The sequence below is a fragment of the Triplophysa dalaica genome, chromosome 21 (genome assembly GCF_015846415.1).
Source record: "Triplophysa dalaica isolate WHDGS20190420 chromosome 21, ASM1584641v1, whole genome shotgun sequence".
NCBI lineage: Eukaryota > Metazoa > Chordata > Actinopteri > Cypriniformes > Nemacheilidae > Triplophysa > Triplophysa dalaica.
Genome location: NC_079562.1, coordinates 20,275,984 through 20,348,072, shown reverse-complemented (window position 1 = coordinate 20,348,072; position 72,089 = coordinate 20,275,984). Strand labels below are relative to the sequence as shown.

At 41.5% G+C, this 72,089-nt stretch overlaps 1 protein-coding gene across 3 annotated transcripts; it reads right to left on the bottom strand.

Annotated features, from left to right (window-relative positions):
• Positions 1-13,415: 13,415 nt before the first annotated feature.
• On the bottom strand, positions 13,416-64,688 carry elmo2 (engulfment and cell motility 2). Of its 3 annotated transcripts, none has more exons than XM_056734811.1 (21): positions 64,548-64,688; positions 61,955-62,054; positions 59,702-59,742; positions 59,488-59,560; positions 56,549-56,599; positions 54,760-54,929; positions 54,557-54,656; positions 48,284-48,435; positions 42,274-42,352; positions 42,091-42,141; positions 25,283-25,405; positions 24,126-24,245; positions 23,943-24,047; positions 23,589-23,697; positions 22,759-22,895; positions 22,368-22,531; positions 22,174-22,286; positions 20,114-20,221; positions 19,948-20,030; positions 15,500-15,577; positions 13,416-15,287 (listed from the first exon to the last, which is right to left on the bottom strand). In XM_056734811.1, exons 2-21 carry the CDS (start codon positions 62,039-62,041, stop codon positions 15,087-15,089), a joined length of 2,145 nt encoding a protein of 714 aa, XP_056590789.1. In that variant the 5' UTR covers positions 62,042-62,054; positions 64,548-64,688; the 3' UTR covers positions 13,416-15,086. The 3 variants fall into 3 exon arrangements, with proteins under 3 accessions (XP_056590789.1, XP_056590790.1, XP_056590791.1); XM_056734812.1 differs by having other exon boundaries at positions 48,290-48,435; XM_056734813.1 differs by lacking the exon at positions 20,114-20,221.
• Positions 64,689-72,089: the final 7,401 nt, after the last annotated feature.

The window sequence follows — 72,089 nt, the reverse complement described above, 5'->3', positions numbered from 1 at the left end:
TCAGGATCTCCGACTGCCGCATTCACACATCATTCACCCCCGCGTGCAAGACTACGGCTCCCACTCTTCCCTCGTTTTTCAGGATCGCAGTTACCTGCGCAGAGACATCTAGAACACGGGCGCCAGGAAAACATTGAGTGCGCACCTTACCTTGATTGAAGGAAGCTCGTACGGTCCGGACGATTGAGTCTCTGATGACCACAGCGTTGCATTTTGTCTCGCAAAGGGTGGCAAAGCGGTTACTGGATCTCGAAGACCGGTGGCGGCGGTGGGGGAGAGGACACTGCTCTGGTCCTGGATTTCGCCTTCCGCCGTGTGGTGGCCGGTGGAGGAGTGAAGTTCATTTGGGCTCGTCGGGTTCTTGAAGCCTGGGCTTTGTGCATAGAAACACGCGGAGTAGAAGTGGTAGGAGTATTACAATCATGTCGAAAACTTACCGCAGCTTTGCGAGCGTCAGCCCGGGATGTTTCCAGTGCCGTTTTACGTTCTCGCAGATGTGTTTGCCTCTCCAGTAGATCGTGGATCTGATTCTCCAATGCTTCCAGTTCTGACTGAAATGCGAACAAAGATTCATCATCTGCACTCAGAGGTAACGTTAAACACATATCTGAATCATTAGCCATTAGTGGTGTCATAATGAGAACAGTGAGTTAAGCAGTAAGGCAATATTCAGAAACTAAAGGCTGGAAATGCTAACAGCCTGTGGGCTAATAGCGAATGACCGAATAAAACACATTTTTCTCTGCGTTATATGACGATTTTGGTATGGGATACACTTAAGGGTAAGTTTTACCCTCTGTGAATTATCAACTTAGAACATAAATCTTAAAATATAACAGGAATAAACAATATATTTAGAAAAAGTTTGACAGAGCTCTGTCTCAAACCACGCGCTCTCAGCAAACAGGAAGTGACGTATTCAAACACTTCGCGACACGTCGTCAACGTGACTCAAGTTAATAATAAACAGTAAAATTTAACAGTAAACAAACAAATGAATCAGTAGATGAATGAATAAATGAATGAAACACCAGAAATAATAATAAATTCTCATGTTCACACGAGTGCTCTAGTCAGGAGTTTGAGACGTCATGGTGTATGGGACACTTGATAGTGTGTTTGAACTTGTCTCGGAGCAGATTTGAGTTGGAGAGGTCTAATTTAATTGCTTATTTCCTTCATCACTTCATTTATGTCTGTGTTTATTAAAAAAGTTTCCCCACCAAAGACAAGTTATTACGGCAATCAGTGTGTGTTCTGTTGTACAGCAGGTGGCGCTGTTACACACCTTTCAGAAAAAGTACAGAATCCCAGAACCTAGAACGTTTATGTTTTAGTGTTTTTTAATGATGTTCTGAGTGTAATCTGGGTGGAGTCTTTGACAAAAAACGTTAATTATCTCAGCTGTTTAATCAAAGTGAAACCTACCCACATCTAAGGAGTGATAAAAAAAACAAAATATTGAAGATATAAGAATACGGTTTCTTTTGTTTAAAAGAAGAGACTCTGTTCTTGCATTTGACATATTGTTTGTCCATATATTCTTTATAGAAAATGTACTGTGAGCCATTAAAGTTGGTTAAAATGTTAAAAAACGCTGGCGTAGGCTGGCAACTTTTTTTAAAAAGGCTGGAGGGGAATGAGATAAAGAAGGCGGGGAGGAGGAGAGAAACTGGGTTTACCAAAGAAAAGTTGCTCCTGACCAGGTTAGGTCCGCAGAGTAAGTTATTATGGTTACTGACTCTGAGTATAAGTGACCTTTCTTTGTTTGTAATACTTCACATTCTGAAACAGGCTCTAGATCACCAGTACACACTGAACCGAGAGCTGTTTCTTTCGGACGAGTCCGATTCAGAACCCATGCTGTGCTAAAGCTACGAGAGGACTTAAATATATGGAGCAATCTGCCAAAATATAAGTTTATTTAATAAAGGAAAATTGTACGAAAGAGCAGGTTCGCTAGAAAGATGTCCAAGAATGAAACCTTTAATTTGTGAGAAAATATTATACAATTATGGCGTGAATTCACATACTGCTTGCGGATGTGCAAAACTGGCTGTGAATGTAGTTGTTGCAGGGGTGTGAATGTGTTTCGCACCATGTTGACTGCAGCAATTTTAGCAAAAAATGTGAGTGCATGAGTGTAATAAGATTCATTAAAAGGAAGGAAGGAGGCGGGAACCGGCAAACATTTAAACATTTAATAAAGTAATATAACAGCCGGCGGCCCCTCACGGACGACCGCCGGCGAACAAAACATAAATACAAAACACAAGAACATAAATATAAGCTTAACATATGTTCGGGCCCGGTCTTCTCTCTTCGACGGTCCGGTCGCTCGTTCCTTTTATATGCTCCCAATCTCCTACGTGATTCGAGCCTGGTGTGCGCACAGCTGGCGCTTATTCACAATTACTCACCGGACACGAACCACGGTCTCACCCCGCCAACTCTACTACAATGAGTATCTCAGTTTGTGATCTGTGAATTGGATTTGTGCACTTGCACTGAAGTATTCAAAAAGTTGTAACTGTTGTGTTGTGTTATTGGGAGAGAAAAAAGTTTGCAACTTAAAATTTTCACTTCAAATTTACTGATACACATGTGTGGACAAAAATATCTTCATAATATCCCATCATGCCTTGTCATTGTCAACCGGTTTCATATGTGTCCCATTTCCTGTTAGTCACTGCATTTGTGTATTTATTGCCTTTATTATTTTTCTATTATAATTTACAATTTGTGTATTTAATGACTTTGTTCAGTTCTCAGTTGTCGATCGTTGTTTTATGTAATGCCTTGTGGAATGTTACCCTTTTGTGTTTCTCATAGGTTTGTTGGACTTGTTATTCTGTGGACTTAAAAAAATTCTGCATTTGGATCCTCTCCCTGTTTCCCTGCCTGCCTGTTCGTAACAACTTGTGTCTTGTCCTTCATTTCATCTGATTATTGCCCTAACTGTATACATAACCATGAATATATTGTTTCTTGTCAGTCCTTGTCTATGTCTAGCTAGTGTCACAGGTCGGGATGGGTCAAGCCGGACTACGCCCACCCCTGAACCAGGACCACCTCGAGGAGCGTATCAGAGGGAGAAATCGGAGACAGAATAAAATTTCAACAAGTTTTATTTAGAAGTAAAAGCAATTTGAAAATCCTAGTCTAAAATCTTCTTCCTTCTTGCCCTCAGGAATCGAAGGTGAACAGTACAACAACCAGGGTCTCTCCCGCTCTCTTCCTCAGTGCGGGCCCTGTAGTGAATGGGGCGGTGGACAGGTAAATTGTCAGGTAGGTCTTTCCCAGGTGGAGATGCAGTAAACAGGCGAACGGCCCGGTAAGTCTCTCTGGTAAGTAAATATTTCCAACCTCCCTTCCTTCACAGGTACGAGATCCGGAGCAGATGGCCGTCAGTCAGGTACGTATACAGCAGATTCACACTCTGATGATGGGGTGGCGAGGGAATCTTTACAGGGTAAGCGAATAATTTCAACCTCCCTCTCTCCACAGGCACAGAAACTGGAACAGAGGAATACTCCAGACAAAGTGTACCAACCCCGTTCGTAACAGAAGGACAGCCACTTCTCTCAGCACAGGTGACTATAAGGATACAGTAGACTCGAAGTCAACCGGTTGCACAGGGCTCCTACTGAAACAGACAGAAGGGATACTTCAAGTAAGCATACGGTTCACATGAGTTGGAAGGGGACGAACACTTCTCACGATACAGATGAATTGCGGGAATTCCCTAGACTCAAGTCGACAGGCTGAGCAAGACCTCTTCTGGCCTAGATGAAGTGGATATTCCAGACAGAACGGACCGGCTTTACGTTCACAGCAGAGGGACAGTCACTTCTCCCCACACAGGTGGGCTCCCAGGTTGCAGCAGGCTCAAAGTCGATGGGCTGAACGGGACCTCTACTGGAGCAGACAGAAAGGGTGCTTCACACAAGGTATACAGTTCATGTGCATAGAAGGGAGTGAGCACTTCTCACAATACGGCTGCGTTGCAGGAATACAGCAGACTCAACGTCAGCGGGATGAATGGGACTTCTACGGAGACAGACCACGAACAATTCAACAAGGCATCTCGTCTCTTATTCACTCAAACAGAGGGGTTAATTCAGAGTCCAGATGATAATTCCTCAACATCCACTCAGTTAGAACAGAGCAATGACACAGAACTCTCACTATTGACAGTAGACCAGCGTAGCACAGGGAGAGTGCACGGCAAAGGGAATGTATCTTCCACACACACAGCAATTCCACTTCTAGCATATAAGGTGGGGGAAACGTCAATCTTAGGCACTGAAATCTCACTTCACGACGTGCAATTTAAAGCCCGCACTCACCCTTGGGTCTCTGTCCGAGGGGGCCGCGTTCATCAATGCTGCAAAGGGTATTTCGGGATGTTTTTCTTCACAAACACAGGCAGAGTTCACATCACCATTTATGATGGAGAAAGAGACAGGAGGTCGGCAATGAATCAGTACAATCCACTCGGTGACATTTATGATCGTGATCCACACATGTAACGGGAGGAGACACTGACTGTTTGACCATTTGTGAGGGTGGGTAAATGTCTGTCAGGTGTGAACGTGTATCCGTGAGGCTGTTACAGGTGTGGCCAATGTTACTGATGAGTCAGTGGTACAATGCGATTGGCAGATCTACGGAATATAAGGAGCAGCGTGAGGTCCTTACGGGGTGGTTTTTTTTTGTTCTGGACCGTGAGAGACGCCGTTACGAGACGAGCGTGACTGCCTCTGTGCCGGTTTCTCAGGGTATTCAACTCAACTCAACGCACGCAGTGACGACGATATCCATTGACCCCTGGTGCCGAGAGGTCCACGAGAACAATCAACGCGCGCTATCCATTTCTATTGAGGGAAGTGGGAATTCTTAATGTTCATGAAAGGCTGACGCTGATGTGTGTTATTTGGGACTGATTGGCCTTCCTTTGCCTGACAGTTTGGTATTCCAGTTCCGGGGTGCCTCGCTGATCCTCGTGTCCTGGAGATCGCCGGAGCCGGGACTTGTGCAGTTGCTGCTGTCGTCACCTCGCCGTGGGCGCTTCCCCTTTGCGCTACGAGCGACAGTGGGCTGGGTCGTGAGTGACGAGACTTTTGGTTGTGTGTGACGAAACTCTGCTTTTGAACTTAATACAACTGTGACGTTTTGCTTACGTAACCTTCTCTCGGTCTAGCGAGGTATTGGCTGCTCGCCTAGGATATATTTTCCATTGTCTTTTTATTCGAGTCTTTTTAAGGCCAACAGACTAATCAAACTAATTTGTCCTATCATGATTTCTAATGTGTGAAATTGAGGTTGAAGTGGTTACACCAGTACATTCTTAAATTTGTTTTTGAAGTGTAGATCTCACGTGTGATGGGGTGCTGTTGTATATGACTATTGGTCTGATTGGTGTGTTGATCGTTTCTTGATCGCTGTTTAGCCGGGGGGCGCCATAGTATACCATTACTCCTAGTCCTTGAATTGAAGCATCTATATCTGGGTTACCTTCAAAATGTATACAATGATATTTAGTTTTTAAACTGTTGTATAAATAAACTTTGTATTTTTATAAAACGTTGGTGTAGCCTGTTACTTGTGTATTACAAGGGTGGAATTCCTGCGTGCGCCTGAGTTGGCACCTTACATTTTTGGCGTAAGTCGGCAGGGCCCTTGATATACACAAGTAATATGAGTCACGGCGAGCAGCCCCAAGTAAATGCATTAATGCCATGGTTTATGGGGGGGCCATGGGTCCCAAAATTTGGTGGAGGGGAGCCCTCGAAATTTCAAGAATGGAGAAACCAAATTGAGGCTTTTATTCGGGCTCAGGGGCTGAGTGAGGTACAGCGGGTTGATTTTGTGCTGAGTGCATTGGAGGGGAATGCTAGAAGAGAAGTCCTGCTGTTGGCTGAAAGAGAACGAAATACGGATGTAAAAATTCTAGATGCCCTAGCTTCATTGTACGGTGGTCAGCAGCCTGTTGCTCAACTACGTATTCAGTTCTTTAATTGTAAGCAACAACCAGGGGAAGGAGTAGGACCATTTACCCTTCGTCTGCGTGAACTGCATCACAGGTGGCGAGCCAGAGAACCCCTGACTGCTGGAACAGATGATGAATTGCTGCGAACTCAATGCGTTATGGGATTGAGACATGGACTGATAAAACAGGAATTGTCAAGACAGCTCCGCCGAACCCTAACATCTACTTTTGTTGATATCTGTAGAGAAGCGAAGGCGCTAGAACAAGAACTGGCCCCAGAGGAAGAAGTTCAGGTTTGTCCAACTCTTTTGACTCCTCCATTAAGGTCAGCAGCAACACCGACCGGAGTGAAGGACCAAGGGACAAATGCTTCTGACTGGCAACGAATGAAGGATTCATTACGAATGGAATTGCAACAGGAATTAAAAGAGCAGCTAACACTCTTGGGGAAATCCCTGGTAGAAGAACTGAAGGGGCATCTGGGCCAAGCTTCAGCAACGCGATCCCCAGCAACGGAGACACCATTCCAGCCACATTGGCGTCCCCACTCCGATCGTGACCCCCGTCGCCAACGTTTGGGGTCAGCTCCCCCCGATCCCCAGCGCTACCAGTGGGATGCTCAAGGCCGTGCCATCTGTCATGATTGTGGAGAAGGGGGACACATACAGCGATTTTGTCCAAGGAGACGTCCAGCTCAGCAGGGTTTTCAATATCCCCGGTCACAGCAGGGCCAGTGAACCGGGAGGGGCCCTCAATCGCGCCCCCACAAAGGCCCTCTATGGTGGGTAAGTGCCCAGAGGTTGAAGTGTTGGTCCAGGGGCGACGGATCCCATGTATAATAGATACTGGCTCTCAAGTTACACTTTTTAGCCAATCCTTGTTCCAGCGTCATTTTAGGGAAGAATGTATTCAAGATCCCAGTCAAATATCGTGGTTGGCCTTGAGAGCTGCGAATGGCCTTCAGATTCCTTACGTGGGTTATGCAGTACTGAATTTTGACATTGGGGGTGTGGAAGTGCGTGGGAAGGGGGTAGTTATCGTAAGAGACGATTGCATTAACACGGAATATGGACTTTTAGGTATGAATGTCGTAGCAGACTGTTGGGCGGGCATCTTACAGGGTAGACACCCTGGTATGGCAGCTTTTAAATCGGTATTCTCCCCTTCTGCAGAGAAAGCATGGGATGCAGCCTTCGCCGCCTGCCAAAGGGTAAACACCTCCATGCCTGAGGTAGAGCTCCAAGGTGTGGCTAAACTCCAGCGACAACCACCTGTAGTTTTACCCCCGGGAAGTGAGATGATCGTCTGGGCCCATGTCCCACAAGCTACTAACCAGTCTAATTGCGCTGTTTTAGTTGAAGATTTGGATCACCAAGGACAGGAGTGGTGTGTGGCCAGATCGTTGAGCTGGTTGCAAGGTGGGAAGGTCCCTCTCCGCGTCTGCAATCCTAATCCATTTTCCCTAGAGTTACCACAACGGCGCCCGCTGGCTTCAGTGACCCAGGTAGATCCAAAGGATGTAAAAGGACGTTCCAGACTAGTGTTACGAAACATCGAACCCCAGTTGGTGGAAATTGATGTTATGCAGGTGGAAGACACACAGACTGAGGATCACCCAGCCCTTGCCTTGTGTGGTGAGGGCCTGACCAAAAGCCAGCAAGCCCAATTGACAGCACTCTTGCGGAAGTGGTCTCACGTGTTTGCGTCCCATGACGACGACTTTGGGAAGACGGCAGTTGTTACACATCAAATCCCCACAGGCACAGCTCCACCGATTCGAGAAAGGTATCGACCGGTTCCTCCTAACCTTTACCCCGATTTGAGGACACTACTACAAGGCATGCTAGAGAGTGGCGTTGTAAAAGAGAGCTCAAGCCCATGGGCTGCCCCTGTTGTTCTAGCGAAGAAAAAGGATGGGTCGTGGAGATTCTGCGTTGATTATCGCAAGCTTAACGCAGTGACTCACAAAGACTCTTTCCCGTTGCCGCGGATAGAAGAATCCCTTACAAGCCTCACCAGGGCCCAGTGGTACTCGACTCTGGATCTGGCAAGTGGATACTGGCAGGTGGAAGTGTCACCTGCAGATCAAGAAAAGACTGCCTTTACCACCCCCTTTGGTCTATACCAGTTTGAACGCATGCCTTTTGGCCTCTGCAATGCTCCAGCCACGTTTCAGAGGTTAATGCAACGCTGTCTGGGTGCTCAGGTTTACGATTCTCTTCTCATTTACCTCGATGACGTTATTGTGTACTCTCCCAACTTCAACACCCACTTACATCATCTGGAGCAGGTTTTCGGTTGCCTCCAGGAGCATGGCCTAAAACTGCAACCTCGTAAATGCCATCTGTTCCAGAAAAAGGTGACCTACCTGGGACACGTGGTCAGTGGCCAGGGCGTAGCAACAGACCCAGAGAAAACTGCAGTCATTCGCAATTGGGCTATACCAGCAACAGTGAAACAGGTGCGTTCATTCCTGGGGTTTGCAGGCTATTACCGGAGATTTATCCCTGCTTTCTCCAAGGTAGCTGCCCCCCTCAACCAGCTCCTGCAGGGAAATGCCCACCGCCCCTCCTCAGCCATCCAATGGACCCCTGAATGCCAGATCGCTTTTGAGTCACTTAAACAGGCTCTCCTAAGTGCTCCTATACTAGCCTATGCTGATTTTCAACTTCCATTTAAGCTATACACAGACGCAAGTTTGAATGGCCTTGGAGCTGTCCTTGCCCAAGTCCAGGAGGGCAGGGAGAGGGTTATAGCCTATGCCAGCCGTAGCCTTCATCCCTCAGAGCGCAATGACCAAAACTATAGCTCCTTTAAGTTAGAGCTGCTGGCTTTGAAATGGGCCATCACCGAGAAGTTTAAGGACTATTTGTGGGGGGCTCAGGTTACAGTGTTCACTGATAACAACCCTTTAGTCCATCTGGACACTGCAAAACTGGGGGCGACGGAACAGAGATGGGTAGCTCAGCTAGCCAATTATTCCTACGAAGTCCGTTACCGACCCGGAACCGCTAATAGGAATGCAGATGTGCTTTCTCGAATACCAGGGGAGACAGCTGAGATTGTAGTGCATGCAGCACGGAGCGCTACAACCCCACAGTCACCCGAGAGAGTGGGACGATGGGAGCGCCAGCAGAAGGATGACCCTGACCTGCAGCAGTTACACACATGGAAAACACAAGGTGAGCCCCCGCTAATAAATAATCCTTCTACTTTGTCTCTACAGCTCCGTTGCTTGCTGAGGGAGTGGGACCGGCTGGAATTTCACAATGGGGCCCTTGTCAGACTTGTCACTGAGCCGGACACTGGAGTCCCAGTGCGACAAATCATTGTGCCAGTGGTTCAAGCCCGACAAGTGTGGGAAGAATACCACAAAGCTGCAGGTCATGCAGGTGGCGACAAAATGATCTCGCTATTGCGGAGGAGATTCTTCTGGGTGGGGATGAGCACAAATGCCAGAACGTGGGCGGCCGAATGTCTTAATTGTGTAATAAGCAAACGAGGAGGAGCACCAAGTGCACCATTGTGCCCCATATCGCCCAGTTACCCCTTTGAAATCGTGGCAATAGATTATCTGTCCCTTGGAAGGCCTTTTGACACTTTCCCATATATCCTGGTGGTTACAGATTTGTTCTCCCGCTATGCGTTGGCCGTCCCCACTAGAGACCAGTCTGCTCCCACTACCGCAAAGGCTCTATGGACAGCACTTATTCTTCCATTTGGCTGCCCAGAGCGTATTCTTAGTGACCAAGGGGGAGCTTTTGAGTCAGATCTGATGAACCAGCTTTGCGCAGTGTATGGCTGCAAGAAAAGTCGCACTACGCCATACCATCCACAAGGAAATGGAGCATGTGAACGGTTTAACCGTACCCTCCTTTCCCTCCTGAGCACCATGGATGCGGACTTGCACGCTAAATGGCCTAGCCAGTTGCCAGCTCTGCTGCAAGCATATAATAACACTACTCACTCAAGCACCGGGATGACCCCTCATTATGTGCTTTTTGGCCGCCATGCCAGACTGCCAGTGGACGTACTCCATGAGGTCGCAACGCCACAATACCGGGATAATGTAGAAGGTTGGGTTGCGAATCACCATCGAACTCTCCTGCAAGCCTATGCCACCGTACGTAACAACGTTGAACGTCGTCAGCAGTGGAACCAAACTAGCTACAATAGGCGTGCTAGAACCTTGCCACTGTTACCGGGGGAAAGAGTACTCCTAAGGAACTTCCGCCGTAGAGCCAAAGGGAAACTAGCTCCTCAATGGCTCCCTACACCCTTTGTGGTGGTGGCCCAGCCACGCAAGGATCAACCCGTCTTTAGCATTCGGCCCGAGACAAAGGAGGGTCCCATCCGAACGATTCACCGCAATAACTTGCGGCCATGCCCTGGGGACCAACAAGCGACCTACCGCAAGGAAGAGGGTCGTTCTAGTGAGAATCGGTGCCCCAACCGAAGTAGCCTCGGACAACACTGGCCCTTTGTTTCTCTAGCTCGACTCCCTCTTGTCCCTCAACACCAGACTGACACTCCAAGTCCTCATTGTGAGCCAGTGGACTTAGCAACTAGTACTTCCCTTACTCGTGCACCAGCCACACAAGCCCATGAAGCCCCGGGGCCTGACCCAGAAATGTTGCCTCTGGCTGAGCCTGACCCAGTAATGTTACTCCCGGTAGTTATAGGCCACGACCCAGCCCTGGAGTGTGGTGCAGCTATTAACAACCAGGGTTCTCGTCGGTATCCCCTACGTGCTAATCGTGGCACAATACCTGCGCGCTACAAACCCTAAATGCCTGGCTACTCAATGGCATTGTCCGCTTGACTCTTAAGGACTATGTTCGGGACGACCATTATTAAAGGCGGGGGGAAATGTAACGGGAGGAGACACTGACTGTTTGACCATTTGTGAGGGTGGGTAAATGTCTGTCAGGTGTGAACGTGTATCCGTGAGGCTGTTACAGGTGTGGCCAATGTTACTGATGAGTCAGTGGTACAATGCGATTGGCAGATCTACGGAATATAAGGAGCAGCGTGAGGTCCTTACGGGGTGGTTTTTTTTTGTTCTGGACCGTGAGAGACGCCGTTACGAGACGAGCGTGACTGCCTCTGTGCCGGTTTCTCAGGGTATTCAACTCAACTCAACGCACGCAGTGACGACGATATCCATTGACCCCTGGTGCCGAGAGGTCCACGAGAACAATCAACGCGCGCTATCCATTTCTATTGAGGGAAGTGGGAATTCTTAATGTTCATGAAAGGCTGACGCTGATGTGTGTTATTTGGGACTGATTGGCCTTCCTTTGCCTGACAGTTTGGTATTCCAGTTCCGGGGTGCCTCGCTGATCCTCGTGTCCTGGAGATCGCCGGAGCCGGGACTTGTGCAGTTGCTGCTGTCGTCACCTCGCCGTGGGCGCTTTCCCTTTGCGCTACGAGCGACAGTGGGCTGGGTCGTGAGTGACGAGACTTTTGGTTGTGTGTGACGAAACTCTGCTTTTGAACTTAATACAACTGTGACGTTTTGCTTACGTAACCTTCTCTCGGTCTAGCGAGGTATTGGCTGCTCGCCTAGGATATATTTTCCATTGTCTTTTTATTCGAGTCTTTTTAAGGCCAACAGACTAATCAAACTAATTTGTCCTATCATGATTTCTAATGTGTGAAATTGAGGTTGAAGTGGTTACACCAGTACATTCTTAAATTTGTTTTTGAAGTGTAGATCTCACGTGTGATGGGGTGCTGTTGTATATGACTATTGGTCTGATTGGTGTGTTGATCGTTTCTTGATCGCTGTTTAGCCGGGGGGCGCCATAGTATACCATTACTCCTAGTCCTTGAATTGAAGCATCTATATCTGGGTTACCTTCAAAATGTATACAATGATATTTAGTTTTTAAACTGTTGTATAAATAAACTTTGTATTTTTATAAAACGTTGGTGTAGCCTGTTACTTGTGTATTACAAGGGTGGAATTCCTGCGTGCGCCTGAGTTGGCACCTTACACACACTCCAAACCACATCCAATTCAGTGTCGAATACATGCAATTACGAGACTCAGTTCTCGACTACCTAGCTCCTCTCCAATGCAAACAGGATATTTCACTTTCCCTCTGTTGCCCTCGAGTCCCTCATCAAGTCCACACTCTCCTCTTCATTCACCCGCACTCCAATAACTGCAACCACTCGATAAAACGACTTCTCACGGGAGAGAACCACCCCGACAGTCTCTTTCTCTTGCTTTTTATACTCTCTCAAGTGCTGACAGGACCTCACTCAAACCCCCAAGGTAAATTCCCCACACCTGTTTCCAATCGGTCATTTGGGGTTGTCATGGCAACAGACGCACACACAGGCCTGGGACCGGTGTTACACTCAAAGTGTCCCAGCGGAAACACGGCTTCAACGGGAATAAGTTCCATATACCATTTGTCACACCGTGACACTAGCCCTGCTCTTGTGTTTGGTTTTCTCAGAAGCCCACTGATGCTCCACCAGGGCTCCCGCTCAATTGAAGACCACACCCAGGATTTTTAGATCTCAGTCCAGACACACACTATCTAGATAAGTCAGTTATTGTTTTTTATCATGCTAGTTTAAATGACCCACTTAAGCCACTCATGAGCTTCCTATGTTCTCTGCTATACTCAAGATAGCTGCCCCTGTGCTCGCTGTCCTCCCTCCTTACCAGCTCCACCCTGGTCCCTGACACAATCGGCTCCACCCTAGTCTCCAACTCGGTCCTAGTGCTCTCCTGCTCCACCATGTTGGTTTTTGCCTCCTACTTCGCCATGATGGTCCCTTCTCTGCCTCCACCACCACAAGCCCTCTAAGCATCCCCCTGTGACACCTCTCACCTATCTTTTTTGTGATGGGTGCATTCAGAGGTGCCCATTTAGAGGGAGGGATACTGTCATGTGCTTGCCTGTGTTTCTCCTGGTCCGTACTTTATTTTAGGCTTGTTCAACTTGATTTGGCACCGCAAGATCTGACAGTTGGATGACTTTAAAGTAACGCGAGAGCGTTTCGAAACCATACTTCGATGTCATCAGATCTTGTGGTGATCAAGTCCTCTATTTAGTTTTGTAGGTATATTGCCCCACCTTAATTGTCTTGATTCATTTAATTGTTGCCCTTATATACACCCCTGTGTTTCTCTTGTTTGTTGTCTATGTCTGGTTAGCCATTCTCACTGTGTTGGGTTTTCTCTTTTGTTAAATAAACTGTTGCACTTAGACCCAACCCCTTGCTTCTAATGACTCTTTATTACTACAAGAAAATCTGATTTAGTTAAAATACATAATCTGCTAATCAGATAATGTTAGATCTGTTCTATGACTATGTATTGTATATGTTGAAGGTTTAAATGGAAGCCAAAATATGTGTTTGAATTGATTAACATCAGTTTTCTGTAATACATGCCAACTCATGATTTTAAAACATTTTATTAATGCACACCAATTTATTACAATTACTGTTGTGACGCAACATACTATATACAGTTAAGATAGTGCCTTTAGAAATCATTGTAAATGTCTATTTTGTAACGTAATACTTAAACACAATGATCTTCTCAAATTGAACACATTTATAAATCTAAAACAAAAAAGAATCTTCTTTTATTCTTCTCCACATTGAGAACTAAGAACAGAATACTTTCAGAAGGCACTGAAGACTCTTTTGACACTTGCCCACTAGCAACAGTAAAAGACTGCAAGAGTTATCATGAAACACATCATGACCCCGCTGTCAGTAATAAATCTAGATCAGCGGTTCTCAATCCTGGTCCTAATCCTGGTTCTAATGAGCTAGAGATTTAAATCAGGTGTGTTAAACAAGAGAGATACAGAAAACAAGCAGAGCGTGGGGGGGGACAGGGGATGGGTGCGAGGTCCAGGGTTGAGAACCGCTGATCTAGAGCATGTATCTTTTGCCTTTACTTAATATTGATGAAAAGCCATATAAAAGCTACCACAGGCAGAAAACTTCAAGTGTAAATCGCTTGAATAACACAATATTACTGAATCATATGGCTATTATTAGAGACAGTTTAAGGAAAGGACTGTAAGGAAAGAGACAGTGTATGCAATCTTTACAAAATGTTGACATCTAAACTTACAGTAATACATTTCAACAAAGAGTCAGAATTCAGCAACACCGTTTCTTAGGGCAGTTTCACAATGATGTTTAAGTGCGCACCCACAAACTGAACCCGAGTCCGCTTAAAAAGGGTGGTCCGGTGTCCGGTTCATGTGAACTATGGTACGATCCGCTGCTGATATGAACACAATCGTACCAAATTGTGAAAATAAACTACTATTAATGATGTATAATTTGATAAAAATGTGTTTGTGTTTCACTGACTTTCAGGCGAGCGAGACCGAAGCGCACACATATCTCATTTCAGCATTCTTAAGAGCATTTGCAGGACATTTGTAAGACAGACATAAGTGGATGCAATATGAATGCAGTTGGTTCGGACTAGGCAAACAAACTAAGTGTAAAACCCCCCTGAATGTGCTGTAGTGTCTTTCACATCAAATACAAAAATAGATCTGTTGACAATAGCAAAGGTCAGTACATGTTAGTCGTCTGCAGGCAGATTAGTGAAGCATACAAATGTTGTCATTCTTATGGTTACAGTTTATACCTTAACGGTGCAAATGCAGATGTCTTGCCACTTTTAAACAGGGAACAGAATTAATGCTAGTAAATAGAAATCTGTACGTGCACTTATGCTTTTTGTTGTCCTTATGCTGTTCCAATTGCGTCTATTGTTTCCCTCATCTGTAAGTGGCATTGGATGAAAGCATCTGCTAGATGACTAAATGTAAATGTAAACGGAATTGCTAAACTCCGCTCCTTTTTCCCTCCCCTGCTGTGCCCATATTCGCTCTACTGGCTGAGCCGAAAGTTGAAACACTGTTCAAACAAAACAGTGAAACATTGCACTGAAGAAGTTAACCTGCCAGTGGCAGATTATAGCTTATATCGAGTAGTTTAGTACAAGAAAGTATTTTAGCATCCAAAAAATGACACACATCACTTTTAAAAAGAGGAACAAACACCAGCAAATGCAAACACAGAGGAAACAGACTTCTCATCCATAGTTATAGGTGAAATTATACGTGCTGGGTTCTTTTGGTACTGGGGGTGGAGCCTCAGGGATGGTAATGTTTTCTAGATCAAGGAGGCGGAGTTTCATTTCCATGCTCATTAATGTGTCAAGGTCACTTCGTGTCAGGTCACTGCCCAACTCCTTTCCCAAAAGTGCAGAGAGTCCGTCCGTCCAGATGCAATACTGTGTAACATACAAACAACACTTGGGTCTTTAAATATTAAAACAAAGAAACAAAAACGTTTTGTTAAACAGTGAAAGTTCATTTCTGTATCTCATGAAAGTATGGAAGTGAAATCTTGTCCCGATGATGAGGTAAATGTGGGAAAAGCGAAAATGGTCAACTGTTGCAAACATGCACATGTACTAAAGAAAAAAACATGCTTATCATTAACCTCATATTTGTTGGGTGCCACAAAGTTGAGAGCTTCATCTGGATCATAGAGAATTGAGAATGCCAACTCCAACACTTCCTACAAACACATCATTACACAGTTGATTTCAGCTGTTCAATGATTCAGACAAAATTGAAGTCTTATTCATACAAAGAATCGGTGTGCTTGATGGATTCCAGCTAGTGTTGGTTTTACACAAAAGTCTTCACAGCCTTTAGAAACGTTTGTTTTAGTTCTAGCTGTAGTGGGCTCCAGTGACAGACAGAGTCAGTAGTTTCTTTCACATCCGTTAGTAACAGAAATAATGGAACTGAACGAGCGAGGAGGGATGTTGTTGGAGAACTAGTCCCTCGGGCCGTCTTCCTGGTTGCATTCACACCGACTTTAGCACCTCTGAAGTGACCTTGGCCAGCCAACAAGCGCACGCAGCATTTGGTTGGCTGACCTGTGGTTTTGTAGTGTTCTGGACATCTTGGTAACAGAGATGTTATATAGAGAGAGCTCACAATTGAAGCAGGTAAAAAGAAGGAGTGAGAGCGGAAATGTCCTACGACAATTAAAAGTGATACATATCACCAAAACGGAGAAAAAACACAATGTACGGACGGAGACAACAGGTGCATGCTGCTAACATTAGCTTTCTGTAGATTTATATGTTTAAACTGGCGTTCTGTGGTTTAACAATTTGATCAACATGAAATGAGAGCTTTCATTTCAAACATTCTCCTTCAGACACAAGGGTTAAATCCATGAAGCATGCAATTTAAAACACTCAACAGGGAATCGTTGGTTTCGCTCAAAGGAAAAATAACTATTATTCATGGTCATTTAAGTACATATATTTTTAAGTATCTGATCAGCTTATGCACTCGCCCAGCGAATACATCCGCAATTTCATCGTCCTACAGAAACGTCTTGGTCACGGATGTAACCTCAGTTCATTTAGAATTCATACTTGTATTAAATGTGTCTCATGTACAGCTGCTTTGTAACAATGAAAATTGTAAAAAGCGCTATATAAATAAAGTTGAGTTGAGTTGAGTTGAGTTCCCTGATGGAGGGAACGAGACGTTGTGCCGACATATTGTGGTTCACCCTTAAGAACCTATTAACCTCCACTAGTGAAATTGGCAAATGAAATTTGCATGCCGGACTCCGACCCAGAATATCCGGGTATAAAATGGAGACGGCGTGCTGCATTCATTCACCTTTGGGCTAAGAAGCCTGAGACCTCTCGCGACTGCTGCAGCGGGCGGCACGTGTTGTGGCATGAGAGACACAACGTCTCGTTCCCTCCATCAGGGAACTGAGATTACAACCGTAACAAGACATTTCCCTTCTGTCGGTGTCTCGATGTTGTGTTGAACCGACAGATTGGAGTTCCTATGGAAAACACCATGAAGCTGTGTCGCGTCACAATCTCTAGCGAAGCGAAGGTGACTGGCCGGGGCGTGTCAGACGTGAGTGCTAACGCAAAATTGTAACTTACCAGTGGATAGGTAGAGGGTCCCAGAGCTTTTTGAAAATGTGGGAAGCCCCTGTCTTCGGCCCTCACGGGCGAAGGCCTTGGATCTCTGATAGCGAGAAGCCACCCGGTACCTAACCCTAACACACGGGCAATCTTGGGATCGGTACACTGTCGTGACTGCGTCCACAATCCAGTGCACCAATCTCTCTTTGGAGACAGCCCTCCCCTACTGCTGACCTCCAAAACAGACAAAGAGCTGATCAGAGCTCCTGAACCTCTGCGTGCGGTCTAAGTAGAGGTGAAGTCCGTGTACTGACACGGATAGGGTTGGGTCTTCCTCCCCGGTGGGGAGCGCCTGCAAGTTCACCATCTGATCCCGAAAGGGAGTGGTGGGAACTTTGGGCACGTAGCCAGGCCGGGGTCTCAGGATAACGTGAGAATCACCAGGCCCGAATTCTATGTAATCAGAGGAAACGGAGCAGGCTCGCAGGTCCCCTACCCTCTTGATGGAGGTGAGCGCCACCGGGAGAACCGTTTCCATCGTGAGATGAGGAAGAGCAGCATCTCCGAGGGGCTCGAAGGCGGGACAACATCAAGGTCCCAAGAGGGTACAGAGCACGGACAAGGCAGATTCTGTATTCTCGCTCCCCCTGGGAACCTGATGATCAGGTCTTGCTACGTTCACCAGGGAACTTGACTCTGTAGCCAGTGTTGGGGCAGTCTCACGTGCATCAACCTGAGGGATATCACCCCCGCTGAGGATGCCATGTCTGTAGGGAAGCCCCCGGGGAGGAGATCGGCTCTGCTGATTTACCTGCCTGGCAATGATGTAGCACAACGCACCGTCGACTGAGAGTGCTGAAGGCTGCTAATTATCCTCGACATTGTGTCTCACCGTGACGCAACGTCGAGTTGCCGAACACCGTTATGTAGAGGGTGAGAACAGCTGTGATAAACACCCAGAGAGAGTGTAAACTCTGAGAAGTGGGCTGTTGGGACAGGGCAGGAACCGTCCCGGATCGACCAACCAGCAATGGAATAGCTCGGGCAGGGCCGAAGGTATTCTCGATCTCCCTGGGGTCTTCCCATGAGGGCCGCTTCTGCCTGCGTCGAGGCTGCTTACGGGGTGGTGGTCTCCTCACCCGGAGGGAGTCGAAGAGGACCAGGGCTGCTGGGAAGCAGACGGTGCAAGGGATCTCGACGGCCGGAGGGCGGCCGAGTCGAGGCGGGAGAGCAGATGCTTGATAGCTTCTGTTTGCTTCTTTATTGTCGAGAACTGCTGCTCGACGGTATCACCTTGCGATATGGGTGCGTCGAGAAAGCGGACCTTCTCGGGTGCTGGAAACCCAAACACTTGAGGCAGCCATCATGTCCGTCCCCCTCCTCGATATGTGTGTTGCACCCACGAGAACAGCGGGACATGGCACGCTGGAGAAATTAGCTCTTTTAGAGAAAAACTCGAACACTTCTGGAACTGCCGCACAGGAGAAGTCGCTGCAGGAAGGGACAGTCCACTGCACCACGTCATAAGATTCCAGCAGTAATTTGGGGTGGAGTTTGAAGTCTCAAAGTCGATCATGTGTGCAGGCTCCGAAGAACAATAGGTGAATGAATGCAGCACGCCGTCTTTTCTTTTATACCCGAATATCCTGGGGTTGGAGTTCGGCATGCATATTTGATTTGACAATTTCATTGGCCTTTTCTAAACTAGTCGAAGTTGACAGGTTCTCAAGTGCGAACCCCAATCTGTCGGTTCGACACAATGTTGAGAGACCGACAGAAAGGAACATTATTTTCTGGCCATGTCTCTACAGAACTTTAGAACAGCCAGCAAGATCAGTCACAGATAAGGGGACATTAGTTATGAGCATTAAACACAGAAACTATCCTGAGGAAATATATATAGATATGTGGCCCTAACACACGGGGTTTCAATGTAATCTTGAGTACCTATAGAGTAGCATTGAATGCGTCGTATCTTGCATCTCTTTTATCGTTTATATAACATTCATCACCCAAATGCAGTAAACAAACACCAATAAGAATTGTCCAATAAGGGTCTAAGAAAAAATGTTACAAAACAGTTTTACTTGTTCTAAAAAACTTTCAGAAAACCTGTATGATCGCTGGGGGAGTCATGAACTGGGAGAGATACTATAAGATACATGCGACAGTGAGGCCATGGGATGGAGGAGGGATCCTGCACCACTACTTATTTCACTAATCTCACAATCTTCCTATGTTTCATTAGTCAAGCAATGATGTGATGATGTCACTCGGGACCCTGAGCTACGGCAACTCAGAGGGAAGCTCAGATCGTGGGTACCCACCAGGGACACGCTGAAGACATCACTGATCCACAATTTACCCCAAGTGCACCCTGACCACTAGGGTTGTGTGATCGACGATACAATTATGTATCGACGATACTCAGACATATCAGTGATGGCTGGTTCCCTAGACGATAGTTGGCTGGTTGCCAATATATGTTGGAAATTAACAATAACAAACACGGATTGAGCATTTCTTAATCCAAGAGAGCTTGCAATGCACGCGGCTTGTGCTTTTCGTCATGCAAGAGAGAGTTTATAATGTGCAGGCTTTGAGTTTTCTGGGGAGGTGTTTCCTTGCAGGAATTTCGATTCGCATGAGGGTTTACCAGTGCACTAGTTGTTCTAGAGCGCACGTGGTCGTCAATGATGCATTTGGATGAATGATATTGACATACAGCAAGTTTACTTTCTGTTGTTTAAAAGGTTGCACTGGGAAGAAACAATGTTGCCAACTGCACTGAGCTTACACTCTGATAGAATGTGAATTTCAGTCACACATGAGCATTTACTAGACACGTACACTTCTGTTTTTGTCCACAAATCCAGCTTGTCAAGATAAATGTGTAATTGCCCCTCGATACTATCATGTATCGGCGATAGAACGATCTGACTATAGAGAATATCAGACCTGGTGTGTTTTCTCTTACCTTGTTCTGTTTGAGTGCACTCTTCTCCTTCATGTGAGGACAATCTTTCCCTGTCAGTACTGCTTTGATGTCAGACACAGCGACTGTGAGGGAATGAAAGGGAGTTACACTGCAAAAGGATCAGTTACACTGATCAATGCTCTTCTATTCACAAACATGTGCTCACTTTTATCCGTGAGCATTTCAAAAGGAACTTCACCCTGAGGAGACTCATCCAGATCTCCATAGTGAAGAATCTTGTGATTTAGCGACAGACGGCAGAACCAAAACTTCTCTGTAGAAGCAAGACTTTTGTTAGACTCAAAAACTAAAAGAATGTGTTCTGATGGCTCTCTATCATTGTGATAGTCGGGATGAGCTGGTATTAAATTTATCCTTTATCGTAAATGTGTGCTTGCATTGTGCATGCATCTGTGTGTGTGTCAATGTCTATGTGTGTAAGTATTTGTGCATATTGTGTGTGTTAAGCGTTTGTGTCTTTCTTTTGTGTTTTCACCTTTTTCTTGTTTTTACAGGTTTAGGACTTCAGTTCTTTTGCTTATAGTCAATATGTCTCATGTACAGCTGCTTTGTAACAATGGAAATTGTATAAATAAAGTTGAGTTGAGTTAAATGTTTATTACTGTATATACGGTTTTATCACTTTATCACAAAAACAAGTTGAAAAGATAAGCAAAGTGTTAGAGTCTGGATACTGGATAACAGGTTTAAGAATTAATCAAATAACAAACAGTAATACGAATTAAAAAGTAAAAAAGTAAAGCTTTCTGATAAATCGTCAGGTGTAGATAATACTCTCTTAAAGCAAAGACTCGAAAGAAGTGGGGGTATAATTATAACCCACAAAACCAGTTTTATGCAATTATGGTATAAAAAAACATAGCTTAACATATGAAATTCATCATAATAAAAATCCTACTTTATACTAAGAAAATAAATAAGACTCACATTTTTTGGCGTAACCCGGGTGCCATTTTGAGGGCAAAATTAAGTGACCAGATTTATCATGAATTTTGTATTCTACTAAACTATTTGTGCTCTAGTAGTAATGTAATCATTAGTTTCATAGGTATTAATGGTGATGATATGGCACAAGTCACATTCACAACACATAGTAATGAGATCACAGTTGGTCAAAGCAGGTTAGCATAAATGAGCCTTCAAAAAAGCAAAAGTGATCACCTTTTTTGAGCTCGGTTTTTTTTTATAATGATTAGTGGAGGCAGATTTATTTTCCATTTAAATTCCTATTTTGCACTAAAAACTGTGAAACAAAAACAAAATAAATTCCTATTAAATCTACAAAGGTTCTCTGTTCATTTATTTGTTTCATATCAACCTCACAGAATAGCAGGAGGCTGCTGTCACTAATGTATTGATATCCGATTTCTTTTTCTCAACTTTTTACACTCACTTCAGACAAAAACGAACATGATAGGTGCAATAAGCTGTGAAAAAGTTTGAAAACGATTTAGACGCTTTAGAAATCGATCCATGATATCTCAATGGCAGTTAGCGCGCGCGTATGAGCATGTGTGTGTGACGCGCAGAAGTGGAGGTCTGATTAGCTGATCTTTATGTCACAGTCTTTATGTGCATGTCATATTTGTAATGGACTTAAAAGCTGCCCTCCGCTTAGGCTTTATAAACTTACTCTCCATCCTGCGACAGTTCGCTTTCTAACGTTCTCTCCAACGTGACGTCTCCACTCCGGCAACCAAGACACGCCCCATTTAAATTCTGATTGGCTAGTAATGTTGTTTGGTTGAGAGTGATAACAGTGTTCTTTTCATAGGCATAGGTAGGCGAATTTATGAACTCAAACTGATATCAATAAGCTTTTTAAATGTTATATTTTGATACTGAATACTGAAAACTTTAAGCCCTGTAATACTAATCTCTTCAGCTGTGAGGAAAGCAAATGGCAATATGTTATTCAGAAACAGGTTAATATGAGACGTGTCATGTCATTAATCATATCTCATGTTAAGCTCCTCCTTTCTTCTCCACAAGAGACTGTTGACATTAGAGTGCATGCGGTGCGTATGGCGCTTACACAGTATTTAAACGCAGTGTTATTACAACCGTTCAAAGGAAAAGATGAGACACATTCTTCTTCAGGCTAATTTGAAGTGCCCGCAATAACACTTTGTGCCTTTTACCACTGTAATGTACCGTACTACCGACTGCTGGCACATGTCTATGTGATAGATGACGTGAAGTGACCTTGTCTGCGTCTGTTGCCCAGTTTACGGAAGCAGCTGCCCTCACACAGGCGATTGAGTCGCTGCTGTTTAATCAGTTCCAGAATCTCAGGCTGGATTCTCTCACGAAGCTCTCTGAATCACACAAACACAACATAAACACAAATACCAGTTCAACCAGAACGACTGCCAAAATACTAATGAGGAAACACACACATTATGGGAGGAGACTGGAAGTCATCCTGACTCATTCTCTCTGACTGACGCAGACGCAGAATCTCAGCGTAACTCAGACTGCGCAGTTTCACTCGCATCTGCTCCAGAGATGACGGCTTCATGGCCAGAGCTCTACTCATCTGCTCTCTCACCACCGTCATCACCTACACACACACACACACACACACACACACACGTTGGACTTCCATGTTTAAAGGGGACATGCCACAGACATAATGCTATTAACACTGTACAAACTGTATAGTTTGGTTTATAAGCTGTTTTCCTTATGGAGACGAAATAAATGTTCTAAAATGATACTTTCTTTGTATGTATGTTTGTTCCACACACTGTAGGGTTTAATAGGACATACATAGACAGACACACACACCTTGTTGAAATCCTCGGTAGTAGCTCTCATCTCTTTCCATGTTTTATTGATCAGCTGCATGCAGATGCAGAAGAATTCCTCCCAAGCACGCTCATGGGTGAAAAACATGGGATGATAGTCATTACATCCTTCATTCGCTGTGAAGAGAAAATGTGATGTGAAATAGAAGGCTAGCCCTGCATCCCAATTCGCATAGTATCAGTGCTAACTAGTATTCAAAACTAGAATATGCCCCGAAGCCCAGTGTGTTGAGACACAGATTCCCTGTTTCCAGTGAATATTCAAAGTGAAGATCAATGCACACTCAAACGACTGATATTCCCACATCTCACTGCGAGAGGTCGGAGTTTAGTGACGCTTCACTTCATCAATTAAATAAGTTAATACATTTAGAAATAATAAATAAATACATACTTACACAGAAGAGCATATTTTAAGTATTGTGACAGTTAACAATGTGCATGCATACTGTTTTGCTACGCACTGAAATGTAGATACTTCTCTAGAACAAAAGCAGCACATACTTGTAGGGTACAGTATAAATAAGCCAGTTGGGACACAGCATAGGTCTTAAAGGGATACTTACATTTACATTTATGCATTTGGCAGACGCTTTTATCCAAAGCGACTTACATTGCATTATCCTATACATTTATACTTAGGTAATCCCCTGGAATTATTCTTCCAGAAGAAAGTCATATTCAGTTAGGATGCCTTGATGGGGCGTAAAACATGCTGTCATTTTGTATCCCTTTAATTCTAAAAAACACTTCTAAACATGAAGTCTTGGTAAAAGCACGGCAGAAAGTCTAAAGAGAGGAAAGACTTACGCAGTTCTCCGACCTGTAGAATCTCACACAACATGCGTGTCAGCTCTATAGCACATCGAGCAAATGGACACTCGTGTTTGTCTTCACGACTGCTGTTCTCTAGGACAAGCTGAACAATACAAGCACCATCAGCAGAGCCCTTTAAAGGTTTACTGTAAATGATTTGTGGTGTCATATGAGAGGATTAAAAATTTCTTTTCATCATCATCATCAATGTCCCTCCTTTTATTTACAGTCTTATTGCATCAACCCACACACATGCAAGTAGAACAGCACTTAAGATATTCTGGTAAAATTCATATTTAGCGATTTGAGCGATAAAATAAGTGAGCAGATATGAGGTAATGTTCTTACTCTGATGTAAGTGTCCTGATGGAGTTTGGCGAGGTACAGCATGTTATCCAGCGCCAGCATTCCTGGAGGAGACTGAGTAAAGTCCAAGGCAGGATTCCCAGCATTCTGTGTACATTTGCTAGCATTAAACATCTTAAACATCACTACTGCACTCAACAGCTCTTTTCTAGTGTCATGACTCACAGTGAAGCCCAGCATCTTGTAGTCTTTGGTGTAGATGGCTTTCCTCTTCTCTGTCGCGCTGGGATCATTGTCTCCATCAAATGCTATTCTGCGCAGTTCAAAGATGAAGTCTCTCTGTGCCTGAGGACATAACAATATAACAGCATTAGATAGAACATCTGTGAATCACTTTTGTTCATTTGTGGAGACCTGGATGATAGTTGCTGTCATGATTCCGCTATGATGTCATGTTGATTCTTGTTCTTGCAGCGGAGTCATGGCATAGCCTTAAGTTGTGTGGAGGGAGAGATTGTTTCCCTAGGGGCCTTCTATACTCTCTCTCCTGTCTGGGTCTTTGTTCCCGCCCCCTTATTTCCTCGTTAGCTTTCCCTTGGTGTTAAATCCCCGTCACCTGGTCCCTGCCTATTATCCTTTGTCTGTCTTCCCTTTAAAACAGCCTCGTGTTCATTGTCCTGTGCGCATTCATTGAATGTTATTGTATGTAGCGGTAGCTGTTGCAGTTTGTATTTTGCCTTCAGCACGAAGAGGAGGTCCATATATAGAGCCGTCCCTCACCTCTGTCCTGTGATGGTTTTGCAGCATCACCTCACTCTCTGCTGGAACCTATCCTAGCTAAGGAGGGTGGAAGTAGTCTGGGCTCAAGCACAATTGTCCCCACTCCCCCACTTGCCAGCACTCACGCAGTTCTGTATGGACACTCTTTCGTCATTACAATGAAATTGTTTCCATGTAAGCAGCACAACTCATAACAATGTAGCAACTACAGTGTAGTTATGTCTATGTGTAAGGTGCTGCACAGAGCAGAGCGATTCCACTTATATCACTCCCAATGCACTTAAAATGCCTGTCAGAAGGTTATTTATGCCTGTATGCACGGGCACGGTTCGAATAGGATAGTGTGACCTAGGCCTACAATTGCATGCTCAGAGCACTCCCCTCGGACAACTTGTCAAATGTGCTTTTGTTATCTCGACGGATGACATGTTTTTGCAAACGCTTGAGTTTCTGTTAGCATCCGTTAACATGAGTTACAGCTAGTCTGGGAACCCCATCACAAGAGCTCTGAATAGAACAGAAGCAGTCTATTGTGTCTATGGTTAAAATGATATTCAGACAGATTATGTGTTGACATATAATGTAATAGTGATTTGACTAGCCTGGTCATTGGGATCCATTTTGGTCATCATGCGTTCCTCCAGAAGATTGAAGGTTAAGACCTGCAGCACATAGAGTTGATGGGCCATCTCGGCTTTCACTGGCCGATTCCCACGGATGATGTGCTGGACACATCAAAAGGACACATCAAACAAATATTACTTTCCATTTTGCATAATGTGTGTGCAACTGTTCAGCTAGAATTGTGTATACTTTTATTTTTAAAATCTGAAAGATAAAATGTCAAGTATTATCCAAAGGTGTCTCCTTTCTTTAAATTGGGTGTGTCATAATGCCAATTCTTCTAGAACACCTTAAACTTTCTGTGTTATCCAGATCCGTCCCCTTCTGTCAAGTGTGCTACGTACTCCTAGACATTTCAAGTGTAAGTCGGGTGTCTAAAAAACTTTTCCATTCTGTCTCATCAGGGTGCGTTGTGTAATGGTTATGCGCTGTGCTCTGCCGAGTAGCTTGCGTTGTGGGTGATATGGAGATCTCCATGGATGTAGTTCTGCCAGTCCCAGTGCCTTGTTATGGGTGACGCCAAGAAGGTTCATATTTTCGATGCAGCCTTCTTTCAAGGTCGACTGTTTAGTGATCCAACGGACTACACCCCCCCACCGGTCTGTCGTGCAGCGATGTTATCAGGCAGGTAGTCTAGTTTAGTTTAGGAAAATGTTTAAGCCAAATTCGAGTTCCTATGACAAACATGACAAATACATATTAATCCTTTTAATCAAGTTTAATTAAAGTTGTCACGTCAGGCGTTAGAACTAATGCAGCTGGCGCACAGCTGGGTCCTGATCGAGGAAATGGTGCAGCACAATCTTTTAAAGATAGTCTGTATGCATGACATGTATATATATATATATATGTGTGGCGCTCTATGGTGCGGCAGGGTTTTGAGCAGAGTCCAGAGCTGTAGCGTACAGCGGTGCGCTGGTGTGTGTGCCATCACAGAAAACAATAAGGTTTTAGTTTGTTAACATTAGTTAACTACATTACTAGCATGACTAAAAATACAACATTAACTCAACATTACCTCCTCTTAACTCTTTCCCCGCCAGCCTTTTTAAAAAAAAGTTGCAAGCCTACGCCAGCGTTTTTTAACATTTTCACCAAATTTTAATGGCTCACAGTACATTTATACACATAATATGTCCAATGAAAGAACAGAGTCTCTCCTTTTAAACAAAAGAAAGTTTATTCTTCTATCTTCATTTTTTCTCTTTTTGTCACTCCGTAGATGTGGGTAGGTTTCTTCAAAAATGCATCATTTTGATTAAACAGATGAGATAATTAACGTTTTTTGTCAAAGATTCCGCCCAGATTACACTCAAATCAATCATTAAAAAGCAATAAGAAATATAGGTTCTAGGTTCGGGGATTCTGTACTTTTTCCCAAAGGTGTGTAATAGAGCTACCTGCAGTACAACAGTAGAAAACTCTGATTGCCGTAATAACTCGTCAATGGCGGGGAAAGAGTTAAGATCATACAACTGTTATCAAACAAATTTGAAAAAAAAGTATTTGATCACCATTTCCTATATAGGTACAGGTACAGGCCCTAGGCCAGAGGTGGGCAAACCTTTTAGACCAACGGGCAACATCAAGTTTTGCAAACCAAGTGAAGGGCCACATACCAAATCCTTGATAAAAGAACTTTAATTTGCACTGAAGGTGTGCATGGAACATTTTCAAGCCATGAGTATGTACGTGTTAATCAGAGCAATGAGCCTGGTCACCTATCCTTGCAAGGCTGTCAAAGTCTGGAGTGATCTGCGATGTAGAGATCCTCAGGATAGCTGACAATTGGCTTTTTATTCAATTTGTTTTGCGGTGGGATTTGTTGAATTTCATGACTGCGTAGGTTTATTCACACCAGGTGGATCCAAATAAAACAAGCATTCTTTGAGCATGTTTTTTTTATTTTAGGGAATTGTTTTTCATCTAGTAAAGCATAAAACTGGTTAACTGGTGCTGTCTGAAACGTCTCCTTTGAAGTATTGAGTGGCCGATGGCATGCCAGCGTCTGGTGCGTTTAGCGCCACCTGCAGAAAGGGAGTGTTGAGCGACAGTCTCTTTGTTGGAATTATGTGCTTTAGGAACTCTTAGAACGGCGGACCCCACAGACTCCCATTATATGAAGCAGAGAGGGCTGCGGATTTACCAAACAATCTTTTTTATGGTTCTACTCAAGAAGAAATGTCACCTTCATCTCAGATGACCTGGGGGGGAGTAAATAAACAGGAAATTGGAGTTTTTGGGTGAACTATCCCTTTAAGCAGCTGAATGAACAGCCGATGGTTAAGTTATCTTGCCTGTATAATGTTGACAAGCTTCACAACCACTTTGACAACATTTTCTAGCTTCACACACTTTTACACAACGCTTCTTAATGTATGATGCAGTGAAGAAATATTCATTCTTCTGAGTTCAGGCTTTCGACTTTTACTTTCTTTTAACCTTTTTAGCAGTCCAGTGTATTTTACCGGTGAGGTTTGGAGATCCAACCGTTTTAAACATTGTCAGGCTTTCCCAAGGCAGGTTATTTTTTCCAGGCAGGCAAACACATGATCATGCAAATCCACGCCCCTGGTCATTCCCATCATTGGTTCCATCCCGAGGAGTTCAGCTCAACTCACTTTTATTGTGACATAACCACATGTGGTGAGTGAAAGTCTTGGGTGCGTACTCTATACAAAGTAGAATGCAGTTGGACTGTATGACAAACAACTGTATGACTTTACAGATATCAGTGAGAGTATGTAGTGCAGACGAACAGTGCAAAGTAAAAAAAAAACTGTACAAAGAAGACAATATACATACATACAGTTGTGTTCAAAATTATTCAACCCCCAATGCTGTAAATGGTTTTAGGGAATTTAGTGTACATTTGTAATTGTATTCAGAATGAAATCCTACAAGGACTTCTTAAAGAACCATATGCAACTAAAATGACATCAATTAGTTTTGTAAAACAGTAGTAAATGTTTCTTTTGTGAATTCTTCATTGACATAATTATTCAACCCCTTAAAGACTACCACTCTGAAGAACAGAGGTTCAATGAAGTGTTTTCAATCAGGTATTGAAAACACCTGTGGATATCAAAGAGCAGCAATGAAGCCTAATAAGCACCAATTAGGCAGCTTTAAAATGACTGTGATACTCAGCTCCTTCTAGACATTTACTGGTGTGGTTACAAACATGGTGAGGTCAAGAGAATGGTCCAGGAAGACAAGAGAACAGGTGATTACTCTTCACAGGAAGGGCGATGGCTATAAGAAGATTGCAAAGATGTTAAACATACCAAGAGACACCATAGGAAGCATCATTCGCAAATTCAAGGTAAAGGGCACTGTTGAAACGCTACCTGGTCGTGGCAGAAAGAAGATGCTGACTTCGACTGCTGTGCGCTACCTAAAGCGTAGAGTGGAGAAAAGTCCCCGTGTGACTGCTGAGGAACTGAGAAAAGATTTGTCAGATGTGGGTACTGAAGTTTCTGCTCAGACAATACGGCGCACCCTGCGTAATGAAGGCCTCCATGCCAGAACTCCCAGGCGCACCCCCTTGCTGTCCCCAAAGAATAAGAAGAGTCGACTGCAGTATGCCAAAAGTCATGTGGACAAACCACAGAAGTTTTGGGATAGTGTTCTGTGGACTGATGAAACAAAATTAGAACTGTTTGGGCCCATGGATCAACGCTATGTTTGGAGGAGGAAGAACAAGGCCTATGAGGAAAAGAACACCTTGACTACTGTGAAGCATGGCGGGGGGTCAATCATGCTTTGGGGCTGTTTTGCTTCTGCAGGTACTGGGAAGCTTCAGCGTGTGCAAGGTACCATGAATTCTCGGATGACAATGTGTTGGAGTCCGTCACAAACCTGAGGCTTGGAAGACGTTGGACCTTTCAACAGGACAATGATCCCAAGCATACCTCCAAGTCCACTAGAGCATGGTTGCAGATTAAAGGCTGGAACATTTTGAAGTGGCCATCGCAGTCACCAGACTTAAATCCGATTGAGAACCTCTGGTGGGACTTAAAGAAAGCAGTTGCAGTGCGCAAGCCTAAGAATGTGACTGAACTGGAGGCTTTTGCCCATGATGAATGGGCGAAGATACCCGTAGATCGCTGCAAGACACTTGTGTCAAGCTATGCTTCACGTTTAAAAGCTGTTATAACTGTAAAAGGATGTTGTACTAAGTACTAAGATTGAATGTCACTTGGGGGTTGAATAAAACTGATAATGATGTGAGCTCAGAAAAGACATTTGTGGTTATTTCATTATAAATGTTATGTTATATTAGTCTGACCTACACGTGCCTCTTTGATTTAATTGTAAGCAGGATGACTGAATGATCATAATCAATGTCAAACCGACCAAAACAATCAATTTCAGTGGGGGTTGAATAATTTTGAACACAACTGTACATATGGACAGTATATACACAATATACACAAGATATACACATTAGACATTGAACATACACATTAAATATTCAGGTGTACACATGAATTGTGTATGTATAATGGATCAACCATATAGTGCACATAGTACAGATATAGGTAAAAGGAGTGTGAGCTTGTGGAGTGGATCAGTTTTTGATTTTGAACAGTCTCATAGCCTTATGATAAAAAGCTGTCCTTTAGCCGGTTTATGCGGGACTGGATGCTCCGGTATCATCTGCCCGAAGGCAGCAAGGAGAGTAGCCTGTGATTGCTTAAATCATTGATGATCTTTCTGACTTTTCGCATACTTTTCTCATATGCATGACATGTATATATATATATATATGTGTGGCGCTCTATGGTGCGGCAGGGTTTTGAGCAGAGTCCAGAGCTGTAGCGTACAGCGGTGCGCTGGTGTGTGTGCCATCACAGAAAACAATAAGGTTTTAGTTTGTTAACATTAGTTAACTACATTACTAGCATGACTAAAAATACAACATTAACTCAACATTAACTCCTCTTAACTCTTTCCCCGCCAGCCTTTTTAAAAAAAAGTTGCAAGCCTACGCCAGCGTTTTTTAACATTTTCACCAAATTTTAATGGCTCACAGTACATTTATACACATAATATGTCCAATGAAAGAACAGAGTCTCTCCTTTTAAACAAAAGAAAGTTTATTCTTCTATCTTCATTTTTTCTCTTTTTGTCACTCCGTAGATGTGGGTAGGTTTCTTCAAAAATGCATCATTTTGATTAAACAGATGAGATAATTAACGTTTTTTGTCAAAGATTCCGCCCAGATTACACTCAAATCAATCATTAAAAAGCAATAAGAAATATAGGTTCTAGGTTCGGGGATTCTGTACTTTTTCCCAAAGGTGTGTAATAGCAGTTGCAGTGCGCAAGCCTAAGAATGTGACTGAACTGGAGGCTTTTGCCCATGATGAATGGGCGAAGATACCCGTAGATCGCTGCAAGACATACACTGCATACACTGCATGATGTAGATGTCCTGGAGAGAGGGAAGCTAATCTCCTATAACACAACGGGCAGTTTGCACAATTCTCTGCAGGGCTTTGTGGTTGCCGGGGTTGCTGTTTCCATACCAGGTGGTAGTGCTGTAGACGTTTTTTTATGGTCTCGGACTTGTCTTTGACTCGTTGGTATTTGGTCTCGACAAATGTTCTTGTCAGTCTTGTCCGAGTCCAGCAATATGTTTTATTTTATCCTTCAAAGCAAAACATTGATCAATCAATATTCTTTTGATCCGAAAACGAATGATTCGAAAACTGTTGCGGACTCACGACTCAAGAATGAGAGCTGTGGGTGCTCATAAGTTCTTGCTTCACACAGCAGTTCAGCTCAGTGTGTGCTGTTGATGTAACTAAATAACTCCGGTATATTGGTTCAAGTCCGCAGGACTGTCATGCATGCCAGAATGTGATAACTTAATTAATTTGTGGATAATTTAAAGTGTTTACAGGAGAAGCTTAAACGCGAACAATTCAGCTGAAGTGGTTCGACCGGTTCACTTAAAAAAAAAGAAACGTTTTTCATAAGGCACGATGTCAGTGAGCAGCGGCACAATACAATTTGGTTTTGCAAACCAAAACGAATTTAACGACAGTGCACTTAAAAGGAAACTTTTTGTAACAAAACGTTCCCGTAACCGAAGGGACAAATTCAATTTCGTAAGACACCTGCAAAGGCATCACAAAGAGTTTGCAGTTTGAGTATTTTTATAAATTTAGAAAGTAGGGCTTAAAGATAAGATTGATCGTATTTTTATTGTCATTGTGATATGAACATGTTATGTAAGGATGGGCACCGAAACGTGCTTTTAAACGAGCCTTGAGGCCTCTGCTCTTTTTGCCGGCTCCTCTATCGAACTTCGAACACGCACGGGCATGGGCACGGGTGCTCTTACTGGCGGCTTCTCTATCGAACACACATGAGCAAGGGCAGGTGGGCTGATTAAAATTGTTCCATAAAAAAGTGGTTTATCTTTTGGTTACTTTGGGGGACTTATCAATAGGTAGGTATGTGGTCTTGTAGTCATGATTATTTTCTGTCTCTGTCTTTACTGTCTCAGTTGGACTCGGTTTTGACTTGGACTCGAACCTCTCTGGACTTGGACTCAAACCTCTTTGGACTCGGTCTTGACTCGGTCTCAACTAGTCCTGGTCTTGGACTCGACAACAGTGGACTTGAGTACCAGGCGGTAATGCAGCCAGATAATGCAGTTAGAATGCTCTCACCTGTGCAGGTGTAAAAGGTTCTGAGGATTGTTTGGCCCAATCCTAAACTTCCTCAAGTGCTTGAGAAAAAAGAGGCGCTGGTGTGCCGCCTTTAGCACTGCATCAGTTTGAACAGTCAATGTGAGATGCTCAGTGATGTTAACCCCAAGGATCTTGAAGCTGTTTACCCGCTCCACGGGTGTCCCATCTATGGTGATAGGGCTGTGTTCCTTATCCTGCCTCCTGAAATCCACCACTAGCTCAATGGTTCTGTTGGTGTTGTGCAAGAGATGGTTCACCTTACACCAGTGTGTCAGACTGCATACCTCCTCTCTGTAGGCCGACTCATCGTTGTTAATGATCAGGCCTATTACTCTCGTATCATCAGCGAATTTCACAATGCATTAGAACTGTGTGTGGCATTGCAGTGGTGTGTGTATAGGGAGTAGAGGAGTGGGCTTAGGACGCATCCCTGGGGAGCACCGGTGTTGAGAGTCAGTGGGGAGGAAGTATTGTTTCTTATTCTGACAACTTGACATCTGCCTGTCCGAGAGACCAGAACCAGTCACACAGGGATCTGTTTAAAACCAGACCCTGGAGCTTCAAAACAAGTTTGGTATTGAATGCTGAGCTTTAGTCTAAAAACAGCATTCTCACATTTGCGTTCTTGTTGTCAACGGTGGGAGAGAGCAGTGTGCAGGGTGAAGGCGATTGCATCGTCGGTAGAGCGGTTGCTGCGATATGCAAACTGTATAGGGTCTAATGAGGCAGGCAGCAAGGAGCAGATGTAGTCTCTGATCAGCTTCTCAAAACACTTGCTGAATGGTACAGGACAACAGTCATTCAAACATGTGATTTTAGCCTGCTCTGGGATGTACAAAAGGACCACAGACAAAGAGAGGGACAGAATAAAAATGTCTGTAAAAACTCCAGCTAACTGGTCAGCACATACTCTGTGATGTTACCAATGCCCTTCCACATGGTTCTTGCGTCGTTGGTGTTAAACTGTCCTTCTATTTTGTCTCTGTATTCAAGCTTGGCACATTTTATAGTTTTCTCGAGAGCATAATTAGCCTGCTTGTGATCTGATGCATTGCTGGATATAAAAGCGGAGGTTCATAAGGATAATGCCATTGGAACATCGGCATTAATTCATGGATTTTGATTGGGGAGGATGCGGATTGTTTATGTCGACAAAAAAGCACGGTACGGTGTCCAAATAAGCCTCAATTTTGTCATCCGAAGCAGCCCGGAACATTTGCCAGCCAACGTGATCAAAACAGTCTTGTAGTATAGAGTCTGATTGGTCCTTCCAGCAGTGAATCGTCCTGGCGCTTCCTGTTTTAGCCTCTGCCTGTAAGCGGGCAGGAGCAGAACCAAAGATTCAAGATTCTTTATTTTTGTCACCATACATGTACAGCGAAATAAGAGTAATCTAATCTGCAGTGCAATAACGCATAAATTAGCGAAAGCTACCAACTAGTATATAAACCCCCACAAAAAACAGTGCACTTTTTTTGAGCAAAAAGTGCTGTGTGATATTGCACACAATAAAGAAGAGGTAAATGGAACAGCATAAACAAACAAAAAAACTAAATAATATATGATGTTGATCAACAAAAGGTGTTGTTCACTTAAGTCTGTTGAGATATAAAAAATGCCCCATCAGATTGGTGCATTTCTCATTTATTATGTGTGTTGTGTGTTGCTGGCAGCGTTAAGCTCCCGTATAGTGCTGGGATAAAAGCTGTTCTTCAGTCTATTTATCCTTGATTAAGTGGAACCAAAACCGTTTACTAGAGGGCAACAATTCAAACAATTGATGTCCAGGATGGAAGGGATCCTTCAAAGCATTTGCTGCCCTTCCAAGGCTGCGTTCAGTGTAAAGTTTCTTTAGGGAAGGCAGAGGACAGCCAATAATCTCTTGTGCTGAATTGATCCTCGCTGGAGAGCTTTCTTGTCTGACGCTTAACTGCTGGCTTACCATGTAGAGATGCAGTATTTTATCACACTTTCAATGGCACAGCGATAGAAGGACATTAGCTATTGCTCTTGCAGAGCTATTGTGTCCTCAAGAAATAAAGTCGCTACAGTGATTTTTTGACCACTAAAGAAGTGTTTGTGTTCCAGGAAAGATCCTCAGCAACGTTTATGACCAAGAATCTGAAAGACGGAATCCTCTGTACACAGACCCCGCTTTTGTGCAATGGTTAAGGTTTGTGTTGCGCTTTCGGAAGTCAATGATGAGTTCCTTGGTTTTTTAAGCATTCAGAGCCAGGTTATTTTCTGTGCACCATTCTGTCAGTATCTGAATTTCATGTCTGTAAGCTGTTTCATCTACTCCTGAGATGAGTCCAACTATGGTCATCTGCGAATTCGATGATAGTGTTAGTAGGATGGATTGGAGTACAGTCATGAGTATAAAGGATCTAGAGAAGAGGACTCAACAAGCAACCTTTTGGGGCGCCTGTGCCCAGAGTTAAGGTGGAGTAAAAAAAAATGGGAGCCTAACCTTACCGTCTGAGGACGGTTAGACAGGAAGTCCTTAATCCAGTGACAGATAGATGGAAAGAGACCAACATCTTAGCTACCAGCCTGTCAGAATGGATTGTGTTGAATGCTGAACTATAGTCAATAAAAAGCATCCTCACAAAGCTGCCTGGGTGTTCCAGGTGGAGGAATTCTGTGTCCAGGGCAGTTGCAATGCCAATCTCGGTGGACGTATTGGTTCTGTATCCGAACTGATGTGGGTCGAAAGCGTCTGGGAGGCTAGCTGTACTGCTGAACAAACCTCTGAAAGCACTTCACAATAACTGGGATAAGTGCAACTGGACAGTAGACATTAAGACATATTTGAATCTATTCCACTATATAGTTGAATCTCTTCATAGTTGAATCTAAATCCTCTGTCCTAATTCTGCTAGACTTATATGCAGCTTCTGTCAATCACCAGATACTGCTAGCAACCTTGTCATCGCTAGGAATCTCGGGCTCTCCTCTCCGTTGATTCAAATCCTACCTCTCCAACAGATGCTACAGGGTGTCATGGAGGGGCTCGCTGTCCACTGCTCACCACTTGGTCACTGGGGTCCCTCAGAACGACACCAAGATCTACATCTCATTTCACCCAGACGATGTCACTGTTGCAGCTCGCATTACAGCTTTTCTCGAGGACATCTCACCTTGGATGAAAGGGCATCACCTCCGGCTGATCCCTGCCAAGACAGAATTACTTGTGTTTCCAGCACACCCTACGGTGCAACACGATATCAACAACCATCTTGGCAATACCACAATCACTCCTTCCAAACAGCCAGGAACCTCTGAGTCATATTTGATGAACAGCTGTCCTTCAATGATCACATTGCAAAGACAACACGGTCATGCCGATATGCTTTTTTCAACATTAGAAAGGTTAGACCCTATCTCACTGAGCATGAGGCACAACTCCTTGTCCAGGCCCTAGTAATCTCAAGGTCCAACTACTGCAATGCTCTCCTTGCTGGTTTTCCTGCAAAGGCTATCAAAACACTCCAGGTGGTTCAGAATGCAGCAGCATGCCTCGTCTTCCAACAGCCCAAAAGTGCGAATGTGACACCCCTTTTCGTGTCTCTCCACTGGCTACCGGTTGAAGCCTGTATCAGATTCAAGTCACTAATGCTTGCCTACAGGACTATCACTGGATCTACACCGGCTTACTTTCACACCCCCCTCTACTCCTACACCCCATTAAGATCCCTGCGTTCAGCAACCAGAGGCGTCTTGTATTTCCTTCTCATAAGGACAGTAATTCGCTTTCCCGCTCAATCTGCTTCACAACTCCTTCCTGGTGGAACATTCTTCCTATCTCTGCCCGGTCAACCGCATCTCTCACAACATTCAAAAACTACTTAAAACCCATCTCTTCAGTGAATACCTGACAGACAAATGGAAAAAAAAATCACTAACCCTTCTCTCAACAGGTAGTGGTCTAGCTTTTGTTGAAACCAGTAACTTTGTATAGGCACCTAATGTATTATTGCTCCTGTATGACATATCGCTTGTTGATCCATAACTCTTTGTAAGTTGCTTTGGATGAAAGCGTCTGCTAAATGACTAAATGTAAATGTAAGACTACTGATGACTGTTTTCTTTGGTAATGGAATAATTATTGCTGATTTCAGGCAGGATGGGATGGTGGCTGTTGACAGGGACAGGTTGAAGATCTTTGTGAAGACTGCAGAGAGCTGATCTGCGTAGTCTTGAGCATCCTTCAGGTCACTCCATCTGGGCCTGCCACTTTTCTTGGATTTATAGCCCTGGGCACACTCCTTACCCTGTGTTCCTGCATTGTAAATGGGGGTGCGTGTCCACTGGGAACAGGTGTGAGTGATTTGACCATTACTGTCGCCCTCACTTCAAAGCAGGCAAAGATGTAGTTCAGTTCTTCTGCCAGTGAAACATTAGCATCAGAGATTTTGTGATTAATGGTTTTGACATTTGTAAGGTGTTGAAGCCCTACATTGTTTAGCTCTACAGTATTTGAGCGAACTTCTATTGTGTTGCAGTCCTTCACATGCATTACGCTCTCAGGCTTCTTGTCATTTGGTAATACCTAGAATTTCAAAATCAAGTGGAGGTGGTCGATCCTTTTCTTATCTAGCGCCTAAACTTTGGAATATTCTTCCCTGAAAACAGAAACATGGCTAAAGCCAGATGATTATATTACTCTAAATGAATCCGTTCCCCAAGATTATTACTATAAACACGAGCCTCGTCTAAAAGGTAGAGGGGGAGGTGTCGCTGCACTTTACAATAATTCTTTTATTACCTCTCAGAAGTCTAATTTTAAATACAATTCTTTTGAAGTCATGGTACTTCACGTATCAACACCTAATACTAAGGACAAAACATTTTTAAAATTGATTCTAGCTATTGTATATAGGCCTCCAGGGCACCACACAGATTTTATTAAAGATTTTGGTGGGTTCTTATCAGGACTAGTACTGGCCGCAGATAGAGTCCTTGTTTTCGGTGACTTTAATATCCATGTAGACAATGATACAGATGCCTTGGGACTGGCTTTCAAAGACACTCTTAACTCCATGGGCGTTAGTCAACATGTGTCAGGACCCACTCACCTTCGTAATCATACTTTAGATTTAATACTTTCTTATGGTATAAATGTGGACGATGTTAAAATCGTTCAGCAGAGTGAAGACATTTTGGATCATTATCTGATATTATGTTTGCTTCAATGGCCTACGGCTGCAAATCAAACTCCTTGTTACAAATATGGTAGAACGATTACTTCAACTACCAATCTGCCTGAATTGTATAAATTATCTAGCATGAGTAAAAACGTTGACGATTTTGACACTACTATTGAAAATTTTAACTCTACTTTCTCGGAAATATTAGACACAGTTGCTCCTCTGCGTTTAAAGAAAATTAAAAATAGCAGCCCAACACCGTGGCATAATGAACACACTCGGACTCTAAAAAAGCGTCCCGGAAAATGGAGCGCAACTTTAAGAAAACTAATCTAGAGGTATTTCGTATAGCATGGAAGGATAGTACTCGAAATTACAGGAATGCAATAAAAACGTCTAGATCCTCCTACTTTTCAACACTAATAGAGGAAAACCATCACAACCCTGGGTTTTTATTTAACACCGTGGCTAAATTAACAAAAAATAAGTCGTCATCGACGTCAGATTCTGATTATCAGCATAACAGTGATGAATTTATGAACTACTTCACGAGTAAAATCACAGATATAAGAGAAAAAATTATAACAATGCAACCTGTAGTGAAATCCGCTGAACAAACTAACTACAGCACCCCTAAGGAGAAATTGCAATTATTTTCTACAGTAGATCACGATGAACTGTCTAAAATCATTAGATCATCTAAATCAACAACATGCACGCTAGACCCTATACCTACAAAACTACTGAAAGAAATGCTCCCAGAAATTATAGATCCTCTTCTTAGAATTATTAACTCATCTCTGACATTAGGACATGTGCCTAAAGCATTTAAGGTGGCTGTTATAAGGCCTCTTTTTAAAAAAACCAAACTCGACCCTAAAGAACTAGGGAATTACAGGCCTATATCGAATTTACCTTTTATTTTCTAAAGTTCTGGAAAAAGTAGTTTCAACTCAATTATGCTCCTTCCTCCAAAGGAATGACATTAATGATGAATTCCAGTCTGGATTTCGAGCATGTCACAGTACAGAGACTGCTTTGATCAGAGTTACAAATGATCTGCTTTTAGCGTCTGACCGTGGCTGTATTTCATTATTGGTGCTGCTAGACCTCAGTGCTGCATTTGACACCATTGACCACAGCATACTTCTACATAGACTCGAAAATTACGTCGGCATTAACGGAATAGCATTGAAATGGTTTAAGTCTTATTTATCCGAACGTTTTCAATTTGTAGCAATAAACAATGAGGTGTCCCGCAAATCACAAGTCCCGTACGGTGTACCACAGGGCTCAGTCTTGGGGCCTCTGCTCTTCGCATTATACATGCTACCTCTAGGAGATATAATAAAGCAACACGGAATTAGCTTTCACTGTTATGCTGATGATACTCAACTTTTTATTAGCGAAGCCTAATGAAACTCAGCAGTTTCATCGAATAAAGGATTGCATAGCTGACTTAAAAATGTGGATGAGTAACAATTTTTTACTACTAAACTCGGACAAAACAGAAGTGCTACTTACTGGACCGATTACTGCTATGCGTAACAACCAAGAATACTGCTTAATGATTGACGGATGCTCCATAAAATCCTCGTCATCAGCTAAGAATCTTGGCGTTGTATTCGACAGTACTCTGTCATTTGAAAGCCATGTCGCCAACACCTGTAAAATTGCATTTTTCCATTTTAAGAATATATCTAAATTACGTCATCTGCTGTCACTGTCAGATGCAGAGAAATTAATTCATGCATTCATGACATCAAGACTAGATTACTGTAATGCACTTCTAGGTGGTTGCCCTGCGGGCCTATTACAAAAACTGCAACTGGTTCAAAACGCGGCAGCTTGAGTTCTTACACGTACAAAAAAGTATGAGCATATAACCCTGGTTCTGTCAACCTTGCACTGTTTACCTATAAAGCATTGCATTAACTTTAAGATCATGCTTATTACCTATAAAGCCCTACATGGTCTAGGGCCGCAGTATTTGAATGAACTTCTATTGTATTACAGACCTCCATGTACATTACGCTCTCAGGCGTCCTGTCAGTTGGTAATACCTAGAATTTCAAAATCAAGTGCAGGTGGTAGATCGTTTTCTTATCTAGCGCCTAAACTTTGGAATATTCTTCCCTGCACGGTCCTGGAAGCAGACACACTCTGTCAGTTTAAATCTAGACTAAAGACTTATCTTTAATCTTGCATACACTACATCTCCATAATATTAATCCTCAGAGGATTTAGGCTGCATTATCTAGATCAGTGGTTCTCAACTCCAGTCCTCAGGCCCCCCCTGACAGTATACTTTGGATGTCTCCCTATTGAACACATGAACGAGTTAATGAGATAATGAAGTGATGATTAAGTCATTAATGATGAACAGGTGAAGTTAACAAACACAATCACTACTGAAAACATCAACAATAAGAATAAAAACCATAATAGTGTTGAGTGTTTCTTTAGAGTGGCTCTTACCCTTGATTTATTATGTTAAATTTTTTGCTAGCTGAAATAGTTTGTTTCTGGTTGATTTTGGTGTGTCACGATCAGTTTAAGAAAGTTTCATTCCAACAACTTTGTCTTTTGTCTGGCTGTTCAGAAACACACTATAACAGCTGATATAAAAAATAAATCAAGAGTAAGAATCCCACTAAAGGAAACATTATTATGTTTTTTGTTCTCACTGATGATGTTTTTTACCAGCAGGTGTTCATCATTATTGATCAATCATCACGTCACTATCTCATTAACTCGTTCATGTGTTCAATAGGGACACATCTAAAATAATCTGTCAGGAGGGGCCTGAGGACTGGAGTTGAGAACCACTGATCTAGATCAACCGGAACCAGGAACACATCCAACAACAAATGATGTACTTGTTGCATCAAAGAGTGCAGAACAGTACTCTACTCTCAGCCAGTCTTGTCTCTTTGATCCAAGGTTACCGCAGGATGCAGTTCATGCCCAGACCTGATGCCAGAGCTGAGAATGGGAAGCGGTGACCTGACAAGAGCTAAGAGCATAGAGCTGGATAAAGGACGCGACAACTTTGTTTTTCCTACAACATTTCAAATGCTATTAGATTGTTAATGATAATCTTAAATCCTTAATTTTTATATTTTTATTAAGCCTTGTTGTGCAAGCACTGTTGAGCTTGTGCAGAGGCAGCAGCTTTTGCCAGAGGGGAACTGGAATCCCCTGGTTGGGCCTGTGTTCCCCTGAGGTTTTTTTTTCTCGATGGGAGTTTTGGGTTCCTCACCACCGTTTGCATATTGTTTTGCACTATCTGCCTGGCCGGGGGGCTGCTTTCGAATTCATACTTGTATTCAATGTGTCTCATGTACAGCTGCTTTGTAACAATGAAAATTGTAAAAAGCGCTATATAAATAAAGTTGAGTTGAGTTGTATGTGGGTATGTCTGTATTCTGTGTTTTCACCTTTTTCTTGTTTTTACAGGTGTATGACTTTAGTTGTTTTGCTTATAGTCAATATGTCTCATGTACAACTGTTTTGTAACAATGAAAATTGAAAAAGCGATTTGTAAATAAAGTTGAGATGAATCAATCTTTCTTTTGTAATCTGCTTTTGTAACCTCGATGGCTTTCTTAAGGTTGCCTCTGGCTGCACTATAGAGGACTTTATCTCTGGTCCTGAAGGCAGCATTACGTTCTTTTAAAAGGGTCCTGACCTCTCTGGTCATCCATGGCTTCTGGTTAGAATAAATCCGGATGCATTTGTCAACAGTGACATTGTCGACACAGTTCTTAATATAGCAGAGTACTTTCAATGTGAACTCCTCCAAATCCTGATTATCTAAGACATCCCAGTTGGTTCTTTCAAGGCAGTCTTGGAGCCGAGAGGAGGCTCCTTCTGGACATTCATTCACAATCTTGGTAATGGTGGACATTTTCCTTCTTAAAGGGGTTAACAGAAAGGTGGTCTGACTGCCCTAAATGAGGCAGTGGAATTTACCTGTAACCTTTCTTGACATTTGGCTACAACCAGTCCAAGATGTTTTCCCGCCTTGTTGCACATTTGATTTGGAGTTTATAGCGTGCAGCTAGTAGCTTTGAGGTTTGCTCTCCTGCTGACAGGATAGATGTTGTGATTACTGATGAAAAGTTGGCCGTGTAAGTTATCTGCGCAAGCTCCTCCCGAACTTTGTATAATATGTTAATAAACATTGCTTAATGCTGCGTGTTTAACAGGGGTGTAATGGTACACACAGGGGTTAAATCGGGCCGGGCCCCTTCGGGGCAGAGCCCCGGCACATATACTGACCGTCTCGCTCCGTTTCCCGCATGTGTGTGGCTCTTCTGGTGTTGTAAAGTGGTTCTCCGTTGTGCCCCAGTATAAATCTCTATAAACGAGCGGCGCTGCTTTTCATCCAATATGCACTGTTGTTTTAACGATTTGAGTCATAATGAGCTGTTTGTAAAGAAAGGCTCAACCTCCAAATGATGTCATTTTAACCCAATTCAAGCATTTAAAGCAGTTTGTTCAGTTTGTTCAGTTTGTTCAGCAACGATATAAGGTTAATGGCTCATCTCAATCATTGCCAATGTTGTATAAAGTTTTGAACGAAAAGTACTTGAAATACACAGGTCATACGTACAATTCTGTGAACATTATTAACTGAAGATATTTGATATTGACAGAAGGAAAGGGCACATGCCTATACAGAATGTTTCACATGTGGAACTTATTTCAAATCGCAGTTCCCACACGATCATATCAAGTGGCGGACTGTTTAGTTTCTGCCTCACTGTTTGAGTGCAATACACACACTGCGTGCTTAGCCTGTGGTTAGTGAACATCATCATGGCACAACGCATCAGAGGACCGTGAAAAAGTGTCTTTTGCAAGAGCAAACAGTTCATCAGTCAAAAGCTCTTTTAGTAGTGAGTGAATCTCTAAGACACTTACATTAAGTATGATGGCACGCAGATGTTTCTGTGCAAGTGTACTCGCCATCTCCTGCAACACAGACACAAGCATATGGTCCGACACAGACACAAAGTGTTTCATCAGAAGGACTGTTTCACAGTGCAGCTCATACGATGGCAATTTTACTGTGGTATATGGATAGAGTGAGACAGTGAGGGGTACCTGTCGTCTGTCCTCTGGTGTCTTAAGGAACAGAGCATTGATCAGAGCGATGGCATATGTCTGAATCTCTTGGTTAGATCTAAAGGAATAAGGAAGACAGTTAGAGGTATCTCACTCTTCTCTCAGGTTAAAGTGATGATCTCAGCTCTATAGAGTACAGAAGAGGAAATCTATATCAGCATGTACAACACAACAACAACTATAACAAGACTCACATGAAAACATTTTCAGTTTTAGGTTTGGGCCCTGTGGCGGTATAAAGTGAGGCTGCGCAGAGACACATCTTCTTTATGCAGCGCTAGCTGGTCAGTTCATTCAGGCCAGTCTGATCTGAACAGTATGAGCTTATATGCCCTTTAGCCTTGTTCATATTTGTTTATGCCATTTGATACCCTCAGCACAGAGCAGCGAGAGTCATGTGATGAAACTGAAACACTTGTTGAAATCACGATGGTCAACATCATGTCATGTCTGGCAGCCATCAGCGATGGACAATGGCATCATCTATCAGCCCGACCCTATTTGGTTTAATGTTAAACAGGTTCTTAGAAATGATTTCTTTCTCTTCACTTCAATATTAACAAATTATAAATATATGGAATAGCGAACAGTACAGAGAGTGTGAATATGGGGGCGAATATTTATTCGTGTCAGTAACACATTAGTGATGTTTGTGAACGAATCATTCTTTCTGAACAAATCTTTTAAGTGAACAAATTCTTCTCGTTCACGAAAGGCAATGACCCATATTTCGCATTCGCTGAAATCTCTCCCTCGAGCACAGAGCGTCTTGCCTTAAAAGAGTCTCTAAAGACTTTTTAGACAGAACTTTGTCTCTAACATTATAAACTCCTAAATAAATAACACTCGCACTCTTTTTGCAACTGTAGAGAGACTAACAAATCCCCCTAGTCAAGTTCCCAGGGAAATGCTGTCTGATGACAAATTCAATGAGTTTGCAACTTTTTTCCTTGAGAAGATCAATAATATCTGTCAGGGTTTGACAAGGGAGAACCCAATCGCAGGCAGACACGGGGATGAAGGGGTTAAACAGATATTTATTGAGACAAAAGACTATACAAAAGCTAAAACAAAACCCACGAGGGGGAAAACAAGACAGGATAAAACTATTAACTAAGACAAGGACACAGACTGACTAAACTAAGAAAATAAACACTTAGGACAACAGTAGACTATACTCACAAAACATGTAGCACAAAGCAAACAAGGACACGGCTTGAGACGGCATAGACAAGAGATCAAACACAGACAAGGTACATCTTACACGTACAATGAACGAGCACAGGAAAAATGAACACGAGGATGTTTTAAAGGGGACAAAGACAGGATAATTACAGGGTACCCGCGGGGTCTTAAAAGCATTGAAAAAGTGTTACATTTGATAATCTAAAATTAAGGCCTTAATAGCCTTGAATTTGGTATACAAAGTCTTGGATTTCGTTACAAAGGTCTTATTTTTATTTTTATTTTTTTTCATACCGTAACAAAATGAACTGTTACAAGTGTAGGCTAATTAAAAATTCACGTCATTGCAGTAAGCGCGAAAGCTTGCGCACCCGTTACTATGGTTACTAGGCAAGTGAGGTAAATTACAGAACAAGATAGTAGCTAGCCTATTTTGTCGGCTAAAATGGGAAAGTGTCGGTTTAATCCGCTGTGGACAAGGAATCCGAATTACGTTTGGGTCAAGCCTGTGCCAGGAAATGAACGCGAGGCCTATTGCTGTTGGTGCAGGAAATCTTTCAAGCTAGCGACAATGGGTGTTACGGCCCTGGACTCCCATATGAAGGGTGCCAAACACACCGCGTGTAGAACCACCTATTGGCCCGTTGTTCTGTGCACCGCGGATCACTTCGGTTACTGAAACAGCTCTGACTATCAATAATGAAGACATTTCTAAAATAGAAATGCCACCACAGCCAAGGAACATTCTATCGTACTGTGGCTCGACACCAACTCTTTGGGCAGAGGTGATGTGGGTCCTTAAAACAGTCTCTGAGCACCACTCTTACACTTCAAATGAAAACGTTACAGAGATTTTTAAAATCATGTTTCCTGATTCCGAGGTTGCAGCTACATTCTCGTGTGGAAGCAACAAAACGGCATATATTACTAAATTCGGATTAGCTCCCTTTATAACGAAAGAACTGACTGACCATGTCAATATGTCCAACGGGTTTGTGATCATGTTTGAGGAGAGTCTCAATAAGATGACGAAAAGTAAGCAGTTGGACCTTCATATTCGCTAATGGGTGGACGACCACGTCCAGTCACGATACTTCGGCTCGCAGTTCAGGGGTCATGCAACGGCGGTGGACTTGCTCAAACATTTTAAAGTAAGTTTTTATTCTGAATTTTTAAATAATATATGATATAGTAAAGTAACATAACACAACCAAGTGAGCTGTTCTATAATATCACGACTGCAAATGTTACATTGAATGTATAGTTTAATAAACAAGTAGCCTAGCTAATATGTAGTCTTTTACAATTTAGACGCAATATCGGTTTGTTCTATTTCAACGACGAAAATAGTTACAAAAGAAAAGCAACACTAAAGTGCTGTGTTTTGTTATTGAATGATTCAGCGTTTTGAACAAATCGTTTTAATGAATGACTCAATGATTCATTTATTAAGACGGTCACTTGCTGCCACCTATTAGTTTATTGTTTAAAGGCATCATTATTTTTTTTATATTATTTGTTTAAACATCAATCTCATCAAAACTATTTATTACAGTTGCAATTTTGCAGTGTAAATGACTTAATTTGATTGATAACGGCAGCCTTATTATTAAAACTGAATTTGATCAAATGTAAGAATTTGACAGGAAAATACACACAATCACACACAAATACTGCACAATTATGCAGATTTAAGTATGTAAAGTCTGATGAGAATATTGCTTCAAAATAAATTTGATTTATTTATGACAGACATTATTTAAAAAGTAGAAACATATTATGTCATTAAAAATGTATTGTAACATTATTATAAAAACTTCCTTATGTGTGATTTAAATGGAAGTAGCTTACAAATAAATCATTTTATAAATAATTTAAATAATAGGGTTCAAAATTTATACAGATTTGACATTTTCCCCTCATACTTCTGTAGGAATGGGTACGAAGTTGGCATTGAATTTCATTTAAAATGGTATTAAAAAGGTCTTAAAAAGCCTTGAATTTCATTTGGAGGATCCTGGGGGTACCCTGAATTAACGAGGGGCAGGTGTGGGTAATGAAACACTAATGGGAAGGCTAACGAGACAAAAGGGCGGGAGACACAGACGAGACACGAGAAAGCGCATGACAGCCAATATATAAGGATGACTAGTTTTTGGATGACTAGTAATTTCCTTCTTTTAAACTCTAGCAAAACAGAAATATTACTTATAGCACCAAAATCAAGTAAACAGAATATCTCCGACTACAGCCTGCAAATTGAAAGATGCACTGTTACTTCAACAAATACAGTTAAAGACCTAGGCGTTATATTAGACGGCAACCTGTCATTTAAAAATCACATCTCAAATATCACAAAAACAGCCTTCTTCCACCTTAGAAATGTTGCCAAATTACAAAATAGTTTATGTGTTGGAGATGCAGAAAAGCCTATTCATGCATTTGTGACCTCACGGCTTGACTATTGTAATGCTCTACTTAGTGTTTGTCCTGTATCATCAATAAACAAACTACAGTTAGTTCAGAATGCAGCTGCCAGAGTTCTTACCAGGTCAAGAAAATACGATCACATAACCCCAGTTTTATCATCGCTTCACTGGCTACCCATTAAGTATCGTATTGATTTTAAAATTCTTTTAATTACTTACAAAGCCCTGAACGGTTTAGCACCTACTTACTTAACCGAGCTTTTATCACGTTACAACCCATCACGCTCTCTAAGATCTCAAAACTTAGGACTTTTGATAACAGCTAGAATAACTAAATCCACCAAAGGTGGACGAGCTTTCTCATACATAGCACCTAAACTCTGGAGTAGCCTTCCTGATACTATTCGAGGGTCAGACACACTCTCCCAATTAAAAATCTAGATTAAAGACACATCTTTTCAGCCAAGCTTTCACTTAATGCATAGTTAATGAAATGCAGCTACGCTAATTATTCTCTTTATTCTCTTTCCGCCTCTGCCTCGGAATGCCCACCGTGTCCAGACGACCGACATATGCCCATCCCCAATTTGAGATTACGCCAGCTACAGCTGCAAACTGACTGACCATCCCAGCTCCATCTAAGGCAATTCCACCACCAGCCAAGAGAAATATGACCATCAGACCATCCCAGCTCAGACCACTACATCCCCAACCAAGAGCAAAGACGGACAATTTGTCTTATTAATGCTGAAGTTACAATATTTGGTATTAAATGCTAAACTTAAATCACATGTCACCAGTTTGAGTGCAGCTATGACACGTCAGAGGGGATCTGGCCCTCCCGGTTGAGCCTGGTTTCTCCCAAGGTTTTTTTCTCCATTAATCAATCATTGGAGTTTGGGTTCCTCGCCACAGCAGGGCAGTGTTGGCCTGCTCACCGGGAGACTGCATTCATTCATTTATTTATTTAATTAGAAATTAGATATTATTTATTAGAATGATCTTACTCGTTGTATAAACACCATGCACTGTGCTGTGTTTTAACTTTTCTGTTTTTCCTGTTTGCTCCTGTAAAGCTGCTTTGAAACAATACACATTGTGAAAAGCGCTATATAAATAAACTTGAATTGAATTGAATAAGCAAAGCTATGTCTTTCTCACACAAAACCCAAAGGCTATGCCATGACTCCGCTGCAAGAACAAGAATAAACATGACATGATAGCGGAATCATAACAAATATCAGAATGGAAATCAGCAAAGCTCCATGCGGCACTCAGGTCAGTGTGACTCCAGTCCATCAGAAATTAGAAACTTTGTCTGAATTTCAGACAATTGATCTCAAAACCTGTACAGCATCTTAAGTCGTCAACTAGCAGCCTTGACACACTTACCACATCCTTTTTCAAAAGAGTGTTTAACTGTTTGGAAGAAGATCTCCTAAAAATAGTTAATACCTCACTGCTCTCAGGAACTAAAGCTGAACTTGCAGTTGTCAAACCTCTACTAAAAAAGAGCAATCTAGACAAAACCTTACTTTCTAACTACAGACCAATATCAAATCTTCCTTTTACAGGCAAGATCATTGAAAAGGTTGTCTTCAAACAGCTGACCAAATTCTTGAACTCAAATGGCTACCTGGACAATTACCAGTCTGGTTTCCGTCAGCATCATAGCACAGAGACAGTGCTCATAAAGATAATTAATGATATTCGATTGAATTCTGATTCAGGCAAAATATCAGTTCTGGTTTTACTAGATCTCAGTGCTGCATATGACACGGTAGATCACACCATACTCCTACATAGGCTGGAAAATTTGGTAGGGCCTTCTGGGTTGGTACTTAAATGGTTTGGGTCATACCTTAAAGGGAGAGGTTACTATGTGAACATAGGCAACCATAAATCTGACTAGACACCCATGACTTGTGGTGTTTCTCAGGGCTCAATTCTTGCTCCGCTCCTCTTCAATTTGTATATGCTCCCACTTGGCCAAATAATGAAAAAGTACCAAATTGCCTACCACAGCTATTCAGACGACACTCAGATCTACCTAGCCCTCTCACCCAATGACTACAGGCCTATTGAATCTCTTTGCCAATGCATTGATGAAATTAAAATGTGGATGTGTCAAAACTGAAGTACACAAATGAGTTGATCTGGAATTAATTCTACTTCAGACCTCCCTCCACGTCAAATTTCTTTGTCCTTAATTTACTTCATTACTGAAGAAGGATATTTTAGGCCAGTTCTCACATAACGTTTATTCAGAAGACAAGCGAACAGGATGTCTGTCGAGCACCTCTGCCGGATGAAATGTGTGCATGGGAGCGTGTACACTAGCGTGACGGTGTGTGTGTGTGAGTGTATGCGCTCACACTTGCAGGTGTGAGATGAGTTGTCCCACAGTGATCTCCTGAGCCACACGCTGGTACAGACTGTGACTGTTCAGCACCATACTCTCCAGAATGGCCAGCGAGCGCTGCAGAATGGACACATCCACCATGGGCTGATTCACGTAACCTGTAATCTACAACACAAAAGTCAATCATAGCAAACCTTTGGTTTAGTTTCATTGCAATAGCACCAATAGACATTACATTACATTAACTCGTTGGGCAGACGCTTTTACCCAAAGCGACTTACATTGCATTTTGCTATCGTTTGATTCTAAAAACAGCGGGGAAAATAAGTATTTGACACATCAGCATTTTTATCAGTAAGGGGATTTCTAAGTGGGCTATTGACACAAAATTTCAATCCAGATGTAGCTGTAGTAGAGTAGGCGGGGCGAGACCGTGGTTCGAGTCCGGTGAGTAATTGTGAATTAGCGCCAGCTGTGCGCACACCGGCCTCGAATCACGTAGGAGATGGGAGCATATAAAAGGAACGAGCGACCGGACCGTCGAAGAGAGAGGACCGGGCCCGAACTTATGTTATGTTTGTAGTTATATTATGTTTTGTTCGCCGGCGGTCGTCCGTGAGGGGCCGCCGGCTGTTATATTACTTTATTAAATGTTTAAATGTTTGCCGGTTCCCGCCTCCGTCCTTCCATTTTATTGAGATTTGTTACAGTAGCCATCAAGCCAAATATTGAATTCATACAAAGAAATCAGAACATTTAAGTATACAAGTTCAGTCATAATAAATAAAAGTAAAATGACACAGGGAATAAGTATTGAACACACTTTATTTAATACTTTGTAGAAAAGCATTTGTTGGTGATTACAGCTTCTAGACGCCTCTTGTATGGAGAGACCAGGAGCCCGTTTCAGAAAGCAGGGTAAGTGCAAACTCCGAGTAAGTCAACCCCAGAAAACGGAATACTCAGGGTTTTTGGTTTCAGAACGCGAGGTACGTCAAACCCGCGACCGCGGAGTAAGTCAAGCCCATTTCAGAAATCGAGGTATCTTATACTCTGAGTGAGTAACCAGAGTAACCTACTCCATGAACCTAACCTGGTCGGGAGCAGGTTTTATTCCGCAAACCCAGGGTTTGTTACAATCTCCGCCCCCTTTAAGAAGCGCGAGCGGTGTTGAAATTGCATACGTCATTTGTTTATTGATTCGTGTTCCTAATCGCGCTCTATTTAGTTACACAGACCTTAAAATGTCATGTTCGTTTATTCAGGAACCCGTAGATGAGGAAGCTGCATTAATTCGCAGAGAGTTACATTTATGTCGATAGAGAATTGTGAGGCAGTTTAAGAAGTATATTTAACATTTCCAAATCAGGCATCCTAATATCAAGAGCATTTTATTTCTTTAAACTTTCCTGAATGAATGATGTTATTGTATTTCTACGACGGCGTTTTAGTGCCATGTTAAAAATAAAATAAATTCAAGATTACGAGAATAAAGTCGAAATGTTATGAGAATAAAGTCGAAATGTTACGAGAATAAAGTCGAAATGTTACGAGAATAAAGTTGAAATGTTACGAAAATAAAGTCGAAATGTTATGAGATTAAAGTCGAAATATTACGAGAATAAACTCGTCGTAACACTTATTTTATTTTCGTGAAAGTTGTATTAGAAGAGTTTAAGTTATGTTTAAGCACGTCATCTGAACCAGTGAGTTAGTTCTTAGTTCATGTCAGATTTTTTCTTCTGAATAAATTCAGTTTCCTATATAACCGCTGCAGTGTCCTTTTACTAATTATAACTCCGTGATGATGCGCCAAAAAACAAAGAATTTCCTTATTGCTAAATCATAATCTAAAGTAGGATTTAACCAAATCCTCCAAAGCCATTGTTTCTAGCAATTCTGTGATTTTTCTCAAAATATTACGAGTTTATTTTCTTAACATTTCGACTTTATATTTCGACTCTATTCTCGTAACATTTCGACTTTATTCTCGTAACATTTCGACTTTATTCTCGTAACATTTCGACTTCGGCGCCGTCGTATATTTCATATTCAGCTGCTGCCAAGATCTTTTTATTGCAGAAGGATATCACCGACATGAGAGCGAGAGAGTTCAATATAATTCGCATTTTCACAGTTTCAACAAAATAAATATAAAAGTGATTGACATATAAACATGCACATTAACACGTGAAACACTTTTCTCCCACGCCAACTCTCTTTCTTTTGCTGCTGCGGCTGTGTTGCTCTTTTATATGAATATATGCTCATATTCACCGTACGCTTGTAACAGTACCTTCAATTCGATTGGCGAGAAATGAACAGAGCGCTTTTTGTCACCTGCCGTTGCCATGGTGAATCGTGCTATCTTCACTCCATTGATGATGGCTTTTCATCGCCATGCTGCACGCGCGTAACCTAGAGTGAACTTACTCAGAGTGGATTGAACTAACTCAAATCACCTGGTCTGAAACTGAAAACTCAGAGTAGCGATTCTCTGAGTAAATCAACTCAGAGTTCAGATTTTAACTCGGTGTTGGTTGAACTTCCTTATTGAAACGCGCCCCAGTCGTCTGCATTGCTCTGGAGTGATTCTTGCCAATTCTTCCATACAAATGGTCTTTAAATCTTGAAGGTTCCTTAGGCCTCTTTTATGAACTTTGATCTTCAGTTCTCTCCATAGATTTTCTATGGGATTTAGGTCAGGTGATTGACTGGGCCATTCAAGCAGCTTGATTTTCTTTCTTTGAAACCACTTCATTGTGTCCTTGGCCTTCTGTTTGGGATCATTGTCTTGCTGAAATGTCCGACCTCTTTTCATTTTCAGCTTTCTGGTAGATGGCAGCAGATTTTTATCCAGAATGTCCCGGTACATTTCTCCATTCATCCTGCCTTCAATAATATGAAGTCTGCCAGTACCACTTGCTGTAAAGCAGCCCCAAACCATGATGCTTTCACCCCCAAACTTACCTTTTGGTATGTTGTTCTTGGGGTGGTGGGCAGTGCCATTTCTTCTCCAAACATGGTGTGTAGAATGACTGCCAGAAAGTTCAATTTTGCTTTCATCTGACCATACTATAGTCTCCCAATAATCCACAGGCTTCTCCAAATGCTCTTTCGCAAACTTTAACCGAGCCTCAACATGTTTTTTGTTCAGCAATGGAGTATTGCGTGGCGAGCGTGCATGGATGCCATGGTGGTTCAGTGCATTGCTTATAGTTTTCTTTGAAACAACAGTATCTGCTGATGCAAGGTCTTCCTGAAGTTCTGCCCGAGTGGTTCTTGGCTCTTGGTGAACTCTCCGGATTATTCTTTGAACTCCTCGGACAGGGATCTTACGTGGACCACCGGATCGTGGCCGGTTTATGGTGAACTGATGCTCTTTCCATTTCCGGATAATGTCCCCCACAGTGCTCACAGGAACATTCAGCATTCTGGAAATGCTCCTATAACCATTCCATTTTCTACCGCTTATCCGAACTAGGGCTGCAACTAACGATTATTTTAATAATCGATTAATCTGTAAATAATTTTTTCGATTAATCGATGAATCGGATAAAAAAAAAAAACACAAGAAAAGCAATAATTTCCAACCCTTTATTCAAAAACAGAACTAAAATCTTTAGAAAGTGCACAAGCATGTTGCTCCTTGAACATCCCTGAGCTGTTATAAAAATAATAAAATCAAACAAAAATGGACTAACACAAAAAACATACACATGTATGCTTTACATCTGCCAAATATATAGACTTTTTTAAAATAAAAGTGCCACCTGAGCTGCCAGAACAATAAATAATTTATAAAAACTAAAGAACAATACAAATCAGAAAACTTAACAGGATTTGTTTGAATGTAAGAACTTGTTCTCTACACTACACTGCAGACAGACACTCGCAGATGCACACACTCGCAAACGCACACACTTTTGCAGACGCACACACTGACAAACACTGACACACACACACACTCTCTCTCAAATTCACTTGAAGCTTATTCATTCAATTACTACCATCATTGTAGTAAGTGCAAGCTTCATTTATACACCACATTTTAACAAAGCTTAAGATGACCAAGAGCTATAAAATAACTTTAAAATTATATTAAAAAGTACAACACACACAAATATATTTGTCAATAATAACCTATATGGGAGAAAGCACAGAATATACACTGCAAAAATTGCTTTTCTAACTTAGTAGTTTTGTCCCGTTGTCAGTCCAAATTTAAAAAAAAATCTTATATCAAGAAACATGTACTAGACACATGAAAAAGCATAAGAAATTATGTCTTGTTTTCTGAAAAAACACGTCAAATTAAGTGATTGTTTGCTTAAAGCAAGAAAAATTATCTGCCAATGGGGTACAAAAATAATCTTAATGAGATATCATTTCAAACAGAAGTTTTAAGCATCAATTAATTTTCTTGTCTAGTAATCTTGATTTAAGATTTTTTAGATATTTGGACTGGAAATTAGACAAAATTACTAAGGAAGTTTTGCAGTGTAGCTATACATGACAACAGATTGATAAATGAATGGTCCAAAAAAGGCGAGTGAATAAAAACGTGTTTTTAGTCTTACAATGCAAAGCGCAAAGTAACTACACCACCCCTGATTATACTGTTATTAACCAGCTAATGCTAACTTGTGATGCTTGTCAATCTGGATAACGAGTAAACATCCGCACCAGGGACATTACGTTCTTCACTTCGAAACGGAACAAAAGTAGGATTCTGTAGTGACTTAACCTGCTGTTGAACTCCCTTCCTCCTCATCACAGACTCAAACATGTTTGCGTTTCAGATGCTGGATCATTGCCGCGTTGCTCCCGCCATGTCGCGTTTGCATATTTTGTAGTTAACAGTTTTTCTGTTTATTTAGTGTGAAATGCTCCCGCACCTATGATGACTTGGGTCGCGGGGATTTCTCTGCCTCCGTCATGTATCTTTCCTCCGCTCGTTTTTAAATTTTTGCTCCGCCCTGTATATGAGGCGCCGAACTCTGCTAGCATCAGTGCGCGAGAGAGACCGAGTGTGTTTACTTCGCTCCGCGCTCAAATAAAGTTTTTTTTTAATAACCAAACGTCTCCGCGTCGCGCGACACAACGAATCGATAATGAAATTCGTTGACAACTTTTTTACTAATCGATTTTTATCGATTTTATCGATTCGTTGTTGCAGCCCTAATCCGAACTACCTCGGGTCACGGGGAGCCTGCGCCTATCTCAGGATAGGACACACACTCATTCATTCACTCACGCACTCACAACCTACGGACAATTTTTCCAGAGATGCCAATCAACCTACCATGCATGTCTTTGGACCAGGGGAGGAAACCGGAGTACCCGGAGGAAACCCCCGAGGCACGGGGAGAACATGCAAACTCCACACACACAAGTCGGAAGCGAGAATCGAACCCCCAACCCTGGAGGTGTGAGGCGAACGTGCTAACCACTAAGCCACCGTGCCCCCCCGCTCCTATAACCATTCCCATCAAAATGCTTTTCAACGATAAGATTACGAAGATCTACAGAGAGTTCTTTGCTTTTACTCATCATGAAGTCTTTCCTGTGTGCCTCCTAGGTAATGAGAAGCCTTTATAGGCCATCAATTAGGATTAAAGCAGCTGATATCAATTAGTACTGATAGCGGTTAGGGTTTCTCACTCAATACTGACAGATTTCAGGTGATCTCCTGGCTTTCTATGCCATTTTGCACCTTGTTACCTTCATGTGTTTAATACTTATTCCCTGTGTCACTTCATTTACTATGACTGAACTTGTATACTTAAATGTTCTGATTTCTTTTTATGAATTCAACATTTGGCTTGATGGCTACATCTGGTGGAAATTTTGTGTCAATAGCCCACTTAGAAATCCCCTTACTGATAAAAATGCTGATGTGCCAAATACTTATTTTCCCCGCTGTATGTGTAATCCCTGGGATCCAACCCATGACATTTGCATTACTAGCGACATGCTCAAACTACAGAGCCACAGGAAAGCTGTCCTGTCTGAAAAGTCCATTCTCTTTTTCATTTCACAGGGTTTCTTTTACATCAATCTTATAATGTGTTACAATTACTGTACAATGAATTTGTAAAATGCTGAAATTATTTTTCGCGTTAAAACAGTACATTTCAGCTGACAGGCAATTGCTAGAAACAATTAGAAACAATTTTTGATTTCTTCATAAGCATCAAATCACTTTATTGACTGTCTTCTCAGTCTTTCTGTCAACAAAAGAAGGCTGTATGTGAAGAGAGACAGATATGGATGTGTAACTCGCCTGCTTGATGAAGGAAACAGATACGAGATCCCAGGATACAATGCCATGATCCATCAGCTCGAGAAATGCAGTGAGAGTAAAGGCCAACATCTCTCCAAAACTACACAAACACACACACAAACGCAGACACACATATAAATGTAGAATATTTAAAAAAAAACAAGAAGCTCTGAAATAATATGATCTATAGTGAAGAACTGTACTGTGTGCCGCTCTCCACCAGCCGTGCCAGTGTTCCCAGGCCTTCCATGTTAATGAATTCAGTGGCAAACGTCGGGTCAGCTGAGAGTTTCGCCAGTTCCTTTAAAGCCTCCAGACGGGCATCAATGCCATGAGACTGCATTCTTTCCAGGAGCTGTCGAGCAGCACGCATCTAAAGCACAAAAGTGTTTGTGACAACAAAAGAAGTACATGTTCATTACCACAACATTTGAGGGATTATTGACCGCATGTTTAATTGAGTCTGTACACTAGCTTTACATGTTATGCACTGCTTATCACAAAACGGATCTACAAACTCTAAAAAAAGTCAAATGTGTTACCCTTATGTGCTGTCTTACATTTCTATCCATTTCTATTTTGTTTGATTTGTCGTGTTGGCTGTGTTTATGCAAAAATCATACATTAAGAAAAAATATTGAATTGAATATAAATGTTTTTATAACCTAGGTACAAGGTGCACATGGACAAAAATATCCTCATTGAAACCCATTAAAACTACACATTTGCAGGCATAAATCATACATTCCATATAAAAGTCCTTTGATTATGTTGGCAAAAAGGAAATTACGATTATTGAAAACATTACAAGAAAATTCTAGTTTTCAAAGTTGTACTTTTTGTTTACGTGATCTTCTCCATTTAAGTCTTTATAGCATTTCAGTTTTCCTGTTTCAGCACTGCAGGCAAACTTAACCAAAGATGCAGCGGTGTTTATGTGATAGTATAGATATCAAAGTGTGGTTTGTATGTATGTATCTACTGAAATTTTTTTTGGACATTGACATTTTTGAGTCTGCTTAAGACATTATTGCAATAAAATGCATGTTGTGATTAATTATTAACATATCAAATAAATCATCACATCATAATAAAAAAAATCTGCCTCCCATGTAGTTGGCTATATACACATATTTACAACTATTCATTTTTGTCATGAAAAACAACAGGTGCCATGTAAAAAATCTAGGATTTAAAGTGTTAAAATTCTGAAAATGAAGATTTTTGCTTGGTTGATAAGAACTGATTTGGTGAAAAAAATTAAGTAATTGAACGTGTTAAAAAAATATGTATACACAATATTTTTATGACCGTGTTTGGACAGTGACATTTATGTCCATTTTCAGCTTTCAGTTTTTTAAATTGATGCTGAGGGTTAAACAGAGCTGAGTGTACAACAATGACTGTGGAGTTCTTATGTCATTCATACACATTAGAGTCTGTGAGGCATTTCAGAAGGTTGACATTTAACTCATTCCCCGCCAGCCTTTAAAAAAAAGTTGCCAGCCAGCACCAGCGTTTTTTAACATTTTCACAAAATTTTGATGGCTCACAGTACATTCTCTCTAATTAATTTATGGACAAACAATGTCCTTTCATCAAATTAAAGAAGAGAGTCTCTGCTTTTAAACAAAATAAACTGTATTTTTCTATCTTCATCTGTTCTTTTTTTTATCACCGCTTAGATGTGGGTAGGTTTTTTAAAAAATGCATCACTTCAATTAAACAGCTGAGATAATTACAAATTTTTGGTCAAAGAATCCACCCAGATTACACTCAGAACAATCATTAAAAACAGATTAAATATATTCGTTCAAGATTCAGAGATTCTGTACCACCAGCTGTACAACAGTACAAACACAGATTGCCGTAATAACCTGTCTTTGGTGGAGAATGTTTTTTTTTTAAATATGGCGGGGAAAGAGTTAACGTCCGTCATGCCCTTCATGTGATGTGTAAAATCTGTTTGACTCCTGATGCTGAAGAACTTACAGGAGAGATGGCTAATCGAAGTATGGTCCCATTTTTTATTTCACCACGACTCTGAAAATGACAACAAATCAAAATGACTGTATGAAAACAGACAAAAGAGGCTGACGGTAAAGTTATCATCAGAGTTCATTCTAACAATTCAGATCAAGTACCACCTTTAATAAAATGAGTTGTTCCACCTCGCCACAGAAAATCACATGAATAAAGACTCAAATTAATAGTAAAGCTGTGAAACTTTCTCTTTACACCTCGCCTCCATTTCTAATGTATTATTAATAATACAAACACATTTATATGTACCAGCTGTTTTCAAACTAATGAACATGTTTGTTCTCATGTTTTTTAAGTTAGTCAGCAGTAATAGTGAACACAGACACTTTTCTGTTATGCACTGTTAACGGGGCTCTGTAAATTACTCTTATGGGGGGATTTATTCACTTTGTGGAGACTTGCAAAAGACTACAAACATGTATTTAAGTAAAAATGTGGAAAGAAAACTTAGCTAACCGAATACTTAAACATCAATAGAACAGCTGTATAAAAAAGAGACTCTACTGCAGCGGTTCGCGTCAAAGTGGGACATCAAAACTAAAGCACAACGCGTGCTTTGGTGATTTAACCTCGAGTAGATGCAGACGCCTGTTGAATTAGTTCTTTACAGCAATAACAACAGCTTTAAACAGCAGATCAAGTGCAGAAGTACAAAATAAACGTAATTTACACGCAGCTCATCAGAAGAGAGAGAAAGTGAGAGACGCACAAGTGTCCGTCTGCTCCCGCTCTGTGTTTGACCCAGCTCATTAAGTTTTGAGTTACGTCGCCCACTGATAAATAATAAAGCATAACTGCATATGCTGAGATGTATTCTGTATCAGTGTTGGGAGTAATGGCTTACAAAAGTAATGTATTACAGTAACATATAACTTTTTGCTGTAACGCAGTAGTGTTAGACATTACTAATCCATTTTCAGTAATATTTTACTCTGTACATGTTCAGTAACGCTTGCGTTACAACAACGTTTTCGCCCGTGAGACATTAACATTTCCTGTTCGTGAATAGACGCGCGTGGTGTCATTCATCTCCAACTGGCTGCCATGAATTCAGTGTCTGAGCTAAAGGTCAGAGGCTATTGGCCGCGCCCGGTGCGCTGTAAACCTAGTGCCAGTGTTGCAAGGATTGCTGCTTTCTTGCACAAATGGGCTATTTCGAAAATGCGGTTGTGGTGGAAAATTATGCAGCTGCGGGTTGCAGGTTTTTGGGCTGCTTTCCTAAATGTTTATTTATATTCTAAAGATAAATGTTAATTGATGAGATTCTTAATGTGTATTCATACTCTGATGAATACCTGGCAACTCCAGGACCGGCCCATTTTCATAAGTGTGGAGAGCTAGTGTCTTGACAGGCAGGCTACAGTACAGGGAGGTGACACAGGAGCTAAGCTCAACCAAAGAGAAAAATATAGCGCTGGTGTTAGACAATGCATACGAATTATACTTTTACCAATGTTTCGTAAGGTGCATTTCATGTTGCACAATGAAAGAAATCACTTGTGAGTGTACAACAGTTGTTTCCTTCGGTTGCCAAATATCACATTAAAGCAGCGCTATATGCAGTCTAGAACAACTAAAACATTGACGTGCTTGTTCACATTATACATATGCAATACATTTAACCATGCTTATTTCTTAAGAAAGTTTTTGCATGTCTTACGAACAGAAAACACGTTTGTCGTCCATTCCCGTATGTGGCCTCGAGCACACATGGGATCTTTTTTAAAGGGACACCCACCCAAAAATGAAATTCTGTTATGGATTCTCACCCCCTAGTTGTTCCAAACCTGTATAAATGTCTTTGTTCGGTTGAACACGAATTGGTAGAATGTTAGAAACTAAAACTTATTTTGCATCATTGACTACTATAGCAGAAAAGATCATAATGGTAGTCAAAGATGACCCAGAAGTTTTTGCTTCCTATATCCCCCAAAACATCTTTTCAGTTCAACAGAACAAAAAAAATACAATACCTAGGCTCTGTGGGCAGATCTGCGCATCCCCGCATTTAGTTGAGCGCGTCTGTTCCTAAAAAATCACTGATTAGCCTCTTCAGGCGTTTTATCAGAGTTGGGGCTAAACTCGGCAGGAAAATGGATTCTCGGGCCAGAGTTGAGAGCCACTGGTTTAAACTGTTGCAGCCATTAAAATAGTTTTCTTTTCAATGGTTAATTAGATGTGTTTTGTTTCCTTTCTTACGTTAGTTTAGAAAAATGTTTTGAGTATTTACGGTTTGTTGCTCAGAAACAGAACGCAGTTTAGAGAGACGCAGATATAAACGCATAATGTGCATGATACTTGTTTAAATTCCTCTTTCTGTCACCATAAGAAAAAAAGAGTGGATACGTGCGACATAGTGACATGCAACCTGTCCTACTTACCGGGTCCCAAACTGCTCCAAATATTATCTGTTTATATCATGCAGCGCTGCACAGACCGAACAGCCCAAAGCATCTTTTATGAATTGCTCTTGTGTTGTTTTGATTTTTCAAACTTGATGTGCTGTTGTTGTAGGCCAATTTCAAATCGCATATTTTGCACGCTACCTCTGTCTTGTCCTTACTGAATTTAAAGAGTTCCCACACCTTATGTATTCAGCATTTTTGTCTTCTCCTTCAGATTAACTAAATCATTACATTCACTTATGGGCGATTCATATTCAAGTCCGAATGCGAACCGCTTCGCGGGGTGTGTTAGAAAAAAAAATTTTGACTCTCAAAATCGAAAGTCAAATGCCAACCCACCGAACGAATACTCAAATATTCTGGTACAGCCCTAGAAGTGTGTGTAGGTGACATCTGAATGGCCAAGGCAAGCGTTGAGAACAAGTGACTCATTCATTTCAGCATCTGTAAACGGCATGTGTGGTTATTGTTATTGATGCTCACCTGTTCTGTGATATAAAGCTGCTGACCGTCAGCGTTACGCAGAGCAAACTGCTCTGAGCCCGACAGAGACCATCTACACAAATATCACAAACACAACAATTCAAAGGGTTTCATTTCAAGAACTCAAAGCTGAGCACAACTTTTCTGATATGAATTCTGCAGTGTTCGATATATGTCACTTGTGTTGGTGCGTATCTACTACAGGTTTACTTACCCATCACACACTTCTCTAATGATGGATGGCAATGGCTTTTTCTGCAATGAGAGACATACAAACACTCAAAATGAGTTTCAAGAAAATAAATCAGTCAGGTTTCACTGGAAAGAATCCCATTTTAAAATAAAACATCTGGTCATTTATAGACGCTTCTCCTCAGTACAGATATTTTACATGTAGGGCTGAACCATTAATTGTATTTCAAGTCATCTTAAAATGAATAAAGCATAATCATGGCTTTATCAGTGTGTTAATAGCAACCACAAAACATCATCATGACAGGGTCACAGAAGTATAACAGTGGCAGATTATAACATTGGCTATAAAGTGTACAAAACATGCCAAGTGAAATGATAAAAAACTGACAGAACAATCGTGATTAAAACTTTGAGTAATTGGTGGGGATTTTTACTGAATGATATCAACATGTTTGTAACAGGATGGCATACTTACAGAAAAAAGTTTTTGTTATTATTGGCATCACCAGTAGGGCTGCACGTTATATTGAAAAATGATCGTCATCTCGATAATAGTTTATGCGATTTCCATATTGCAGAGAGTTGCAATAAATTAAATTTGTTTCATGTGTCAATCTTTTGTGTGTTGCATGCTTAGATTGTCCAATCAGAAGGGGCCTTACTATCTTTATACCCGCCAAGTAGGTGCTATTATAGTATTGGCAAGGCCCAAAGGTGAACCCAGCGGATCAAAGCAGAGAGCGGAAAATAAATGGAAAATGACAGCGACAAACTTGTGCCTAAAAAGAATGGTACGTCTGAAACATGGCAATATTTTGCAGGGCTTGACATTAATGCGTGTCCGCTTGTCCGGGACAAGTAAATGTTGTATGGGCAAGTGAGAGAGAATTTTACTTGACTTGAATTTTTTTAATAATAATAATTAACAACAGGGCAACATACATGTAGAATAATACAAATATGTGCATTAGACAGAGCTGCTTGTATGTGTGAAGTGCGTTTGTGTTTGTTTGTGTGTAACAATAATCAATAGGGCACTGCAACGTATATTATCTAGATATGGACGCAGCAATCCTGTTTTTTAAATGCCATCTGGCTGTTCTGCGTGTGAATTAAGTGCACACTTTAACATTCAACACGAGTGATGGTCGAGGATTTATCTGCGTCTGCATTGTTTGAGGATATGAAAACATGAACTTTATCTCCAGGATTGCTCTGAGAGTTTATTTTATCGGCAAACACACAAAAGCTTGAGTCTTCCTCGAAGACCCATCAAAATAAAAGTCCTGTTAAACTGAACACTCGGACAAAAAACACTGTGGTGTCCTATAGTATTTGCTATTGAAAATTGTAGACCCCTTGTAGCAAACTGATAAACACTGTGTAGTAAAGTAAAGTTAAAAAATACTATAGTATCTAAGAAGTTTACTGCAGTTTACTTTAGTGAATACTATAGTATACTGCAGTAATTTATGTGGATATGTAATATATCACTATTGTATAGTAAAAAAAAGAAAAATTTCTGAAAGTTTAAGGCCAAATCTACCAAAACTGCTAACGAAAGGAGAAGTAAAATATCCGGAGACAACCATCGATCAAAGTTTTACAAACGCAACGCCTTATGAAAAAACGTTAGGAATTAACATATCATACGCTTTTTAACTAAAGCTTTAGCTTTTTTGGCTATTTGCTTTTATTAAAAAAACAGGTAGGGCAAGAAAAAAATTTCTTTAAAATATGCACTTATCTTGAAGATTGTATGGTTAGATGTGAATAAAAAGTAATGTTTGAGTAATGCATTTTGTGTTTGCAGGTCTATTTTAACAGACTTATTTAAGAGTTTTTAGTCATTCATAGAGTTTTAAACTAAGTCTAAATGTTTGCCTCTTCCTTGATGATTTTTTTAAGTAGCCAGTAAAAATGGCATTTCTCTATTAAATGTTATATCGCAAGATATATTGCTATCGCATTATTCAATAACGAAATCACATTCCACATATTTTCTCAATATCGTTCCCCCCTAATCACCAGTAGTAGTATTATAGTAATATAATCAATAGCTTTCCTGTAGCTCAGTGGTAAGAGCATGGAGTTAACAACGTCAAGGTCGTGGGTTCGAATTTATAAGATAATGCAATGTAAGTTGCTTTGGATAAAAGCGTCTGCCAAATGTGTCAAAATATCAAATAAAAAAAAGTATTCTGAATGATAACAGTATTAATAACAATCAAGCACTGATAATACAACATTGAAGAAAATAAGAAGAACAGACCTGGTCAATTTCAATGAGTTGAGCATTGGCACCGGGCCACTCGATGGCCACTTTCACAATGTCTGCTGGAGGAGGCATGACTGGCATTTCACCCCGATGACTACACAAACACAAACACACTCCTAATAAACCATGTGTCATCTACTGTTGTCTAATACATGACACCAACAACATACAGTTGTGTTCAAAATTATTCAACCCCCAATGCTGTAAATGGTTTTAGGGAATTTTGTGACATTTGTAATTGTATTCAGAATGAAATCCTACAAGGACTTCTTAAAGAACCATATGCAACTAAAATGACATCAATTAGTTTTGTAATACAGTAGTAAATGTTTATTTTGTGAATTCTTCATTGACATAATTATTCAACCCCTTAAAGACTACCACTCTGAAGAACAGAGGTTCAATGAAGTGTTTTCAATCAGGTATTGAAAACATCTGTGGATATCAGGGAGCAGCAATAAAGCCTAATAAGCACCAATTAGGCAGCTTTAAAATGACTGTGATACTCAGCTCCTTCTAGACATTTACTGGTGTGGTTACAAACATGGTGAGGTCAAGAGAATGGTCCAGGAAGACAAGAGAACAGGTGATTACTCTTCACAGGAAGGGCAATGGCTATAAGAAGATTGCAAAGATGTTAAACATACCAAGAGACGCCATAGGAAGCATCATTCGCAAATTCAAGGCAAAGGGCACTGTTGAAACGCTACCTGGTCGTGGCAGAAAGAAGATGCTGACTTCAACTGCTGTGCGCTACCTGAAGCGTAGAGTGGAGAAAAGTCCCCGTGTGACTGCTGAGGAACTGAGAAAAGATTTGTCAGATGTGGGTACTGAAGTTTCTGCTCAGACAATACGGCGCACCCTGCGTAATGAAGGCCTCCATGCCAGAACTCCCAGGCGCACCCCCTTGCTGTCCCCAAAGAATAAGAAGAGTCGACTGCAGTATGCCAAAAGTCATGTGGACAAACCACAGAAGTTTTGGGATAGTGTTCTGTGGACTGATGAAACAAAATTAGAACTGTTTGGGCCCATGGATCAACGCTATGTTTGGAGGAGGAAGAACAAGGCCTATGAAGAAAAGAACACCTTGCCTACTGTGAAGCATGGCGGGGGGTCAATCATGCTTTGGGGCTGTTTTGCTTCTGCAGGTACTGGGAAGCTTCAGCGTGTGCAAGGTACCATGAATTGGACCTTTCAACAGGACAATGATCCCAAGCATACCTCCAAGTCCACTAGAGCATGGTTGCAGATTAAAGGCTGGAACATTTTGAAGTGGCCATCGCAGTCACCAGACTTAAATCCGATTGAGAACCTCTGGTGGGACTTAAAGAAAGCAGTTGCAGTGCGCAAGCCTAAGAATGTGACTGAACTGGAGGCTTTTGCCCATGATGAATGGGCGAAGATACCCGTAGATCGCTGCAAGACACTTGTGTCAAGCTATGCTTCACGTTTAAAAGCTGTTATAACTGTAAAAGGATGTTGTACTAAGTACTAAGATTGAATGCCACTTGGGGGTTGAATAAAACTGATAATGATGTGAGCTCAGAAAAGACATTTGTGGTTATTTCATTATAAATGTTATGTTATATTTGTCTGACCTACACGTGCCTCTTTGATTTAATTGTAAGCAGTATGACTGAATGATCATAATCAATGTCAAACCGACCAAAACAATCAATTTCAGTGGGGGTTGAATAATTTTGAACACAACTGTACAAGACACACGCTGAAGAAGAATGATGAGCTTTTATTGTCTGTCAAAACATGAGATCTCATCAACATCTCAGCCACAGATAGAAGCTCTAAGATGTTTCTCCTCAAGTCAAGATGTTCAGATATGAAACAGTGTGATCTGTCCACAGTCATTTCATAGCTCTAAACTGACATCATCATCATAGCTCAGGAGAATTGGTTCATTTAAGTATCAACTCAGTGTCACATGTTTCTGATCAGGAGAGGTACAAACAGACACAAATTTGAGCATGAAGAGTTTGGAGGTGTTAAATGAATGTAGATTGTAGCATTGACTTTTGATTGCAGACTTGACAAATCTGAGCTCAGTTTGACACATCTCTTGTGAAACTCTCCATTCGATCTCATTAATGTGTAGGAGAAACGAGACGTCATCTGTGGTCGTCTTTCTGGTGCTGATGCTGTGGTCTAATCGAACATCTCAGCACTGACACACACACATATATGATTTGATGTCATGGCAGTACTATGGAGATGAATCGATCCTTGATCAGTCAAATGTGAATGAATGTGTCATGAGAAGATGTTCGAATATGAACACACTGACAGCACCGTGTTTTAATGCGGTATATCGCCAGTAACCACATTTCAAAATGTGCTCTTTACAGAAGCGCCATTAGCGGAATGGAAACGTGCAGTGATGCTAAACGACATGTATAACCGTTCTTCCTTCTGAAGACCATGAGTGAAATGTTTGTCGGTCATGTGAATTAAAAGCCTGCGCACATATACGAGTGTCCAGAGAGCAGCAGAGATACACATGTCGTGAATGCGGTTTTCCACACGCTGTATATTACGGTAGGGTGTGTGTTTTGTATGTGTGATGTGGGTTTACCTCAGAATTATGTTTCAAACGCGATGTTTTGTTTTCCTCGACTCTCAAGCAGATTTCAGACGGAGGATGATGATGGGCGGAGTTTACGGCGTCTCGTCTTCATCACTCACTCGTGCTGCATCCTTCACATCTGGCATTGTATTCACATGATATCTAAAAAGAGTGCGTGAAGTCGATTTATTTCATGTTTATTTCAGCGTTAGTGAACAACTTGCATTGCGCTCCATCACATCCCACCCCATAGGACAGATCAGCCAATGAGAACACGATCTCCAGTTGACTGACGTGATGAAACCCCGCCCTGTGATTCACTGCATCATCATCATCATCATCATCACCCTCCTCTCCATGATAAGTCCGGTCCTTACTCTCAGTAGGTGAACACACACAAAACATTACATTTATAATCTTAAACAGATTACACCTGATTATAAAGGGCATCTGCACATGCTGCGCTATATCCTAGTGTTTGCTACAAAAAAATACATTTCCTACAATTCTGAACCTTCCAACTTCCTACAGTAAATATTTAGGCATGATATACAGTGAGGAAATCAATTGGCTTACAAAGAAATGAAGGGTCTATCATTTTATGGTAGGCTTATTATAACTGATAGAGACAGAATATAAAAAAACATCTGGGACAATTGTGTATTAAATATACATTTTAAAAAACATATGTGCAACATTAAGTGCAAAATGAACATAAAAATTCAATTATATCAATTATATTTGTCAGTTCCTATACACTAGTTGTAATATGTTATAAAATTTATATTTTTAACTCTCTTTAAGTTGCAAAATTTAAATGATCCAGTAACTTCAGTTATCAAGTTACACTGCATCTGTACAACAGAAACGCGATCCATCCACGTGAAAAACACCCGTTTGAAATATGCAACTTTCATGCTGGAGGCAGTGTTAGGGGAGAGATTGTGCACAAATATACACAAGCATTGCCAAAGTGCAGATCTGCCCTTACGAAAATGAACATTGGTTTCTTATTCATCTGGGTACCTCGATTCCTGAAGTCACGGAAACGTTGCGCCACAAAAACTGTTTTTGAATGATTATGTTAATATTTTCACTAAGACAACAAATACTGAAGGTGTCGCAATTTGCTACACCCGACATGCTGATTGTAAATGAAAATGCAATACCAAATGTTCAACCTGTTAATGTATTTAGGGAAAATAACATTTAAATTTTCATTTTGATACAGTTTAGCTTGACTATCTAAAACAAATATAATCAGTCCGGGGAATACATTTTCATTTTAATTTTACAACTCAAAGAACGTTAAAAATATCCATTTAAATTTGCACTTCATTTTTTGCACTTCATCATGTGGGTCAATGATGTGAGAATGCGGCAGTCGGAGATCCTGAAGAGGGATTTCAGGAGTCTGGTCGATACTGTTCACAACGCATCGCCAACAGCCAGGATCATCGTATCAGGGCCGCTTCCTACTTACCGACAAGGGAACGAAAAGTTCAGTAGTCTATTTACGCTTAATAATTGGTTAAAGTCATGGTGTATTGAACAGAAGCTGCTCTTTGTAAATAATTTTGATCTGTTCTGGGAGCGACCAAGGCTTTTCCGCCCCGACGGGCTGCATCCCAGCAGCATTGGAGCGGAAATTCTGTCTGACAACATCTCAAAGAACTCACCATTTGACTAGTAAGTACAAATTTTAACCATAGTCTGTGTTCTTCTCACCCAACTGTTAAGAATGTTACTGCTTCCAAATGCATAGAGACTGTGTCTGTCCCCCGAATAATACAACCTAATAATCATTTATTTAAAAGTCAGAGAAAAAATCTTATCATGATTAAACCAAAAGACAATATATTTAATGAGCAAAACCAGCGCCTAAAGTTTGGGCTACTTGATATTAGATCACTAAATCCAAAGGCAGTTATTGTAAATGAAATGATCACAGAAAACAGTTTTGATATACTATGCCTTACTGAAACCTGGCTTAAGCCAAATGATTATTTCGGTCTAAATGAGTCTACTCCACCAAGTTACGGTTATATTCATGAGCCACGTCCGGTTGGTCGAGGTGGTGGTGTCGCAACAATCTTTAGAGACTTTCTTACCGATACTCGGAGAACAATGCATACATTTAAATCATTTGAAGTGGTTGCGTTGAACATAACTGTTCCAAATAAAAGTAAAAAACCATTGGTCTCTCTTACATTGGTTACTGTGTATAGACCCCCTGGGCCTTACACTAATTTTCTGATAGAGTTCGCAGACTTCTTATCGGATCTATTGGTTAAGGTCGATAAAGTACTGATTGTTGGAGATTTTAATATCCATGTAGATATTGCTAACGATCCATTATCTGTGGCGTTTAAAGAACTGCTAGACTCTTGTGGTGTAACACAATACATCAATAGTCCTACTCATCGACTTAATCATACTCTAGACTTGATTATATCTCACGGAGCCGATCTAACCAATATCGATGTTATACCTCAAAGCGACGAAGTTTCCGATCACCATCTTATAACATGTACACTGCGCACTGCAGAAATCAGTTGTATATCTCGTTATCGACAGGGTAGAACAATCACCTCAACTACTAAAGATAGTTTCGTAAAGAACTTGCCAGATCTGACTCCTCTAATAACCTTTCCAACTAATATAGAATCGCTCGATGACATGATCAGCAACATGGGCACTATTTTCTCTAATACATTAGAAGCGGTCGCACCTATGAAGTAAAAAAAGATTAATGAAAAGATTATAGCACCATGGTATAGTAACACCACTCGCGCCTTAAAAAGAGAAACGCGTAAACTGGAGCGAAAATGGAAACAAACCCAATTAGGGGTCTTTAAAATTGCATGGAAAGAGAGTGCAAGCTGTTACAAAAAGGCACTAAAAGCGGCAAAAGCCGAGCACTTCCGTAACCTCATAGAAAATAACAAAAACAATCCAAGGTTTTTATTTAGTACAATTGCTAAACTAACAAAGAAACAGACTCCACCTGACCTGGGTATTCCGCCGCACCTTGGTAGCAATGAATTCATGAAGTTTTTTACTGAGAAAATCGAAATAATACGAGACAACATAGCTAAAACCAAACCTCCAAGTGTGTCGGAAGAATTAGTTTTAACCGACACCCAAAAAGAAAAGCTACAGTGTTTTTCTCCTATAAATCAGGAAGATTTAATTAAAATTATTGCAACATCCAAACCGACGACATGCTTATTAGACCCCATTCCGACTACTTTATTAAAAGAGTTACTACCTGCTGTAATTGAGCCCATTTGTAACATAATCAACTCGTCAATTAATATAGGACATGTCCCAGGGCCCTTTAAGATGCTTATCAAAAAACCAAACTTAGACCCCAATGAACTTGGAAGCTATAGACCGATTTCAAATCTACCGTACTTGTCTAAAAAACTAGAAAAAGTAGTGTCAACTCAACTGTGTACCTTCCTACAAAATAATGACATGAACGAAAAGTTTCAGTCTGGCTTTAGACCGCATCACAGCACTGAAACTGCGCTCGTTAGAATTACAAATGACCTCCTTATTGCTTAGATAAAGGTAACATCTCACTCTTAGTCCTGCTTGACCTTAGTGCTGCTTTCGATAGTGTAGACCATAAAATACTACTAGATCGTATACACCATTATATCGGTATTCAGGGACAGGCACTGCAATGGTTCAGATCTTACTTAACAGACAGATAACAATACGTCCATTTAAATGGGAAATCGTCAAATCTTACGCAAGTCAATTATGGATTACCTCAGGGATCGGTTTTAGGACCCTTGCTTTTCTCCATATACATGCTGCCCCTCGGCAACATTATTAGAAAACATGGAATTAGCTTCCACTGTTATGCAGATGATACTCAGCTATATATCTCATCAAGACCAGATGAATCCTTTAAGCTATCCAAACTGGCAGAGTGCATCGAGGACATAAAACATTGATGACTAGTAATTTCCTCTTTTAAACTCTAGCAAAACAGAAATATTACTTATAGCACCAAAATCAAGTAAACAGAATATCTCCGACTACAGCCTGCAAATTGAAAGCTGCACTGTTACTCCACAAATACAGTTAAAGACCTAGGCGTTATATTAGACGGCAACCTGTCATTTAAAAATCACATCTCAAATATCACAAAAACAGCCTTCTTCCACCTTAGAAATGTTGCCAAATTACTCAACTCAACTCAACTCAACTTTATTTATATAGCGCTTTTTACAATTTTCATTGTTACAAAGCAGCTGTACATGAGACACATTTAATACAAGTATGAATTCTAAAGCAGCCCCCCCGGCCAGGCAGATAGTGCAAAACAATATGCAAACGGTGGTGAGGAACCCAAAACTCCCATCGAGAAAAAAAACCTCAGGGGAACCCAGGCCCAACCAGGGGATTCCAGTTCCCCTCTGGCAAAAGCTGCTGCCTCTGCACAAGCTCATCAGTGCTTGCACAACAAGGCTTAATAAAAATATAAAAATTAAAGATTATCATTAACAATCTAATAGCATTTGAAATGTCCTTTATCCAGCTCTATCCTCTTAGCACTTGTCAGGTCACCGCTTCCCATTCTCAGCTCTGCCATCAGGTCTGGGCATGAACTGCATCCTGCGGTAACCTTGGAACAAAGAGACAAGACTGGCTGAGAGTAGAGTACTGTTCTGCACTCTTTGATGCAACAAGTACATCATTTGTTGTTGGATGTGTTCCTGGTTCCGGTTGATCTAAATAATGCAGCCTAAATCCTCTGAGGATTAATATTATGGAGGTGTAGTGTATGCAAGATTAAAAAGATGAGTCTTTAGTCTAGATTTAAACTGACAGAGTGTGTCTGCCTCCCGGACCGTGCAGGGAAGAATATTCCAAAGTTTAGGCGCTAGATAAGAAAAGGATACGAAATTACGAAATATTTTATGTGTTGCTGACGCAGAAAAGCTTATTCATGCATTTGTGACCTCACGGCTTGACTATTGTAATGCTCTACTTAGTGTTTGTCCTGTATCATCAATAAACAAACTACAGTTAGTTCAGAATGCAGCTGCCAGAGTTCTTACCAGGTCAAGAAAATACGATCACATAACCCCAGTTTTATCATCGCTTCACTGGCTACCCATTAAGTATCGTATTGATTTTAAAATTCTTTTAATTACTTACGAAGCCCTGAATGGTTTAGCACCTACTTACTTAACCAAGCTTTTATCACGTTACAACCCATCACGCTCTCTAAGATCTCAAAACTTAGGACTTTTGACAACACCTAGAATAACAAAATCCACCAAAGGGGGGCGAGCTTTCTCATACGTAGCACCTAAACTCTGGAATAGCCTTCCTGATACTATTCGAGGGTCAGACACACTCTCCCAATTTAAATCTAGATTAAAGACACATCTTTTCAGCCAAGCTTTCACTTAATGCATAGTTAATGAACAGCAGCTACGCTAATTATTCTCTTTATTCTCTTTCCGCCTCTGCCTCGGGATGCCCATACCGAGGTAGGAAGAAGTTCCACCATGTCCAGACGACCGACAGATGCCCATCCCCAATTTGAGATTACGCCAGCTACAGCTGCAGACTGACTGACCATCCCAGCTCCATCTAAGGCAATTCCACCACCAGCCAAGAGAAATATGACCATTGGACCATCCAAGCTCAGACCACTACATCCCCAACCAAGAGCAAAAGACGGATTATTTGTCTTATTAATGCTGAAGTTACAATATTTGGTATTAAATGCTAAACTAAAATCACATGTCACCAGTTTGAGTGCAGCTATGACAGGTCAGAGGGGATCTGGCCCTCCCGGTTGAGCCTGGTTTCTCCTGAGGTTTTTTTCTCCATTAATTAATCATTGGAGTTTGGGTTCCTCGCCACAGCAGGGCAGTGTTGGCCTGCTCACCGGGAGACTGCATTCATTCATTTATTTATTTAATTAGAAATTAGATATTATTTATTAGAATGATCTTACTTGTTGTATAAATACCATGCACTGTGCTGTGTTTTAACTTATCTGTTTTTCTTGTTTGCCCCTGTAAAGCTGCTTTGAAACAATACACATTGTGAAAAGCGCTATATAAATAAACTTGAATTGAATTGAAGGAGACCAATGCAAGTATTAGAAATTATTCTAAACAGCTGCGTTTAAGCGTAACCCCTTTTTCAAGGAGATTGTCTTTGATGTTTCATGCAGATGTGAATAGCCGTTTGTAATCCTGCCACCCTTTTGTTTGTAAACCTCTTACTTTTCTTTACTGTTTTATGTTTCATGTTACGTTTGTCTTAACGTGTTATATCTAGTCAGTTGTTATTTTCTCCTCGTTAGTATAGTCAATAAACCCACATTTGTTATCTACACTTGAATTGTTGCTGTGTCTCTTTATCACATATTGACGTCCCTTAAACTGTTTGATTTCGTTATAATTTCTGGAAGCGGTACTGTACTCTGAACTAACTGTAGTTTTTTTATCGATGATACAGGACAACCACTAAGTAGAGCATTACAATAGTCAAGCCGTGAGGTCACAAATGCATGAATAAGATTTTCTGCGTCTGCAACACACAAACTATTTCATTTCCTTCGAGGGTGCTTGGACAAGGTATTGTGCTGTTGAAGGTGGTTTCCAAAGTCTTGATGGTTTCAATCCGTCGGCTTCTTTCTTGTAGCCGGATTGGCGGATGAAGTCAGAAGCGAACTTTGCCGAAGTAATTCTGCCGAAGAAAATCTGTCTCCGAAGAGAGAGACAGGTCTCAGGAGGTGGTTCGAACGGGAACGGGCGAACACGGAAGAGCTGAGCATTGTCTGCTCCGTTCACGGATGTTTCAAGCCTGGGTGGGTTCCACGCCCCTACAGGTGAGTTATCCAATGTGATGAGCTGATTTTGGAGCGAAGCCCCGTTTCTTTGTTTTGTTTAGTAGCTCATTTGCATTTAGGATCACTTAGAGGTTTGGGGCTATAAAACTCTTAGAATGACATAAAATCGATATGATCTAAAACACATTTTTGTGCTATACATCATCTTTCCAGTAATGAAGAGAGAAACATTTAGATATAAAACATGCCATGGTTATAAGTACATTGACATGAAGTTCGTACAAGAATGGAAATATAAGCAGTATACAACCAAATACACATGTTTTTGAGGTTATAGGCGAGGCCGAATAACATGGGGACAAAGATACAATGTGGAAATGTAGGTTTAAACCCGTTTTAAACTATTCTTTTGTGGTTAACAAGAGGGAGACTTTCAAGACTTGACTGACCATTTGCCCTCATTCCTGTTTAACACATCTGGTGTCCATGTTTAGTGACAACGACCCCATCCTCCCTGTTGGAATTTCTTTGAAGTCCACGAGTGTTCGTTGGGATTTACCCTGGTCAATTGATGGATGTGTTACAAGAGGACAGTTGGATCAGACTTGCTGGCGCCGATTAGAGTTCCACTGAGAGGTCATGGTCTTAACGACCCTCAATGGTCCTCTTTATTTCAAAACCCAAATCTGCTGACGCCGATTAGACCCCTATTGAGAGGT

What these genes read in the sequence shown, in the direction of transcription:
- elmo2 (XM_056734811.1), bottom strand. Translation starts at nt 62,041, where the DNA reads ATGCCAGTCATGCCTCCTCCAGCAGACATTGTGAAAGTGGCCATCGAG. An exon ending in AGCTTTATATCACAGAACAG is followed by an intron (nt 56,600 to 59,487) that starts GTGAGCATCAAT and finishes TGTCATTTTCAG; the next exon opens with AGTCGTGGTGAAATAAAAAA. An exon ending in TCTACAGGTCGGAGAACTGC is followed by an intron (nt 22,896 to 23,588) that starts GTAAGTCTTTCC and finishes TTCTCTTCACAG; the next exon opens with CGAATGAAGGATGTAATGAC.